Source organism: Tyto alba, unplaced genomic scaffold (genome assembly GCF_018691265.1).
Source record: "Tyto alba isolate M040663 unplaced genomic scaffold, T.alba_DEE_v4.0 Super-Scaffold_13, whole genome shotgun sequence".
In the NCBI taxonomy this organism is placed as follows: Eukaryota; Metazoa; Chordata; class Aves; order Strigiformes; family Tytonidae; genus Tyto; species Tyto alba.
The window spans coordinates 35,827,496-35,899,584 of NW_024881275.1; the positions used below are offsets into that span (position 1 = coordinate 35,827,496).

At 40.5% G+C, this 72,089-nt stretch overlaps 2 protein-coding genes and 1 long non-coding RNA gene across 8 annotated transcripts; 1 reads left to right on the forward strand and 2 right to left on the reverse strand.

Annotated features, from left to right (window-relative positions):
- Positions 1-272: 272 nt before the first annotated feature.
- ISCA1 (iron-sulfur cluster assembly 1) lies at positions 273-6,829 on the reverse strand. The gene is made up of 4 exons (XM_042787578.1): positions 6,678-6,829; positions 5,301-5,354; positions 3,457-3,562; positions 273-708 (listed from the first exon to the last, which is right to left on the reverse strand). The coding sequence occupies exons 1-4, from the start codon at positions 6,756-6,758 to the stop codon at positions 560-562; spliced, it is 390 nt and encodes a 129-aa protein (XP_042643512.1). The 5' UTR covers positions 6,759-6,829; the 3' UTR covers positions 273-559.
- Positions 6,830-6,940: 111 nt separating this feature from the next.
- Positions 6,941-7,836, forward strand: LOC116958905. Its single transcript, XR_004405539.2, has 2 exons — positions 6,941-7,294; positions 7,584-7,836. It is a non-coding gene; the product is annotated as an uncharacterized LOC116958905 (long non-coding RNA).
- Positions 7,837-9,558: 1,722 nt separating this feature from the next.
- Positions 9,559-46,097, reverse strand: TUT7 (terminal uridylyl transferase 7). 6 transcript variants are annotated; one of them, XM_042787574.1, is made up of 28 exons: positions 45,988-46,097; positions 42,825-43,810; positions 37,375-37,550; positions 36,676-36,792; positions 35,505-35,682; positions 34,966-35,054; positions 33,269-33,320; positions 31,411-31,480; positions 30,405-30,531; positions 29,569-29,688; positions 28,447-28,578; positions 27,551-27,731; positions 26,017-27,158; positions 25,741-25,891; positions 24,970-25,056; positions 23,996-24,096; positions 23,406-23,463; positions 22,614-22,717; positions 21,491-21,580; positions 21,288-21,401; positions 21,102-21,179; positions 20,296-20,473; positions 19,570-19,617; positions 19,361-19,452; positions 18,775-18,890; positions 14,314-14,639; positions 11,922-11,998; positions 9,559-11,748 (listed from the first exon to the last, which is right to left on the reverse strand). In XM_042787574.1, the coding sequence occupies exons 2-28, from the start codon at positions 43,318-43,320 to the stop codon at positions 11,587-11,589; spliced, it is 4,662 nt and encodes a 1,553-aa protein (XP_042643508.1). In that variant the 5' UTR covers positions 43,321-43,810; positions 45,988-46,097; the 3' UTR covers positions 9,559-11,586. The 6 variants fall into 6 exon arrangements, with proteins under 6 accessions (XP_042643508.1, XP_042643510.1, XP_042643511.1 ...); XM_042787576.1 differs by having other exon boundaries at positions 42,825-43,344; positions 45,988-46,069; XM_042787577.1 differs by having other exon boundaries at positions 42,825-43,230; positions 45,988-46,054.
- Positions 46,098-72,089: the final 25,992 nt, after the last annotated feature.

Sequence of the window (72,089 nt, forward strand, 5' to 3'; positions counted from 1 at the left end):
TAAATCACGAGAAAACCCACACATAACAAGATGAAAGCATCGGAAAACTACAAAACCAAAGCAAGCACCTACATAATCATAGTGAACTCTGAGGCTCAGGACTGTGAGCCTGTGTATATAAACCTTTATAAATAAACACGTATAAATGGTTGCAGGGTTTTTTTTTGGCATTCTTCCCCCCTGCTCTCCCCAATCAAAGCAAAATGCACTGGCAGTATATGCTTTAAAATGGGTTTTGGATGGGCAAGTGCAAGTAGAGTGGACAAAGAAAGTGACAAAGGAAAAGAACAGTGAGATTTTATTTCATTGGCATGTGAAAGTACAGAGATGTTATTACAGCACTTACTGTTCTTACCTTTTGGATTCCAACTCATCACAAATTACAGCATAACTACATCAGTGGTGGAATTTAACACAAAATTTATGTTTTCAGAATGATTTGTTTTTCTTAACAGTATCGACATTTTACAATGCCTATGAACCTGAAGAAAATGTGTTTGCTTCCGAAAGCTGTAAGTGTTTTGGGGTGCTCAAAAATAAAAGTAGTAGTCCTGAGATTTCAGATGTTAAAGCTTTCTCCACAGCCACATGTTCCTTTGATGTTTGGATTATTGAAGACAAATTCACTGGACAGTTTGTCTTCTACATAGTCCATTTCAGTTCCTAGAAGCGTCAGCTGTGCCTTCTTCTCAATAAACACTCTAACCCCTTGAAGACAACAAAGGAAAAAAAGAAAAAAAAAAAAAAACAAGAACCGCTTTATGGACAGCAAAATCATGATTTGCTTTGAAATTCTCTTTCGACCAATGATAAAAAAATGGAAGCTAAATATGAAGACTACCAGTATAACCTGGTTTCCCTGGCCTAACACTGGGCACTTTCATCATTGTTTTTACTCTAAAAGTAATTGTTTCATCATTGTTTTTACTATAACAGTCTAGCAACAGTCTAGAACTGTTATTTGTGTGTGCACATGAATGTATATATTGAGAGGGGACTTGAAAACATGATACCTGGGAAAATAAGCTGTAGAACTTCAGAATGAATCTCAGCTTCAGTACTAAATTCCCATGCATTACAGTCAGTAACCCATTTCCTATCATTCTTGAAGTCTGCACATTCAACAAGAGGTCCAAACACCTTGAAAAACCCAATGTTCCTTTCTCAAAATTATTATTTTTTGCTCTGACAAAAATATTAGGTCTACATTAACTATTAGTTATACTCAATCCTATAACAAGACAAATGTGTGAACTTTCAAAGATACCACAAAATTTAAGGATTAAGAATTAGTAGTTCACTTTAGGAACTGGGAAGAGCTGCCTTTTCTCAAGTATACAAAGTATCTACCTCTCTGGAAAGTTGCTGAACTTTAACAGTGCAAATCTGATAAAAGGTGAGAGTGGACTGCTTTAGCTGTCCACAGTCTAAGAAATAATAAAAATAAAAATTTAAAATTTTATCAGTGAGCAGCAACAAGAACTCATTAAGGTGTATGAGAGATTGCTGGAAAGCTGTTTCATCATAGTAGGCACTACTATGTAGTATATAGTAGTAGTAATAAGTAGACTTATTACTTACACAGGTTTGTGGGCAACTGAGTTGAATCTACGCATTTTGGGAGTCAACTTGGACAGTAACTGACAGTGAAGGCTAAACCTAATGAAGAAGTTCAGGGACCTGATCCCTGAAGAAGTCAGATACTACCTAGGGGCCAGAAAATTTGTGCTGGGAACCAAAGCCACCAGCTCACTGCACACAGAGCTATATAAAAGTCAGAGCCTTCACTGGCAACCTGTCTAGAAGCAACCAAAACGAGAGCACACAGGCACACCTGAAATGCTGTTTGGCTTCAGAACTTAAGGTCTCTGACCTGACTGAAGGAAACTGCTTTTATCTTCCTTAAGATCCCAATCAGGAAATACCTTCCAAAAAATGTGTTTTCAGCTCTGTAAAGCTAAAACAGCTCTGACTCAAGCAGAAGAGGTAACTCCAGAATTTGAAATCAAATGGCACCTGCAGAATTAGGTGGCAGTCCCTATCTCACATACTCTGGTTCAATTTAATAATCTGAAGTTACAACTAATTCTCTGTTTAAGAGCATAAAATTTATGAGTTGGTCACTAGTATTCTGAAGACAGCTGGAAGACGGGCTCTGCCTAGCAGCATAGCTTCTATAAGAACATAATTGTGACATCCCACTTATACTTAGATCTCTTTCTTTGCCACCAAATTAAAAGTAATATTCCTGAACATAGTGTAACAGAGTACAGTAATGCCTAAAACCACTGACAGAAGTCTTTATACAAACTGGGAAAATGTATAGAACTGGGCTGTAGCTGATATGAGGCTGTTTTGGATTTGTGCTGTCAATAAGGCAGGGATGGTCCAGTGAGTGCTGGGCAGTGCTTGCGCGGAGCCAAGGCCTCTTCTGCTCCTCAGCCCGCCCCACCAGCGAGGGGCTGGGGGGGCACAAGGAGTTGGGAGGGGACACAGCCAGGACAGCTGACCCCAACTGACCCAAGGGATATCCCAGACCACACGATGTCACGCTCAGCACATAAAGCTGGGGGAAGAAGGAGGAAGGGGCAGATGTTTGGAGTGATGGTGTTTGTCTCCCCAAGACACCGTTACATGGGATGGAGCCCCGATCTCCTGGGGGTGGCTGAGCCCCTGCCTGCTGGTGGGGAGCCCTGAGTGAATTCCTTGTTTTGCTTTGCTTGTGTGCATGTGGCTTTTGCTTTACTTATTAAACTGTCTTTATCTCAATCCACGAGTTTTTTCACTTTTACCATTCTGATTTTCCCTTCCATGCCACTGGGGGGAGTGAGCGAGCAGCTGCGTGGGGCTTAGCTGCCAGCTGGAGTTAAACCACAACAGGAACTTCAGCAATAGACCTATCGTGGGATGCTCAATGAAATTACCAGGCAGAAAGCTTAAATATCAGCATATGAAAACAGTTTTTAAAATATTCATAAGTTAAAATCATAGAACCTGTTGTTACAAAGCAATGTGAAGGTCAAAAGCTTAAACAGGTTGAAACCAAATTTGGAATCAATGAAGAATAAGACTAGTTAGAGAAGGTAATTTGGAAAATCTCTTGGAAATTAAAATCTTTACTTCACCAAGCCTTGGTTTAGGTATGTTGATTAAGAATTCCTTTATATATGCATTGTTCTGTATTATTCTCTAAATATCTGCTGCTAGACACCTCCAAAGACATGAACAATAGACTATACTACTCTGGTGGAACAGTCCTTGATGCAGACTGCAGATTAACTAACTGGTTACTTCAAAATAGAAACTAAGGTGACAACAATTCCCATAACAGAACAGTAGGACCTCGTGCTATAACTCATTACTTCAAGTAAGCTCTAACCTGTAATTTGGCAAACCTGTAATAGTTTATTCTTCCCCCTCACCACATAAATTTGCTCTGCTGCATCAGAAACTCACCATCTTGAACCACTTCTTCATCAGAGTCCCCTTTCGATTTTGTATATTCTAACGTGTATGAAAGTCCATTGCATCCTCTTGTACGTACACCTACTTTCACACCTACCTAAAAAACAAAACAAACCAAACCAACAAACCAACACCACATTTATGACTTCTTAAAAACCTGTTCTGGAACACCAAGATAAAAACTACACAGAGCAATAAAATGCTGTCATTAATTCCTCCCTACTGCCTCAAAGCAGAAGTGAATTACCTTAATGGATTAAGAGGTAACATTTTTTTACTTTTCTAAAACTGACGGCCAAGGTAAAAGCAAACATCAGATGCTTGCTACTGTGGATCAAGCCCTAAAATATGTTAAAGTTTTGAAGTGATAAACTTGTGGCACTCCTCTAGGTGACTGGTCTCATAAAGACAGTCAAATTTCAAAGGAGGACATTTTTCTGACTTCAAATTAAAGTTTGCTCAGATGCTAATTCAGCTGCTGTTATGATTACTGATAGTAACATAATTATGAAGCTGTGAGGCCAAGACAAGGGCAGTTACTACATTTTCACAGAACTCTTGTAATGACACCATCAGAAAACTTACTTCAAAGTTTTGAAAAATGTACTTTGATTTTGTCATTACCTCTATTGCCAGTCTCACTTCAAAATCAATCCTTTCCTTAGACCAAGTGTGTTTTTTTGCTTACTGTTTTAATTGACCTTAAAAGCTCAACCTAGTCAGTATGTTTGTAATATTCACAGTATCCTGCACGTCTGAACAAAAGAGCATCTGTGTAAGTAAAGAACCAAGAAAAGGTTTTAAGGAAACAGAAAGCTACTTGTGCACAACAATCTTTCAAAAGCATCTGTACCACTTTCCACAAACCAATGCTTCATAACTGAAAATGGTATTGTCTATCTTTGCCATCAATGTTGTAATAAAAATGCATCAAAACATACCACTTGTCATCAAGTGGGATCTCAGACAAACAACATTAAATCTTTTCAGACTAAATACCCTTCTCTACAGAACTACTACAAATGGCTTGGAAAATGCAAAGAGCATTTATAGCAAGGGGATGACTGATCAACTAAGCTGTAGGCTCAGGGTTTCCTTAGAATGGTTTAAAACATTAGAACAAGGAGTCTAATTAATTGCAGATGTGCAGGAAGCAAAAGAAACAACAAGCTTTCCTTGACAGTTAATAAAGAAATATTATTCCTGAAATAATAGTTACTGTAAAGAAGAAAAGCTAATGCTTGTTTTTATAATGGTTAGAAAGCAAGACTCTGTTTTTCCCCAAGGAGAAAACATGACAAGCTCAATCAATTTGTTTGAGAAATGCTGGTCACTTAAAAAAACCCCCACATTGTCAGGCAAGTTTCCTAAGAATTAGATGTTTTCCAGTGAGTGCGAATCTAACTTTCTTATTATACACTTCACAATGAGAATTCCTACAATAACTTTATTAATAATGTCTTACTATCAACAGCTGAAGATCTCTTTCCCTACCAGAAGTCACCACTACGCCACACTGAAAGGCTTCTTTAAAATATAGCTCAAAAGTATATGGAAGCTTAAAATTTCAACTTTATCAATCTCAAAAGTAACTGTAGAGTGAAATACCATTACAATCAGTTATTTCTTGCATTTCATTTTATAAAATGGAGCTTGATATATAAACAATCTCATGCACTCCCCTCCAAAAAAAAAAAAAAGCCAAAAAACCCCAACCAAACACAAAACCTCAGTGATTATTTTAAATTTTTCTAGAGTTAGCAAGAATTGCTTTGTGATCATGAGCTGTGTGAGTACTTTATCACAATCTGCAGGTTGGCCCTGTTTATACGTACATGCTCCGGTTTATCTTTAAGAAGCTGTTTTATCTTCTGAACAGCTGATGGGGTCTGAAAAACAAAGACATATGCATCAATTTGAAATGGGCTTTTTTGGTTTATTTGCAGTAAATGCTCAAACATACTGAAGCGTGCAATGTACTCAGCTGTACTATAAAAAAATGTCTATTCCAACTCTGTGCACTCAGATTTTCTTAGTTTACATTGTCTCCTATTTACAAGGTAGTTCTGCTCTTGTGAAACTTTTGTCACATACACATTACAAACAAAAATCCATTAGGCACAGAAGTGTTTATGGCCTGTTTATCTCTTCCCACTAACCTAGAGGGGAACTGTGACTTTACAGCTGATAAATTCACCGTTCACGCAGATCTAGTTGCTGCAGAAATACAAGAACATAACACAAACACAGAAATTTCCATTACGTAGCCACAAGTTTCTAAGACACTGAGAAAGGGAAAAGCATTAGCAATGTGAAGGTCTTACCACGAGCAGACTTAAACACACAAAGCAAAGTACAAGTAGACTTAACAGCAGTAAACCTTTTCTAATTACACATATTTATTTTCTTTTGTTACAGAATCACTACTGGACAGGAAATACCCGCTCTGACAAACGACTGAACAATATTCACCTAATGTGCCCTGGTTCCTGCAGAAAACTGACTGTACCTTCCTCTGCGGTAATCCCCCCCCCCCCAGTACTGCCGCCAGTAGCAAACGCATTCTTCAGTTAACAAAAGGATACAAAGCCTTCTTAGAAACAGCCTACCAGCCTGCTTCTGGACATAAGCTTTTGTTTGTTTGTTTGTTTGTTTTGTCTTTTTTTTTTCCTGAATAGATACACTTCTTCAGATGACTATGCAAAAATCCCCCCCTGCATGACGGGGCCGCGCCGGCGTTCCCCCTTCTCCCGCCGCCTGCTCCCCGCACACGGAGCAGCAGGGCCACCTCCCCAGCGGGACTGGCGAGCAGCGGCAGCTCCTCACCCCCCCGCACACCCCCGTTAACTCAGCAAGGGGGAGGAGACCTCCCCCAAGCTCGCCGCAGCCCTCCCCCTCCCTGCGCCGCACAGCCGGCAACGGCAGCGGGCGGAAGGTGCCGGCCCTGCCTGGGCCGCAACAACCGCCCCGGGCGAGTCCCGACGCAGCGGCGCGGCGCCTCGCCCCCTGCCCGGTCAGGGCGGGCGGGCAGCCGGGCCGGCCCGCCCTCCTCCCACCCCGCTGCCGCCGGCGGCCCAGGGGCGGCCGCGCAACACCCGCCGCGGGGCGGGCGGCAGGCCGGTCCCGGCGCAGGCCCGTCCCGGCGCAGGCCGGTCGCGGAGCAGCTCCCGCCCCGGCGAGGCGGCGGCGGCGGCGGCGGCACTGGCACTGACCAGGGTGAGGGCGGCGCGAGTCGCCTGGATCTTCCGCTTGCTGACGGCGCGCACCGTGGCCCGCACCACCGACGAGGCCATCGCCGCCCTCTGCCACCGGCACCGGCGCGCTCGCGCCGTGACGCCACGGCGCCGTGGCGGCGACCGCCCCTATTGGGTAGCGGGCTGTGATGGGCAGCCCGCGGCGGCCCCGCCCCCGCGGCGGGGGCCTGCGGGCAGAGATAAGCGGCAGAGGCTCGGCCGCCGCAGCCGCCGCGGGCGGCCCGGCCCCTCAGGCCCTGCTGGCCGCTGGGGAAGGCGGCGGGGCCAGGCCCGGCCGCTGCCAGAGAGCGAGGCAAAGAGCGTAAACAGGTTGTGGCGCTGCCCGTGTGGGAGGCGGCGCCTGGGGAGACCCTGGCAGGCACGGCGCAGGAGGGGCGGGCCTGTTGCTTTAGACGGAACGACGGCTGTGCCGGGAGGGCAGCGAGCACCCGCCTGCCGTTTCGTCTGACAGCGCGGTTAAGTACGCTGGGTGACACTGTAAACCTGCATCTGCAAAGTGCAAGCAACGCGCCCGCCTCTCATCACCACATCTACTTAGGATATCTGTTTTGAAGAGCTTGATAGTAAATGCGCAGGTATTTCTCTTGCTTACATACATAATTACGCCACTACTCTTGGATGAGGCACGGTAGTTCCACCTCAAATACAAAGGTACCAGCTGTATAAAAAAAAAAAGTCGTATTTTCTTTAGCTACACAAAATGTGGCATTCACACAAAATTTAGGCAACACCTAAGCCACACCCACTCAGGCGTGGGAGGGTTCAAATGCACTATCAGTCAGAAGTTGAAGTCAGTAATACGCATGCTTGGAGGGGCGAAGCTTGTGCATGAAGGTAACTAGTATCTTCTTGCATCGTTCACAGTCTACCGTACAGGCATGAAGAGCTGCTTCTTGTACTTCCTTCCGATGCTTCTCATCATCACTCTTTAGTCACCTGCCTGCTGAATAAATCTCATCATGAAAGACTGAGCATGGGCTAGAGCAACAGACTTCTAAGGTGCTTTTTGGATTCAGTACATTACCAGAAGATAAAAGCAAAAGTCAGTATTAAATATTTGATGCAAATAACAAGAGATATGACCGATAACTTTATCAGTATAGGAAAAAAAGAAAAATTCTTTGCTAGCAAGTTCCCATTCTAAACCACTGTTTCAGGACCCAAACAGTCACTAGTGAAGATCATTTTTGATGTGGCTTCTGCAGTTTTTATAAAAATATGATGAGGTTTATAAAAGAAATAATTGTGTATTAAAGACATCTAAATACAATTTTTGATGGATGAGAAACCAGTTTTAAATATAGCTATGAAACAAATATCACCAGAACAATTAGATTAGGGGAGATGGATGTGTGTTAATCTAGTAGTTACATAGTTTGAACTGAGATTAAATTGCCTGTTTAAGACTGACAGTTACTGTGCGGCATACCTGAAACACCATTTCATCCTTCACCTTTTTTCAGCACTGATAGCTACTTACTCATAGCACTGGACATTTTCCAACTGTGGAAACAGGGACATCAAAAGCATGTGAAATTCCTGTGAAATATGACAGTAGCACTTTTTTTTTTTTTTTAAGTAAAAAAAGCAGCACAAATAAACACTGGCACCAAGACATTGTTCTCCCATATCATTAGGTGGACTGAATATACAGGTGCTTCAGAAAAGGTCACTTAAACTCTCAGTTTATTATTATTATTTATTATTACATTTTATTAGTATGAATTTAGTTGTAAACTATTATTTTAGTTTATTACTTTTGGTACCATTCTTTTTCTAGAAACATTTTATTAATGCAGTGTGTCTTTCAGAGTCCTTTGTGTATGGAAAATTGCTCCCTTGAAAATACGCTCCCATAAGGCAAGCAGGATCTTGGATATCAAGAATTGTTACGATGAACTTACTTTTTCGTTTTCAATCCATTTCTTAAATTTTACAACTTAATTCAGCAGATACGTGTTTATTCTCGGACTGTGCTCTTTAACTACTCTTTAAGCAAACAAAGGATTTATTGGTTACTGGTTTAATGCTTGTAATATGTAAGCCAAATTTGGGGGTTTTATTTCAGGGCTATGACATTAGTAACTATGAAGGATTTGTAGTTGCATAAGGAAGCAGCAGCTGCAAAGAGAGAAGTCCGGTGGATCTGCAGAATGCGTGTTTATTCAGATGTGAATTAAAAAATTTCACAGTTGAAAACTTCACCACTATCACAAATGGAAGACGGTGAATATGCATAAATCTGATTTTTTTTTTTAATAACTTCTATCATTGAGATTATGCCATAGACCCTTAGAGGTTTACACACTGCATTCCCATCAGCAAAACTGAAAGTAACTGAATAGAAGGCTAAATAAGGCATACAGAAGGCTGTCTTTTTTTTTTGTTTGTTTGTGTGTGTGTTTGTGTGTGTGTGTGATATGAAAGAAAAACTACAAGAATTAACATATTTTTGAGGGAAAAACTGACAATTTCATATGATGAAATACATTATAGAAGACAAAGTCAAAATTCTTTTCTGTGTGTTGCTGGCTAATATTTTGTTTTAAAATACATTGAGGAAAGAATACAAAAGAAATTATTTGCAAAAGTTGCACATCTACAAGTTTACAGATAGTTGGCTACAGATGGATGAAAACCAAAATGGGAGTTAGCATCCCAGTTCCCTAACACCACTTTGGCAATTCTGGCTTTCAACTTGAATAAAAATAGATGAGTAAGGGAAAAAATTAAACATGACCTTTCTAAAACCAGATAATTCAAATAAGTTATCATTAATTCTACATGTAATTCAGTAATACTAAAAAGTACAACCTAAGAAGAAATATAGAAACTTAGGTCTGATTTCCTTATTTTTTTTCTTAAATTTTATTTCAAAGTCATAAATAACAGTGGTTTCAATTTTACTATGTAACTAATTATTTCCTGAACAAGATAAGACGGTACATTACCAGCTCTGGAAGGACTTCAAGTAAAGCTCAAGTTCTTACTACTAATTAAATTCTTGGCTGGTACAAAGATCCTCTTCACATTTAATGAAAATGGACATGTGTTTTCCCCAGTTGCCAAATATAATACCTCTATTCCTTAAAGCATTTTTGTCTGTATCCCCAAGGCCTTGAAAAAAATTCTTAGCAGCATCAAACAGGACTGCCCTGTTTCTTAGTCTTTCTTTCTTCCTGTACACAAGCACAGCAGCAAATGAATTCCCATAAACTCACAGAACAGAAAAAACCCCACGAAATCCCAATGGCACTGCTTGTCCAGAGATTGCTTTACGTATGTTTACTAGTGTCTATATTTTCAGTTCTCTACGGAAAAAAAATAACGTAGAAGTCTACAAACATTTAAAACACTTTTACACAAGGATTCAGTAAACAATCAACATTAATAAATATTATCTGCTCCTTCAAAAAATCAATTTTTGAAGAAAATATAACGTATTTGGCTTGCACACAATTTTAGTGCATTTTAAAGTGGTCAGGTGGAACAACAAAACCTTGAAACCAGTCCACTTTTAGTACCTGCCCTTTTCTATATGATTTACCTATTAAACAAATACAAAATATCATGGCTTTCTATTAATATGCTCAAACAATCTATTTAAGAGTGGGGGTCCATACTAAAATCCATCGTTGCTTGTACTAGTAATCTAAATTAAACCACTCATATTTCATTAAGCTGAATTTAAAGGTTGTCTGTGCTGCTGTCCTGTGAATCCAGATGCTTTAGCCAAAGAAAATTTTTTTAAATGAATGAAGGGCCTGTATTGCAATTTAACAGTGTGTAAGATTTCTCATGGTTCTTGTTGGGTCCTCTTCGGCGAGGCTTTTCCCTGAGTCATGTATTTATTGGAAAGGCTGCCTGGGATTGGGAAGAAGAAAGCATCACACTTCAAAGGTTAAAAAAAAAAGACAAGGCATGAAACAGCTGAAACAATCAGACAGGAGAAAATTACTGTTGAGTCAAACTATAATGAAAGCACACACAGATCAACTTTAGATCATTACCTGTTGGAGGATAGTAGGAAATATTAAAATACAAAATTGAAAATAGCATTTTTTTTTAATTGAACACCTAATGACAAATCACTTTGTGATTAAAATCCCCAAACTTGGATTTGAAAAAGCCTTGCAGTAAAACTAGAAAATACTGTGTCTTCCCAACCAAACTGAGACACTTAATTGCAGTTTAGGTTTCTAAAGTTTGTAGAGACTACTTAGGTCCCCCTTCAGGTGCACCAGATATGATTTATATATTTTATTGAAAAAACCCAGGCTGCTAAAATGTTTGCAGAGTTGCACTAGAAGATCAAAAGTAACTAAAAAAAAAAAGCAGTTGCTTTTAAAATCTTCATTGTACCTGTTAATAAGTGTGTGAAATTACTGTAAGGAAGCTGCATTTGTAACTGTGCATCTAACACAAAACATCTCTGATACAGAGAGGGTACATAAAAGCCTTTATATTATCATCCAACTGCTACTTGTAAGTATAATTTTAACTTCATTGCAGTTTGGCAGCTCAGACCAAGGATGGGCTTTGATAGTCTTTCCTAAGTTAGTTGATCATGTGGAATTCTAGACAATTACTCTGAGGGAGCCTCACAAGAAAGCTCTCCACATGTTGTCCCTGAAGAAACACAGAACCCCATGTATGCCAAAAGAGGAGAGATGAGAGAGATTGGTAAAAACACACAATATCCTTCTGCAAAATAAATCTACCAGAGTTAAAGAAAAAATGCACAGAACTGACATGCCTAAGTTTTGCTGCCAAAACAAAACTGAAAAACTGCACACGTTCCCCATAAAAAAACGAAAGTGGCTTCACTTCAGAATCATCTATCAACCTGTACAGACTGCTGCTGTGATTAGCAGATTAGGCAAAGTTCACATATGGACTGATGGAGAAAGCAAGTTAAAAATACATTTACAGAGAATTTCTGAACTGAAATGAAGACATACAAACCTGACTGGGGACTCAAAAATACTTTTCCTTTTTGTTTCTTTTTTTCTTCATGTATAAACACTCCCTATAAACAACATACACACATGATGAACCAACAAAATTGCATTATGTTATTCCACAGTAAAACATAAAAGGTCCTCCTTGAACACTTAAGTAAAGCTATTTTGATTTACTTTATATGGACTTTATAATATTTAAAGAGAAGAAGATCAAAGAAGAGGAACACTTGGTGTTTACCTGATTTAATCTACCAGCATGTTTGGCAGCACTGGGTAAAGAAGAGGATCCACACAACACTTCTGGTTTTGAACCACCTGAAAAGATCGTAATATAACAAAGATTTGCGAATTTGAAACTAGTTTCCATTTCAGGTATCATAAGATAAAAGAATACCAAAATATTTGCAATCTGCCTTCATAGAATGTAGAAGGTAAGACACTGTTATTTTCCTCAATTTTATAATGTGGAAAACTGGCACATGAGGTGAGATGCATATATAGTTGGGCATCTAAGTTAGGAACCTACAATAAGTTAAGCTCGGTATCCTCCTCCAGAATCAGAGACAGGGAGCTTCAGAGAATGAATGAAGATATGGTGATAGGTGAATTGTCCACAGTCTCACAAAGCACAGCAAAGAACTAAGTCTGATCTCTTACGTCCAGTTGTTCATAATCCTCTATTCAACTAGAGAGAACACCTCAGGCACTAAGTAAGTAAAAAGATGAAGCCCACTCTACAGCAGTTCTCATCAAATTCTGATATAGTAATTCCCCAAATACAGCTAATTGCCAAAATGCCTACTCCAGTATTCATGATTTTAGATGTAAGCCAGACAGAACATTTTTGCTAGTAGAGGAGAGCTGGTTTGAAATTATGTTTATACAAAGGATTCCTGTTTGTTACTTTAAAGAGGTCAAATCATGAGTAATCTGTAGAACAAATTCTTCCAGCATGAATTTAAATGCTCCTAGGTTTACCTACAGGGAAACAATAATACTGTGTTCCTTTGTGTGCTGGGTTTCTGTGGTGGGGCTTTCGGTAGCGGGTGAGAGGGCTACAGCAGGGGCCTTCTATGAGAAGCTTCTCGAAGCTCCCTCGGCTCCAAGGTCAGTGGAAGAAAGGGGGAGGTGGGGGTGCAGGGTGCACCAGTGCAGACACCCTCCCTGCAGCCCATGGTGAGAGGGTGGGGCCACTCCCCTACCACCCATGGAGGTCCGTGGTGAAGCAGAGACCAACCTGTGCCCTGTGCAGGACCCCACACCAGGACAGGCGTCCGCACCTGAAGAAGGCTGGGACCGTGTGGGAAGCCCCCGCTGCTGTAGTTCAGCACTGGGAGGGTTGGAGCGCGCGGGAGGGACCCATGCTGGAGCAGCTCAGGAAGAGCTGCAGTCCATGGGAAGGACTCATGTTGGAGTCTCCCATGAGAGGGGAACCACACTGGAGCAGGGGAAGAATCCGAGACTGTCCCCTCCCCAAAGGCGGAAGAAGCAGCAGGATTGATCCCACCCCCCCATCCTCTGCCCCCTGCACCACCAGGGAGTGGAGGTAGAGAAACTGGGAGCAGAGTTGAGCCTGGGAAGAAGGGAGAGGTAGGGGGAAGGTGTCTGTAAGATGTGGTAATGCTTCTCACTGTCCTACTCTGTTAAGTGTCGTTGTTGTTAGTGTCTATATTAAATTCATGTCCTTTTTTCCTTCCCCTAATGAGTCTGTCTTTTGCCCCTGACTGTAATAGGGGAACCATTCCGCCCTGTCTTTATCTTGATTCCACAGCCTTTTGCTTTATTTTCTCCTTCCCTGACGTGGGGGAAAGGGGAGAATGAGCAGCTGTGTGGTGTCCAGTTGCCTTTTGAACTCAAATGATGACACTTAGGAAGCTAACTAAAAGTACCATTCACTGCCTTAAGGAGTCTCAGTTTTACCTTAGAATTATTTTCCTTTACAACACAGGTGAGAGATCTGTTTTATCTGAAGGATGACTTAGATACTGCTAAAGCAAGTATTTATTTATTTCATTCAGGTCTGTCAGTCAAGATCTGGATTTGGGGGCATTTTTGCAGGTTGGTTGGTTTTTTTTTTTTAAGTCGCAAACTGACTCCATGAAAAATAAGACAGATTGCTTTATCCCTCTGACTGCTGAGTTGGCAGGAATATTCTTTGTATCATTCACATTATTCTATCTGAGCAATCTGTACGCTTTCATAGTTATTTTAGTGTCTTACGGAATAATTCTGGTTTAGGTGATGTGAAGAGCTATAAGGCTAGCTTTTGTTGCAGTTATGATGTACTTGAAAGAGAAGCTGCAATTTAAAATGTTAGCAAACTTATGTAGGGGGGGCCAATGGAAGCAATTTCAACATACTAGACAGTCATACCCTTTCCTACTACAAGCATCTTACCTACTAAGAGAAACCATGTCAAATCTCTTGGGATACAGCAAAGTTCTGAAAGGCAGTTGAGGATCAAGGGAAAACTGACTAAATGCGACTACATTTAACTAAAAAACAACAACAAAAAAAAGGCATTTATGTGATGCCATTTGAAGCAAAAACGTTACCTGTTAGTCAACCCTGACAAAAATACCAAAAAACCTAAGGTCTGTTTAAACGACTCAGCTTGATCAGTTTCATACCTGCAGCTCCTTTATACTGTGGGCATTCCTTTTTAATATGACCTTCTCTTCCACAGATAAAACAACGTTTTTCTCTTAAGTCTCTGTCTTCTGGGCGCTTCCACTTCTCTGCTGATTGCCTGGGATTCTTTTCTCTTCCAGCTTCCGCTATTACCCTTGCTGGTTTCCTCTTCTGAGGTGTACCTAGATGCAACTTGCCCTCCTTGATTGAGCTCTCCTTTTCTGTTGTTTTATTCTGAGCTTCTTTGTCCTCTTTGCTTCTTTTCTCCTTGTTTTCTGTGTACCTCTGGGTTTTAGTATCTTCGTAATCATGATGCCGTCTTATTCTGCAGGAGCAGAAAAATGCTGCAGAGTTCATAGGCCTTACATACATACTCAGAGTAAAAAAAAAAATAACCCAAACAAAACCAAGTGCTCTCTACAGACAATAGATGTATTTCAGTATTTCTTCAGTGGGCTAAATAAAGTGAATTAACGTACATTTTCCTTTGACTCTGCTACCAAACAGTGCTACAATAACGTAACATATATTTAATAATTTAACTTTATAACTGATTACAAAACAGCCCTGAATTCTAATAATTATATCTCACAAATATTTAAACACAACAGGAGATCTGGTTGCTAGAGTTGCCAAGACAGTGCAAGAAGAGAAACACTGAGCAACTGTACAATTGTACAGTTAAATCAGAACTCCCTTCCTTCTGAAACTGTATATTCACAGTATTTCTAAAAGTCTGCTCTACTGGGAGAAGCTTCTAACATTATACGTGACTTAAAGATCTAGCAGTGGAGAAAGAGCTCCCACTGCCAGACTTGTTTTAGCTAACTTCTTTATATATATATGAAATATATATATATAACCTGGAGAAGGAGACATCAGTGAAATCTCCAAGTCTGAAGGTAATAGTAGGCTCATTTGGTCAGTCAGATGCAGTGCTAATGGCAAGCAACTTAAAAACACCTCACAAAACTGAACAAGTGAGTTAAAGAATGGCAGATAACCTTCAAGGTGAGCTTCCCTTTTTTTAAAAAGGGAAAAAAGGAAGACCTGGGGAACCACAGGCCAGTCAGTCTCACCTCTGAGCCTGGCAAAATCATGGAGTGGATCCTCCTGGGAACTGTACTAAGGCACATAGAAAACAGAGGGGTGATTGGTGACAGCCAACATGCCTTCACTAATGGCAAATTGTTCCTGACAAACTTGGTGGCCTTCTACAACAGGGTTACAGCATTGGTAGATAAAGGAAGAGCAACTGACTTCATCTACCTGGACTTGTGAAAAGCATCTGATATTGTCTTACATGACATCCTTGTCTCTGGAGAGATATGGATTTGATGGATGGACCACTTGGTGGTTAAGGAACTGGCTGGATGGTCACACTCAAAGAGTTGTGGTCAACGGCTCAATGTCTAAGTGGAGACCAGTGACGAGTGGTGTCCCTCACGGGTCTGTATTTGGACTCCTCTTTATCAGGGAGTGTAGTGGTAGGATGGATAAAACACTAAGAACAGGACAGCAGACATAATTTTGTTGCTCCATAAAACCATGGTGTGCCTACATCTGAGTACTGTGTACTGGTCTGGTCTCAATATTTTAAGGAAGTAGTACAGTTAGAGAAGGGAAAGAGAAAGGCAGCTGAGGTGATGAAGAGAGCAAGCACTTAAGGAAGGGACAGTAAAAAGGCCAAGACTTTCCTACCCTCAGAGAAGCTAGAGGGTGAACACAGTCATGGCTTACAAAATCATCAAGGCAGTATCATTACTAACTAAATCCTACAAGGCTACACCTCTGGAATGCTTATGAAGCTAAAATGAGGTGGGCTTTAAACAGATGAAAGAAAGTACCTCTTTACACATCAGTTAGCATACTTATGGAACTGGCTGCCATAGAAAACCATTAAGGAAAACAGGAGAATCAGGTTCAGAAAACAAACAAACAAACAAAAAGGACAAATTCATAAACAACTCCAGTCCACTAATGAGTACCACCAGACCAGGGCAGGTATGTGCTCTAACATTTCTTACACAGCAACTGCAGATGCAGGGGAATACATGGGAATACAGAAAACAGCCAACTACTGTGCCCTTCATAGACAGCATATCCCATTGCAGTGGCTCAACAGAGGACTTAAATGTATCAGCGGTCTTACCCAGTAAGGCGTTTATGTTCTTAGATGCAAAAACCCACTGACTTTCACTCTAAAGTTGTATAGAACATAGCTGCATATGTGCAATAAACTGGGTTTCACTCCAGGTTGAAGGATTAAAAATCCATTGCATCTGAGACAGCAGTTTAGACACTGAGAAGATCTTCACACCACCTGCAGCATTCTTTATTTTCAAATTATCTTCAGCTACTGTATTTGCGTTTGCCAAAGTTGAATAAATTCCCAAATTAACAGTCTCAACATTATAAGTTCAAAATTCTCTAATGTGTGGCAGAAAGGCTACTTCATCCAATCCAATGTAAGCAGTTAGAAAGCTACTTATGAGTGCAGGTGATTTTTAATTACTGCTTTTAACATAGACAGACTCTAAACAAAGGTTAGATTTTTCCATTCACCTTACAAGTTGGCACAAAAGCTTTCAAGATTTTGTCCTCTTAAAATTGTATTTGCTGATTTTCACTATTTTATAGACATGAAGTCTTTAAAGAGTTTTGTCTTAACTAGGAAAAAATAAATTAATCAGTTTTAAGTTTAGATAGTTATGTTGAATTTGTGTGTGTGGTGCAGGTTTTGGTAACACGGGAGGAGGCTACAGTGGTGGCCCCCTGCGAGAAGATTCTCAAAGCTAACCGGGCTCTAAGTCAGACCCGCCTCTGGCCAGGGCCGAGACAATTAGTGGTTGTGGCTGCACCTCACCAATAACGTATTTAAGGGAAACCTGGTGGGAGGAGTGTGAGTTGTGAGGGGGAGTTGTAAAAGAGATACATCTGCAAACACCGAGGTCAGTGAAAGGAAGGAGGAAGAGGAAGAAGGAGGGAGGTGTGCTGGAGCAGAGACTCCCCTGCAGCCCTTGATGAGAGGGCAGGGCTGTCCCCCTGCAGCCCATGGAGGTCCATGGTGGAGCAGATGCCAACCTGCAGCCTGTGGAGGACCCCATGCCAGAGCAGGTGGCTGCACCTGAAGAAGGCTGGGACTCTGGGAAGAAGTCCCTGCTGTTGTAGTTCAGAACTGGGAGGACGGCAACACATGGGAGGGACCCACGCCAGAGCAGCTTGGGAAGAGTTGCAGCCCATGGGAGGGACCCATGCTGGAGCAGTTTGTGAAGAGCTGCAGCCTCTGAGAGGGACTCGTGTCAGAGAAAGTTCATGGGGGACTGTTTCCCATGAAAGGGACCCCACACTGGAGAAGGGGAGGAGTGTGAGGAGTTCTTCCCCTGAGGAAGAAGAAGCATTGGAAACAACATGTGAAGGACTGACTGCAACCCACGTTCCCTGCCCCACCTGTGTCAGTGGAGGGGAGGACATAGAGAAATAGGGAGCAAAGCTGAGCCTGGGAAGACGTGAGGGGTGGGGGGAGGTGTTTTGAAGATGTAGTTATACTTCTTACTGTCCTTCTCTGTTTGTTAAGTGTTGTTGTTGGTGTTTAAATTAAATTGATGTTCTTTTTCTTCCCCTAACAAGTCTGTCTTTTGCCCATGACCATAATGGGTGAACCACACCTCCCTGTCCTTATCCCAATTCATGATCCTCTTGCTTTATTTCCTCCTTCCCATTCCTGAGGGGGAAGGGGGAAGCAAGTGGCTGCATGGTGCTCATTTGCCCCCTGGGCTCAAACCACAACAACAGTCCATAAGATGAAGAGCAGGAAGATCAGTTTAGCATTCATTTGTTGCAAGAACATAGGTGCTGAATTTTGGACATCTGGTTACTCAGGATCAGGACACCTTCTCTTGGATGTAAACCAGGACATTGTTCTCCTATCTGTGTGCTTAAGAAAAATAATGCTGTGACATTCTTGACTTGCTTTTTGACATGAATTGCATGATTCTGTGAACATGACAAAAATGTGTCTTGCTGGGGCAGTAGGATTCTAGAAGTAGAAGCTATTAAATGAAAATATGTAAAATGCTTTCCTGAGTGCTTTTCACAGCACACAGCTATTCAGCTCTGCATTTAGATTCTCTTTGACTACTGCTTTCCTATATAATGAAGTGCAGAGTCAGCATTATCACCTTAAGCTAAGTAGTTTTGCAGCCTTCTGTGAAAAGATTCGGTTAAAAAACACTACAGATGATGCTGGCAAAAAGTTAAGTAGTGACTCAACACAGAACAAAAATTTAAAAAACCAACACCATCTACCACTGCCAAAATCGGTATTGATAAATTTTAATTTCAACAGTAAATGAAATAATCTGCAGCATGTACAAGTTTTGCTTTAGCATTACTATCCTAATCTTTCTTCTGAACAAATCTAAGGAAAAGTTCCACACAGATGCCAAAACTATACTTACTTTCTTCTCATAGGACAATCTTTCATGAAATGGCCAATTTTGCCACAAATTCTGCAGCATCTATCATTTGGTGCCAATTCTCCTTCTGTTAGTACCTCTGGATCAAAAAAGTACTCCTGAAGAAGAAATCATGCATTTAAAATGAAAATCCATACGCTTGAGAATCAAGACAGATAAACAAGTGTTAAACAGCAGGAGTTACAGCAAAGAATAAACCTGGTGTGTGTCGCTGCACTCCTGAAAGACCTGATGAGATTAACTGGCCACTGGGCCTCTTCTTTTCAGACAGCCTACTGACCATCTCTTTTTTAAAACTGCAGTTTTAAGAAATGGTAAGCTGGTTTTGATAGGAACTAAAATATGTAAGCCTGTACAATGAAACTCTGACTTGATTAGTATTCTGCAGGCCAACACATTTTACATGCAAACAACATGAAAACAGTACTCAGTAATAACTTCCATAAGGATTTTTAGAGTACTGTTGGAATTTAAGAGAGAAGGGCTTAAAGAGAATGTAACCATACTCCTGCAGGTGGTAAGTTACACACCCAAGAGCATGCACACACTGCTCTTAGAAGCAACTTACCATTTTTGATGGATATTCTTTAGGAAATATTTTTATAGGGGTACCAAATACCCTTCTGCCATTGATAAAAGCCTTCATTATAAAATTTGTCACTGTGAAGGAAACAAAAAAAAGAGAGAAAACATCATCGAAACATCAAACAAGCCAATAAAATAACACCTAAGACAAGATCTCCACTCTGTACCCAAATTTGTTAACAGGAGACTTACTTTTTCTTGACAATCCAGCTCCGAGATTGTGGTTCAAATCAAAGGGGTCTGTACAAAGAGAATTACAGGCATTAGTTTAGTCCAGGGCAAGATCAGCAATGTATACATACATACACATGAACAACCCAAGGCAGCTATTCCCAATGCAAAATTAATATACAGAAATTTAACCATTTGCAAATTTATTAAAAAAAATAATTTAACTCCATGACAAAGGATCCGGCTGTCCAGCTCTGAACTAAATGAAGTACTGTAAAAGAGCAAGTTAAATGTGTTAAATTCTTTCCATGAAAGTCATATGGGCCAGTCTAAAATAGGTCACTACATTTTCTTGATAGAGAACATGGCATGACTTAGCAGTGTAATCATACATAGGGTTAAATTGGTCATGTAAACATGTACTAAGCTAAACTTAGTACTTGTGAGAAAACCTCAATTGCATTACAGCTAATTTCTTTTCCAAAGGATTTGATTAAATCTATTTTTCTGTTACTGTCATCATGAAAAGTGTGAAGTCTGCTTTGCAGCTTCCTTTCAGTAGAGAAAAAAAGCCCTAATTTTTAGCACTACTAAAAGGCAATGAGAAGTTCACGAAGACTTAAAAAAATGAGCAAAACTAATTTATAATCTAGTAATAAAAAAATAAATAAGCCTTGTGGAAAGACCAAATTTTTCACGTGGACATTAAAGAAATTCCACATATTCAAGTAATTCATGCGCTTTTACCTTCAATTACAATGTATTTGGAGGTCCACTGCTTCTTGAAAGTTGTAAGCAGATTTTTTCTCCTAATGCATATGACATGCTCTTTGAAATCAAATTCTTCTGTGTAGAAACGGAGAAGTCCCAGCCACAGCTGCCCAACAGTTTCAGTGTTTTTGCCACAGTCTGGCCAAAGAACTGGCTGAAAATGACAGAAATATTTTTACTTCCAGTACTTACATTAAGCAAAGTAATTTTCTTAACTTGGAAACTCAAACCATTTAAGTCTTATCTTATAAACAAACACAAGTGAGTTACACCAGAATACTTCCCTTCCTTTCATAATTAGTATTAGCAATCCAATACTGGATTTTAAAACGGTGGATTTTAAAAAATATTAAAAACAAAAGCAGAGATTTAATAAAACTTCTAACATTAGGTTTTGTCTGTTATAAAAAAAATAATTCATTAATTCACTTTACATGCGTATTTAACACAAAATTATTCAACAGGATTAACCAGCTATGACTAGATATGCAGCTGTTATTTGTAGGAGTTATTGCCACCCAGTAATGTGACATACAGAGCAATTAATCAACATTAACAACTTAAAATAATTTTTAATCTATATTTTTTCATAGTTTTCAGAACTTAACCAACCATATTCTTAAATCTTTACAGCATGGGATTGAGATTTTCAAAGCAACAACTACTCCACTTCCATTTCTATAGTCAAGCACCATATTTGAGGACAATGTTTCTTTAAAGGAATTCTTTTTTATTTGTAAAGCTACAGGTAACATCATTTCAAATTAACCCGATTTACTCACCAACTCTTCTATCTTATCAAAGAAATAAACGTTCCAGCCATCAACTAGAATTTCAGGCTTTTTTGGTTCTTTGTAGATCTGAAAGCATAATATTGAACTCATTAGAAGAGCCATTCAGATTCAACACTGACATTCTTCTGGTTAATACTGTGTACAGATACATATTTCTTTCTTGACATACTGTACCTCTTGAAGAACAGGGATGACAGGTGGGTTTCTCTGTTGAAGAAAATAAAGCACCATAAGAGTATATGCATAAGAAGAAAGGCTACCTCGAGATGCATCTCCAATGTCACATATCTAGAAAAAGAAACATGATTTCAATCTTTTAGGGTTGTCATGTCTTGCTGCAGGCACTACTGCTTCTAGAATGTCTGAATTATACTTACCTTCGTAAAGACTTTCATTGTGTAACACAGATATTTTACCCTAGGATCAATGGCTGCATATGATGACAGGAGCCTTGTGTTATGCAGGGCCTATAAAAATAAGAAAGTCATATAGAAAATACAGGAGCTCTGAAGAAATTAATAACCTGAAAACATGAAAATCAAAAAAATCTTAAGTTGTGTGCTCAAGAAATGCAGATGTGAAGCCCCGCATAGGAGAAATGTATATTGAGAAAGGCAGCATTTGACAATGAGGTTATTACCTGCTCTGTTAAAAACCTTAACATTCTCAATCTGTGCAGAAGTGGTACAAAGCAGCATTCACATAACAGTACTTCAGAAAGGGAAGCATTAATCTACTACTGCATTTTCAAAATATTTGGTAGAATGTAAGTTCTTAAACTAAGAGATTTCAGCCCAGAAATGTGAGAGCTGTCAACTATCCACTAATCTCTGAATGTGGGAGCTATCAACATCCCGTATGGATACATAACTTCAACAAGAAAACTTTCAGACTTACGTAGTCGTTGAGGTATCTTTCTCAAGACTCAACTTGAGCTAATACAAAAACTTCAGAAAGTTTAATACTTGGCTCTAAAACTTACTTTCCTTTGATGTTACAAGGAGCTGGATTTTCAAGTTCAGAGATGTTGAAAAAAACCCCAAAACTTGTTTTTAAAATATTTGTCCAAGGACTTGTGTTTTTTTGTAAATTCTAACACATGTTCCAATTCAGTCAAGTTGGGCTCAAAATCACTATTCCAGATCTTGAGGCTAAGAAAAGGCCATGATGGGAAGTGGAGTGTAGGAAAGCTGAAGTTACATTATTTTGTCTTCTCATTTACAGAAAGACTTAAACACCTAAATGATTCTTACTATTACTAAAGAACTAATATATTTTCTTAGGGAAGTGACAACTCTAAAATTGCAACTGTGCAACTGACTCCACTCATGGTCAAACAAACAAAAAAAAAAGTCTGTTTGGAAATCTAAAACTGCAATAGATAATTGGAAACAGTGGATTACTGAACCTCAACAAAACAATCATTTAAATCTCAAGAAGTAGACCCACATTATTCTGTTAAAAAAAAAAATAAATTAAAAAAGGACATTAAAACCTTACCAGAGTATTATATAAACTGATGTCTACTTCAAGACCACTTCTGACATGGAAAAATTTGACAATTGGGACTTTAGCAGTTGTTATAGGCAAGACATTTCTTAAACCTAGGATGAAATGTTTAATTACTGAATGACTGCAATACAGTCGTAACGGTATCAAATGCTTTATAAATAACTGCAAACTAATAAAAGGCCACAAAATAAAACCTTAGTTGATACCAAAATGGTACTTCAGTCATGTTTTAATATTTTACACATTTGTCAAACATAATGAATCTGCTAAATATAATATATACAAATATACATTTAGCCCCCTAATAAAACAAAGATCAGTCTAAATGTTATAGAAAAGTAAGCTTAAGAGAACATTGATAGTTCACTCCAATTATATTAAATTCATGTGAGATATACCAAAACAAGCACTATAAAATCATTCTTTCTCATTGCAAACTTGTATCAGTCTACCTTTTACTATTAACTTATTATGCACTGAATATACCTAACTACTAACTGAAAGCCTTGAGCTTTAACTTAAGGTTTGTTCTTATGATGTAAGTTATAAATATACAATCTATCCAATTCAGATGTGGTCCTATAACATTATAACCCTACAGACCTACATATGCAAACAAAAATAAATCCAAATGTTCACAATATATAACCTCGCTCTTACTAACATTAAGCTCTTCAATATAATTTTGTCTTAATGATTTTCTTTTACAGTGCCCCAGAACATTCTCACCACAGCAACCGAAGCCACAAACAGAACCATTTTAATTTTCAAGAAAGTTACCTGGCTGTTTCTTGAGAACTTTTGCTAAATCTTCAATGATTCTGATGCAGTCCAGTCCCTAAGACATAAAGAAAAAAAGTTGAAAGTTGTATCTGCTGCAAGTATTTTAGGCAAACTTTTATTACTTAGCATTAAGCTTAAAGCTGTATAATTGAGAGTTTCATATTATACTGAATTATGTGACTACCAGAAATTGTTTCAAAATAGCACTTGTACAACTAGACAGCACTAGATAGTATCTTTATATAGGCTTTTAAAAAGTTTGTATTAGGCATGAAAGGAGACTGATGTCCCTTTCCACTGTCTCCCACTCCTAGTTGTTTATGTTACAAAGCATGTCATTATCTGCACAGCTAATGCTACAAGTAATGGCAGTGCAGAAGTCAGAAGAAGACTGACTACTGAGAACAGTTTTTAAGCTCATGCCTACACCAACAGCAAAACCCCCTAAAATTATGTGCTTTTGTGGCACCTATTTGTTTTCTGCTAATCTGAAAAGCTGTTATAAAATAGTACATTTGTTACACTCTATATACTACATAACCATGAAATCTTATATTTATTTGAAAAAAAAAATATTTTCAAGCTACCTCAGCAGTTTCCAGTCCATCCACTGTCATACAGATATCAAGGTCACTTTCTTTGAAGCCAAAACCATTTTTTGAGGAGCCAAACAAATTCAGCTTGGTTCCTGTAAGAGATGTGATGGGTTATAACCACATATCAACATAGAATCTCAAATTTTATACAGCTTCAAACCACTGCGCGACTTTTAATACAGTGTCTTTTAATACAGGCATGAAAACATTACTATCTTTCTATGTTAGAACAAAACTTATCCTCTTATCAACTTTGCAGATAAGGAAAGAATTTTTACTTTTATTGGTTCAAATAATCAGTCTGACAGATCGAAAACCAGGTTTTCCAATAATTAAATCATCAGCACCCCGTTCCCAGCTGAAATCTGATAAAAAAGGTAACACTGCTTTCTACAGAGATTTTCAGGATAAGGAATGTATCTGTCAACATTATCGGGCTCCAGCCAAAAAATCTTGCTAATTTTAAAAGACTATGAACTGAAGTCCAGGTGTTACAGTAAGAACTCTGGAAACAAACGAACAATCAGATAACTACGTTCTGCAAATAGGTCAGATGTTGTGCCTGTATTTTAAAATATTCAAGACCCAGTAAGTTTCAGTAGAAAGGGCTGCAAAAAGGTGGTTGTTTGTAAGAGCTGATACAACAACAAGAAGTCTGGCTCATGAATAAGGCTAAAATAACAATTATAAAACTGTTCCACTACTGTTTTGATTGTTTTATCTTTAACTTATTTTTTTTTCATTGTTCCTCCCTATTGATGTGTTGTATATATGACCAAGTCAAAAAAGACTTAAAGCAAAGTCTTAAGACACTTAAATCAGAAATTAATGTAATTAAGTCTAGCGATGCTGAGCAATAATACAGGTTAAATGTTCAAAACTGAAGTGTTTATTATGCTGATATGATATGTTTTCTTGGAAGACATTCAGGTACAAACACAATAAAGCTAGAGCTGCTTAAATACCTGGGAAATCCTGCCTAATGAAGTTTTCCAAGTTTTGTCTTATATGTTCCCGAGCCTGATCCTCTACAATATTTGGAGCAAAATCATCTTAAAAAAAAAAAAAAAAGACAACAATTTAGGCAAATTGATCTGCAGGAAGAGTTAACAGCAAAGATTCAAATGAAAAAAGTGAAGGGTTTACAGCAGGGAGAGAAAAAGCAAGAGAAGATTCACATGTGAAGGAAGGAAAGCAAGGATGAAGTAGAAGAGAAATACCTGTTCAAAGAAAAGCATTAATTACATAAATAATGCATTTTGTCTGGTCAGAAATGACAAGAGATAGAGGAGGAAAGTTGGGTCACTCTGAAAAGAACAAAAGTGGAGAAGTGTTACAAAACAGTATTTTGACTCCATTTTTGCTAGAACACTGGTGTCTTTGTTTACTAAAACCCACAAGTTAAGGAACAGTAGCCAATAGTAGATAGAAATGTAATATCCGTCAAAAAACCCACCCAAAATTAAACTGTTAGAAATTACATTAAGATGCCTAAATGAGGTAGCAGACAGCCAGTGTGTGGAAGATAAACCTGAACATTTTGTACCTCTCCAGATACAAACTACTCGGCAGTCCTATTAAAGCCCTTACAAATCTTAGAATGGTATCCACAGAGGTTGGATGCAGTGTGGCAAATAACCCAGCCCCCTTTATAACACCATTACCCTGTAGTTATTTCATTACTTTTTGCAATTTATTTTTCTACCATGCAACGACAGTTGAAGGAAAATACTTACGGTAACATTGGACACAAACTTGATCTAGAATAACTGAAAATTTGTGTGTCAGCACTGGAAGTGGGTCAAGCTCAATTTTCTTGAAGTCTTCTGGACAGTCCCTCTTTAAATGACCTTCCCGTTTGCACAAGCTACAGACTATTGTAGGAGACTGCATGAGCAGAAAGCAAGATTGGTTTTAGAAACTGTAATACTTGAATGAATTTGAGCAACATTTTCATAAAACTGATAACAGAACATAAGCAATATGTATATGTTCTGATACAGCTTGCTTACCTTGCCCTTTGTAAAAGCTGTTTTACTGAATTCATAAAAAAGTTCTGATTCTGAACACTGTTCTATTGTTCTGTTCTCTTCAGAAAGGCTTCCCTTCTCAGTAAGATCTTCTTGACTCAAATTGATCCCCAGAGGTTCATCCAAATTTTCTTCAAAATGTTTGTTCTTATATTTATTTGGGATGGAAAAATCTTCTTCCTCTGACAGTGCATCGTCATCTCCCGATCCAATATATGTGTTATCTAGTTCATCTCCAGCTCTTATGACACCACCACACTCTCTCTGGTTGAGAAGGCTTGGTTCTTCCTCCTCTTCTTCCTCCTCATCTGAGTTAATAATTTGGGATATTTGGCTCTGTGCTGAACATATGAATTTTTTGGGGGATTCAACCAATTCATCAGTACCTTCAGTGCTCTCCTCATCAATGTCAATCTTGTCATCAATTATACCACTGCACTCTAAGCCAAACTCATCACTCTCTGTAAGTAAAGCATTTTGAAAACCTTCTAAGTCTGAAGCACTGCATGTCTCTATATCATGCTCATTCACTGTAACAGGGAGATCTCCACTATCACTGTCTTCATCTATTCCCTGCTCTGTAGTCAAGATATTATTCCATCTTCTTATTTGTTGTTCATGTTCTTCCTCTTCCTCCTCTTCTTCCTCTTCATTTCCACTCTCTGTCTCTTCACAACTTGGTTTAGAATCCTCATTATCTCCAGAAATAACTTCCTCAATTATACAGTCTGAATCTTCATGGGCAATTCCCAAATGACCTGTATCATCAGCCAGTTCTTCTTCTGTGAAGCTTTCTGAGCCATCACACAGTTTTGAAGGATCAATTCTATGCACCTGGGGCGTACCTCGAGTCTCTGTTGTGCAGACTTCCACTACTGTTGTGCTTGTTCTATCATCCAACTTTTGCAACTCAGAATTTTCATGCTTTATAGCATCTTTTCCATAGTCCAGCACTAGGGATTTCTCCTCACTGGCATTTGGAGAGGATTTTTTGCTCAAATTTGCACTTCTTTTGTGAGGCAAGGCAAAATACTTGTAAGTTGCTCTCAGGCAGTGAAGAATATACTCATATACTAGCTGACTGCTCAGAGTTCTTGCTACGTTCCTTTTGACTGAATATGGATCTAGTAGAAAGAAGTAAGCCAGCAGTACAGGAGTTAACTTTTTTTTTTTTAAAAAAGAATGCATTTACATCCTTACAAAATTTGAATATACTACTGTAAGTTACTCTAAAATATTGTGTAGGGACTTAAGATCTGTCAGTTGTGCTGAAGACAATTTTTAAGTCCACTTAATTACTTTTGATAACATGGAAAAAAATTCTCAAGAGAAATATTACTTAAATTTTTTTTTTTTTCAAAACATATTCTACTATATTGTTGGGAATCACAGTCTAATATTGAAAAATTCTAAGTTATTACACACAATGTCAATAGACAAGACAGTACTCTAGAAAATTAAAATAAGAGTTCTTTGAAGTTTGTTGATAGATATAGATATATAAATACATGTATACCTTCCACAGCAATGCGCTTTTTAGGCCAGTCCTTTGATTCACGAGACAGTCTTTCTTTCAGTCGTATGCTAATAACCAAATCAGACATATTGAACTCCAAGGCATAGAAACGAAGCAGTTCCACCCAGAGCTGACCAGCAGGTGCTGAGCACTGCTGTCCTGAATCAAATACTAAGGGAACCTGTCAATAACAGAAGAAAAGCTTAAATAATATTTAATGCACAGGTGTTTAGCTGTTACACTACCTTGTATTTCATTTGTAATGTAATATTGCAAAATTTATAGTTGCTTCTGTACTCCTGCATTTGCAATAAAAGCTGCTGTTAAAAAATTGGAAGAGATAAACTCACTTTATAAAACTTAAAAATGAAAGACTGCAGCAATGGTAAAGAATAGCATCAATAACTAATAATAATTGCTTAATTAATTGTTTATGCCATAATTTATAAATTTCAAAGAAAATATCACATCTAATTGCACATAATGGATTATATAGCCTATTTTTAAGCAAAGCCTAAACTGTATTGTTAACTGTCATAACATGCAATCATATAATGATATTGTTTCTTGCAAAGTGAGAACAGTTCAAAGCTAAGAGGAAATATTTTTCATATGCCTAACCTAATCCTGAGATAAAATCACTTCAACTCTATAAACTATATTCTCCCCTAACAGATTAAAACCCAAGGTCTTGTCAAAGAGTTTGAAATAAACCTGGTTTCCCGCTAGCTTCTTGGCACCAAGAGGTAAACATAGGAAATCTTGTATCAAGCAAGTCTCTTAGTTCAGCCCCTGGTTTTGCAACATAAGCACAAAACAAAAATAGAAGATAGTTCTTTTTTTGAGAACAGCAATGACTGCTAGACTACTACAGAAGTAAATTAAACTGTTCAGACCTTGCCCCTTCTAGGGGAAGTTTCTTGTGGCAAACCAGAATCATCAATGGGGTTATGCTCCCAAACCACAGCATCATTCTCAACTTCTCTCAGATGAAAATTAGTTAATTTGTTTAATGAGAATCCTGCAATCTAAAGGAAACAGAAAAAGAAACATACAGCTAAACATCACGTGAACTTTAAATCTTACTTCTCCATGGTAGTAAGCCAAATTAAAATAGAACAAAGTTCAAAAATAGCCATTCCAGGCCTAGAATATATCCCAGTCTGCTCCTCTCTTCTTCCTACACTTCTCTACAAAAAGCTCTCAAGAGTTCAGTGCTTTTAGAAGGGTATCCATAAGCCACAGAACCTTGTCTTTGCACCTTACACAAGCATAAATACATTTTTTTTTTAATTATATGGCCATATACTATAGGATTTTTCTCTCATTCAGTCCAGAAAATGGAGAGGCTTTGGGAATGAGTCAGTCATGTACTGAAGGAAACTGTTACCTGCAAGTCCCATGTAACTGGTTATGCAAACTGGAAGATGCACACTAAATATAATAGGTGACTGTAAGAACAAAAACGGGTGCCATGAATGTAACACCCACATGGTGTCCTGGAGAAATGGATTCTGGATTTGAGTCCATAATACAACTCCTGATACTAAGATGCATTTCAACTTCTAAACCCAAGACATATATACTCTAAACCCCTAGTTTGATCCCTCAGGCGGATATCACACCAGCGTGCTCCCCAACTGTGGTCTACGTTTTGAAGAGTTAGATATCAAAATCCAAGGCATTGTTTTGGGATGTAGTTATGTGAATTCAGAGTTGTCAAGAGTCTGGAAGAAAGGCTGAAGAAATGAGAAAGCAGATTGTTATTAAGTGTATTATTCAATGCCCAGCTCTCCTTACTCACAAAATGGGCAACAGAGCACTTAATGACTAGGATTGTTAATTGCATCCTTACAGTCAAGCATACAAAGGTTAGGTGTAGTTTGTCTGAATTCACATTCTTTCTGAATTTCTGCAGAAATGGCTGACTTATGGCTTGCTCAGAAGCTGACAGGTTACATGCCACTAAAAGTGACTGGTCCTCTCATTCACACTATTCAGTGTATTAATACACATACCCATGATCCCAAATAGACAGGTAGAAAAGGCTCTTTCCTTTGTTGTAGAAAAAAAATAACCATTAAAGCGAACACATGAGGTGACAAGCCTCCCTCTTCAGGATGATCAAGACAGCACAGCTGTAAAAAAAAATTGTGCAGTCATTATGGTTTCAAGTGGTTACCATGAAAAATATTCTTTCAATTACTATTCAGAAGTCTGACACATTAAATACTGACAGAAACACAGACATCTGTGAGTTCTTACGAGATGGACTTTGTTCTCAAGGCCTGCGTTTTTTCTGAAGTCATGTTATTACTATAATATTTTCAGTGTAAGAGCCATAGGATGCTGACTGGTAAAACAGACAGCTTACAGCACGTTTGCAAAAACGATGACTCATTTTACATAGATATAATCCAAGTCAAAAGTTTTTTAATAATTTTCTTCCATCATTTTCTTTCACAAGAAATTTTTTGTTTATGTATGGAAACAAGCAGATTTTTCCTTTATTTTTTTCATGATGGATTAAGTTTATGGAAAACTGGTAATTTTATTTCATATACATTCTTCTGACTTTTTTGGTAACAGAGAAGGATACTTAGAGTCTGCATGCCACTGTCTGAAGCTTAAAATCCCACTTTTGAAATTTAGTGGAATGTTATAACACAGAAATGATAGTTAAGTAATTTATAAAATTTACAATTTATAAAAAACTGAAGTATACTTTTTTCAACTCTTTTTCTAAAAACAGTTTCAACAACTGTTTTCTAAACCATACCTCTAGTCTCACCAGCATAATATCAATGTTCATGCAATGTTTATTCACAGATGGATGAGTACAAATGATTCCTACCTTTGCCCAGTACCTGAAGGCTATCACTAAATGTACTACACTAGGTTCCAGTTTTCCAAGTGTAGCCAAATGGTTTGTTGTCAGCCAAGCACTCTCATTCCCTGCACTCACTTTACAAATAAGGCCACTAAAACCCAAAAAGAAACAAATAAAAGATCATGGAGGTTTTGTAAGAACAGCCATAAATCAGATAACATCTCACAAAACAGTGTAGATGGAGGCTGTAAAGAAAGACTTAACAGCCTCTCAGAGACACTGTATCAACACTAAAAGAAGCGTGGAAAACCAATTTCATTTACGGCTAGGTCAGAAATATATGCATTATAATTTTCTATAAAAGTGTTTTCAAATGCAGTTAGAATTTACGTGTTAGAATGTGTTTCTAATTACATTCATTCACTGAACTAAAAAAAGTTACAGTTCTGATTTCCTTCATGAATCAAAAACATCTTCCTATACCACACCCATCAGAAAATAGCTTCTGTGCTGTTTCCACAGCACAATAAATATTTTCAAATAGTGAAAGATTAAGGTAGCAGCAAATAACTAGTAATATTTCTGCATCAGTAGTTGTTTATAAAATGTTTCATGAATCTTAAGTGATATCCATTAAATGGGCAAAATAAAATGTATTTTACTTGTTCTCAAAATACTAGTGAAGCTAAGCAAGCTGATCCTGCCCCTACAGAAATCCGTAATTTAATATGTTATCTACATTACCTATAAGGAAGGAAAGTTTCTGCTTAAGTAGTTAATCCAAATGGAAGGGTAAGGGTACATGCTGGAAGCCATAATGGTTGAAAGGGTTGGGAAATACACCGCTGAGGACAGAACAACCCTTACCCTCTTATTCTAGGCTAGGAATGACTTGCCCATGAGTGTTAGTTTGTGTTTCAAGATCCATGGAACTGTAATAATTTAGTAAAAAAACGTCACTTTTCAGATGTTGGTACATATAATTTACATTGCTATATACTATTAGAACACACAAAGTGACAACCAAGACCTTTGCTTTTCTCTGCACACCACCAATGGTATTCTAGCATGGAAATCTGCATCAACTTCCATAAAAGATTCTAGGTGAGAGAAAACAAAAAAGAAGCCATATTAAGCATGGTGTTGACAAAAAATATGTTAAACTGAATTCAACTAGAGGAGTATAGCTAGAACCTCAACTTCTTAATAAAATGACTAATTTTGAGCCAAATAACTCTGTACAATGGATAGATTAATCCTGCCACTCTTATAAGGCAAGTTTTAAAAATGTGATGGGAAGAGCATGGTCTATGTGGTAAACACTGTTAAGAAAATACTCAGGAAGAAAGGAACTTTTCAAAATTCACGTACACAGTAGGTATAATTAAATAGTTATATTTTAGTTAAGTGCTGGCTTCAGTAATCCAGGCATACAGACAGACCAATGACATCTGTAAAACAGTGTTAGTGTGAAAGATGAAAAATACAGAACATTATGTCAGTACTAGACAGAAACAAAATATCCAAGTTTACTTTCCCTGGTAATCTAGAAATGCTCTGTGTAAATACAAGAACAGGCTCCCTGATGTGGTGTAATGTCTTCTTGCTGCGCTTAATTTTTTATTTTTTCCTCTTATTCTTTATATAGGTTTGCAAATACAATTCAGCTACATTTTTATCTTAACACTAAAAAAGTACAGATGCCACTGCAGTCCTTTCTCCAAATGTTTTATTGATCCAAACTGGAATTATTCTTTGATGCCTCACTGTTTTACTGTGCCAGGTAGAGAGGATACTATGAACCAATTTTAGATACCCAACTCAAAAATTCTGAAATGACAAGGTTTTCTTTATGTTACCAAGCCATTTGGATACCTTCTTTGGAAAACATCTGGTTCTACCACTGGGTTACCTCAAACACCTAATGCTCTGTCCCTGTATCTTCTGACTCCCAGAAAAAGGCTTTGCACAAGATGTTAATGACAAATATTACTTGCTTTCAAAACACACTGGAGATCCTAACTTCTTATGTGACTTGGGCCTTCATTCCTCCAGTCTGGCTGAACAATAACCCCATTCTCAAAGACTATAATGGCCATTTGACCAGACAAGAAGATGCACATACAATGAAGGTGGGAGTGGCAATGAGAAAAATCTAGGTCAGTAAACATATGTATGTTTAATATACATGTTTGGAACCATATGGTTTGATTTCTCAACTGTGGACATAAAGCAAAGTAAAAAAACATTAAAGCTATTTTTTGCAATCTGCATTTAAAATGACAAGAGTTTCTTTCCCATATTTTTATTTTTTGGCCTGCATACGCTTGAATTGGTATGAGTATGTGCCCTTTTTTTAAGATCTTAAACTTTACTTGCCTGTATTAGTGCCTAGAGTTGTATTCATTACCTGGAAAAAAACATGTGTCTGTATGCAGTCCTTTGTACACGGCCTCACTGCACTAGCAGGCATGGGCACATCATTATAGGAAAAGAGACCACAATCTGAAAGTACGTTACCAAATTTCTGATCACACATTAGAAGAACTTAGGATACTTTCTGTACTATACATGGCTCACAGAGCAGTCGGGGGAAAGAAAGACAGCCTAGTCTACCTTAAGCTTAATGAAATCTTCACTTATAATGTAGAAGAAAACCTCCCACTACAAATTTCTCATATCAACACAAATAACAAGACAATAGTCACAAAACTGAGTATCAAACCAAAGTTAGTTCGGCCAATGTATCATTTCCTGAAGTATTTTTCAGTTTCATATCTTTCTAAAAAAATAATAGCATGTAATTTACCTATTTAACAGAGGTAGAATTCAACAATACTAAGCAGTAATAGTTTAACAGAATTAGGAAGGCAGCAATTTCTTCTTACCACTGTTCTGGAGACTTTCTTGCACAAGTAAGAGAACATCTGGTTGAGTCATCTGTCAATAAGAGTAATAAAGCTCTTTTCATAGCTGTCAAAAAGGTGATTTCCCACAACTCAAAAAAAATTTAAAACATCGCCCCTAAGCCACTTCTGTTTTCCTTCCAGATAGGGCAGCAAGAAAGAAACAAAACGACTGAGAAAATACTTCTCTTAGTCCTTGGCTATCACTAAATTGTATCAAAAGGAACACAAACTCCACTTACTCTGAAGAAAATAAATAAACCTGGAGTAATTGTAAGTAAAGCTATCTTTACCTCTACGAAAGACTTGGTTGTGGGAAAAAAACCATCAACAGAAATATAATTTCAGTGTGCTTAAATATGCTTGCATTCTGACATAGTAGATCTACCTCACATCAAAGACTGGAATTATGGATTTTAAAAAATTAGATGCACTTTATAAATTTGTATCATTCTTTCTCCCTACAACATTTCTTTCTTTGCTTCCTAAAGGAAATGTGAAATTTTAACTATGAGACTGACAAATCAACTGCAGCAGTGATAAGTTTAAATATGGAATCAAAAGCTTTTCAGAGTCCTTAATTTCTTTTCAGTGTTCAAGCACAAAGATGTATAAAAAGAACTAGCATGACAAATCAAGACTTTGTATTACTTCACATATAAATGATGTAAGATAGTTTAATGGCTTAAAAATAACCTAGCAATCAAAAACTCTGATATGCATATATCAGTACAGAAACAAGATCATGGAAGTACCATTTAATCCAGTTGTAAGAGAAGATAAATAATGATCTGTCTCATAGGACTGCTAGGAGTACAGATGTGTTGTGTTTTCAGTTTTGCAGAAGGAAGATTCAATAAAACACAAACCTGTATTACACTGCCTGACTGTTACTGGTATATGAAGCAAGGGATTTTATTTTAAGACCATGTGATAGCTGTTTTACCCAATGCATTTTCATATAAAGTGCTGCTACTACTACACTGTAAGTTATATTTAAACTATAATCTACATAAAGGTGTGTCCTGGTTTCAGCTGGGATGGAGTTAATTTTTTTCTGCTTAGTAGCTAGAATAGTGGTGTGTTTTGGAATCAGTATGGGATTTGGTACAAGAAGAAGGTTGGTAAAGCACTGATGTTTTTAGCTGTTGCTAAGAAATCAAGGACTTTTCAACTTGCCATGTCCTGCTAGTGCGCAGGTGCACAACATGCTGTGAGGAAGCACGGCCAGAGCAACAGGCCCAAACTGGCCAGTGGAATATCCCATATCATACAGCACCATGATCAGTATATAGGTGAGGGTTGACCAGGAAGCTCGCTCTTGCTTCCAGGATTCGGGTTTTGGGATTTTCCCACTCTGGTATTGCTAGCTGGGGATAGGCTGGACACTGGTCAGCAGGTGGTGAGCAATCACATTGTGCATTACTTGTTTGTCATTTTTATTATTACTATTATTATCATCATCATTATTACATTAATTTTATTTCACTCAAATTAAGAAATTGTCTTTATCTCAACCTACGAGTTTCCTTACCTCTGCAATTCCCTCCCTCATTCCCCAGGTGGAGGACGGTGAGCAAGTGGCTGCATGGTGTCTGGCTGCTGGCTGGGTTTAAATTACGACAAGGTGCAAACATTCAAAACCATTTAGACATACTTAATAAAATGGTCTTACTTACATTGGCAGGAAACTGGATATCTATGTTTATGTCTGAAGTTTTGAAACCAAGTCTGCTATAGGAGGAACCATACAGTCTCAATGAGCACTCTGCAACAAAAAAAAAAATTATACTGCATTTACTCTATACCTAATTCTAAGTCCATAGCTACTTTATGGCATTGTCAGTAGATCTTAAACTTACATCTAGTTTTGATAACCACGGGAAATGAAGAAGGGTCTTCCAACAGTGCAGAACTGTGTTAGGAAATCCTGCCTTCCATGCTGTTTCTAGTAAAGGCTTATCATGAAGGTCGTGTGTCCCCCATGTCTTGTTCATCTTTACTTTTTACTACATGTCTGTTTGGGTCATGAGCACCATTGCAATTTAATTCTGATATAGGGTTATATTGTCCCATCATGTCATTCAACAGACTAGTAACTAAATATACTGTTTTAGAATTTAGCTAGCCAAGAATTTTAATTAAGTTTTCACTTTATGAGCTGTTGTTTGTTTTAAAGTTGGTGTATCTAGCATTTAAAACAAATTGCAAATAATACCTGGCAATTTTTGACGCAGTAAACTTTCCATCACTGTTTTAATGTTGAGCCTTTCTTCTAGATCTTCATTATTTAAGCCAAACTCCTGCACTACTTTTTCAATAGCAACACCAATAGCTTCTATCTGGGAAGGTGTTGGAGGAGGCAGAGCAGTCAGCATCTGTTCTTCTTGCTTTTCCTTTAAAGATAATAACACTGATGGTTTAATGATTTTCCTAAGTTGCTTGATGTGCTAGAATGAATGCCTGCAACTCATCCCAAGTAACACCACTACAGGTTTTCCAGATAGTGGAGGCAATTTGAAGCAAGAATATCGAGAAACTGTGACAGGTATAAAAATTAGATATTCCAGGAGACTTCAGTAATGTGTACAGGTATGTATACATGTATTTGGAACATTAAAAGAAAAGCAACCAATTCTTTCATCACCTATGAAATGGGAAAGGGTAGGAGCTAAAGAGGAAGAAGTAGAAAACCTGTGGAAGACAAATATTTTTGTCCACTTCAAACTGAGATAGTAGAAGAAAAAAAAAAAAGAAAAGAAAGTAAAATTGAGGTAATACTGGAAGTTATTTTCATGCTTATGTTCAAAACAAACCTATTTCCTATCTGCATAAACAAGTCTGTAATACTCCAGAAGTTCTTAATTTTTACAGTATTTCTGAATTGAAATCTTCCCCCTGACATACAGGTTATAATTTCTAATTCTGCCATACCAGCTATATTTGCTTATTGCTACTCCTCAATGTTCTGGACTTGATCAGCTTTTCACTGTTGAAATATGCCAATGAAATATACAACAAGAACAGTACACATAACTAGTCTACAAGAAGAATTATAGAACAGCAAACCAGAAGAGTCAGTTGGTACATCTTTTTTACTATACTTCAATCACCAGTAACAAAATATTACTGAGTTATACTTTAAATGAGGACTTATTTTAATAATAATAGACATGAAAAAGAACAAATTAAAGCTGTGGGAGGAAGCAACGTCCAGGTCCCAAGTTTATACTTTTTGCCAGTATCACGAAGTAATAGTTTTTAAGATTCAAACAGGGTAAAGAAATAAATGTGGAATGATTTTAGAAGCAATGTAGTTTCATTGTCATAGCAGGATGAGGACAATTTAATAAATCTGCATTTTATACTTTTTCTTGTCCTTAACTCACCTTTAGGCTTTTCTTGTGTCTTTTCTCTTTAATATGCTTATGAGCAAAAGCCACCGACTCAATCAAAACATCACACAATTTGCAGGCATATTTTGCTGATGGGTAGCTTCGAGGTTGCTAGAATAAAGACAGTAAAAAACCCTAAAATATAGAATAATATTACCTTCATTTCATTCAATACCCTTGCTAAGTTAAATGACTGTAAGTCTGAAATCCAGAAATAGTCACTTTAGTTTTCCTAATTCCATCTTTATAGTCAAAAAGTTTGCATATCAAACATAATGCCAGAAGAATGGTGGTAGTGGGTCAATTAAGCCCAACAACTTGCCTTTTACAGTGTAAAATACCCAGTGCCCATGGAAGAATATATTAACTGAACAAACATACAATAAAACCTTTCCAGTCCACTGCCCCAGTATCTAGTGATCTGATGTTAATTCATAAACTAAAGGAGCTGATGTTTTTGGTGCTTAAAATGCTGGCAAACCAAGATTTATTATAGTAAAACCCCAAAAGGATAACCTGCCTTCTCTTGACAATTCATTAACAACACCCATTTTGTACATTACATGAATTCTACAACTAGACTTTCTAGCTACAGTCAGAGAAATTGATCAAAGTGCACCCTCTATATTGTATTTACAGACGAAAAAATAGGAGAGGACTATACAAGTAAAGACAAGTAAAGATAAGTGGCACCTTCTTCAGTCTATAAATGCAGTCTCTCTTCAATCGTTCTTCAGCTTGTTGCAACCCTAGAAGTTCTTTTGCTGACAGCACAGATTCATCTATGACCGGACCATCCACTTCATCTTGATCATACTCATCTTTTCTAGTTCTTCTCAATTTTCTTGGTTTCCTAAGCTTCTTCATTTCTTATGAAGAGTTATGAGAGCAAATATGTCAATTAACTTCAGAGCACCACACAGCATTGTTTATTTTTTTTCTTTAATTACCATTCTACTTATGTGCAAGTCAAAGAAGATACAAATCATCTACCCCGCATGGTTTCATAATCTATTATATGCAAGTCTGATAATAGTGAGAGTGTATATTTATGTCATATCCTATAGTACCTTTAAAAAAACATTAATTTGTCCCACTGAAGTCACTGACCTTATTTAGATAGCTTTATTAAAACTGGCAAAAAAATAAAACTAAATGAAATAGGTTTCACTGCCTAGTTAAGATATACCTGTACGTCATTATAATTAAAAGGCAGAATATATCCACAGATTTCAGGATATCTGGTCAGGCTTTGGCAGACAAGCTAGAAAGTGAGCTGACCCATAGACAACTATTGAGTATCACATAATTAGTGTAGGCCAATCTGAATGATTTATAAGGGCTAAAAGCATTATGATATAACACTGTCATGGCTTAGCTGACATACAAAAAATTATTATCACCATAATACCTGTCTGTTAATATCACCTGTCTTTCAATTAAACCAGCATATGGATCAGTATTGCATTTACATTATTAAACAGACAAGTGGGAAAAAACCCGAAATCTTGTTTCCTACGTAAAGCAATAAATAATGAACTTGCTAAGTATTTGCATGCATTGCTTAATAAAGCTATAAAACTGGCAGAATAAACATGCTTAGAAGCCTTGTTATATTTACAACAAAAGTTCTGGAACAAGTTAATATAAATACAACTTCTATTATAAAGCAAACTTTGTCATCATTTTGAAGCAAGAATTGCTACTGGTCCAAATAATACCTGGAAAAATCATCTCAGGAATGAATACTCACAGGCCAGATTTTCACACATGACTTCAGATCACATCCTACCTTTCACTTGAACAGCTACACAGGATGCCCAGATCCTGCTTTTAATAAAGTTTCTGCAACTTCCGCAGACTCCAAAACCCTCATAACAGCATGAGGTTTTCATTTGTAATAATTAAAAAAAAAAATGATAAAACACAGCTGCTCTATCAAATACATTTACAAAGTTTCTTTCCTCTGACCACAATTTTGGTCTCCAGTAATTGGCAAAAAGGAAACAACCTGGTTGCGTATTTTCAATCAGTTGCTTGATTCAGTTCACTAAGCAGCATGCATGTGCTAGTGTTGTAAACAGGACCAGGACGAGAATGGTAATATAATTCATTTCAGCAGCAGCACCAGTTTATGCTGGAACAAACAGAACTAAGGCTTAATAGGTTGCAGGGAGAGTGCTCCAGAAAAAGCTCCAAGGAGCAGAAACAGAAGTTTCAATCTCTGAACTTTACAGAGTCTTTCCATTTTCCATGCTGACTCTCCTGCTCAAACTCCTAGGACCTGCCACAGTTGTTTGACTACATTTTTACAGATCACTGTAGACAGAACTTGGAGAAAGATATGTATTAAATTAATGTTTTTGCAGGAAATTGTGTGACAACAACCTACTTCTCAATTATTTCTCTAACCACTAAGTAACTTCAAAAAAATTACAAAGTAAATAAATACTTCTAATATTTTGTAGTTACAATAGTGCCAATCTAATTATAGATTAATGACTAAATAAATTACTAGAGACAAGTTAAGGCTCCTGAAGAAAAAACAGTGCTTCCGAGATTTGATAAACTCCTTCTTCATGAGCTACAGTAAAAAGGTAAAGGGAAGGGACAACTGCATAAAAGATTTCAGTAAAAGAAAATGCTGAAAGAAACACTTCTAGTAATTGCTTGCTACTTGAAATAGAATTAGAGCTTTTGAAGGGGCCTCAAGAGGTGAGCTATGACATACCTGTGCTTCATAGGAGGATGAATCCTGAGCAATGCTCACCTAACCTGTTCTTAAAGGCCTTCAGGTCCATGACCTGCCCCAACAACCTCTCCAGTACTTCCCTAGCTTTACCATTAGAAACTTTCTCTTTATTCCTCATCTGAACCATTCTTGCTCAATTTTAGGCCCATTGCTTGGTGTCCCATCTTTTGGAAAGATGCAAGCCATATTATTACATCAGCTTTTCAATGCCTTTCTGAAGCTGAAGACTGTTATGTCTCCCTACCCTCTTTCCTTTTGCAGAAAGACTGGGGCTTGTTTACAGTTTGTGTAGTTTCTGTTTTCTGTGTACCCTGGCATTCTTCTTTTCTTTGGACTGTTTCCATTTTATTCATTCAAGTGGGGTGCCAACATTGGACAGAGTACTGCAACATGATTTTACCAAAGTCTTACAGAAAAAGGAGTACTTCAGGCTGTGACAAATCTGATGGCCTTCTACAATGGGCCTACAGCAGGAAGAGAAACTGACAGCATCTACTCAGACTTCTGCAATGCATCCGAAACTGTCCCACATGACAATCTTGTCTCTGGAGAGACATGGATTTTATGGATGGACCACTCAGCAGATAAGGAGCTGGCTGTATGGTCACACTCAAAGAGTTGCAGTCAATGACTCCATGTCTGAGTGAAGAGCAGGGACAAGTGGCATTCCTTAGGGGTTAGTACTGGGATCAGCACTATTCACCATCTTTGCTGTGGACATGGACAGCGGAATTGAGTGCACCCTCAGCAAGTTCGCTGACAACACCAAGCTATGTGGTGCAGTTGACATGCAAAGAAGGGATGCCATCCAGAGGGACCTTGACAGCCTTAAGAGGTGGGCCCATGCCTCATGAAGTTCAACAAGGCCAAGTGTAAGGTCCTGCACATGGGTCAGGGCAATCCCAAGCACAAATATGGGCTGGGTGATGAGTGGATTGAGAGCAGTCCTGCAGAGAAGGACTTGGGGGCATTGGTGGATGGAAAACTGAATATGAGCCAGCGATGTGCACTCGCAGCCCAGAAAGCCAACTATATCCTGGGCTGCATTGAGAGGTGGGGCCAGTCAGTCAAGGGAGGTGAGACCACACCTGGAGTACTATGTCCAGCTCTGGGGCTGGACCTGTTGAAGGGAGTCCAGAGGAGGCTACAAAGGTGATCAGGGAGCTGGAGCACCTCCTCTGTAAGGACAGGCTGAAAGAGTTGGGGTTATTCAGCCCAGAGAAGAGAAGGCTCCGGGGAGACCTCATAGCAGCCTTCCAGTACTTAAAGAAGGCTTACAGGAAAGATGGGGAGGGACTCTTTATCAGGGAGTGTAGTGATAGGATGAGGGTTAACAATTTTAAACTGAAAGAAGGAAGATTTTGATCAGATACAGGGAAGAAATTCTTTCCTGTGAGCGTGGTGAGACCCTGGCACAGGTTGCCCAGAACAGCTGTGGCTGCCCCCTCCCTGGAAGGGTTCAAGGCCAGGTTGGACAGGGCTTTGAGCAACCTGGTCTAGTGGAAGGTGTCTCTGCCCATGGCAAGGGGGAGTGAAACTAGATGATCTTTTAGGTCCTTTTCAACATAAACCATTCTATGATTCTGATTCACTATGATTTCAGATTCTTATCTGAAAAAATACTTTATAACAACTCTTCCTCCTTTATTTGTACAGTAAACATTCCTACTTAAACAATGGCATTTGCACATGGGTCTTTTTTTCATTCTGTATGTAGGTCATCTCCAATTGTGCACAGTTACTTTAACTGACCCTACTTTTGTGCACTGAGTTCCTACTAGCTACTCAGCATATTCAAATTTAAAAGCACACAATTAATAAGCATGCTGTCTTCATTCATCATCAGAATAGTAATAAACATTGAACAGAACAGAATCCTCATAGATGCTTGCTCAATGCTTCCTGTTATTTTGACAAACTCTTAGAGTATTTTCTGAGTACGGTTATCTAACTAGCTCTGCAGGTCTCTTGTACTAATTTCATCTAGAGAATTTTCCTCTAGTTTACTGACAGAACTGTCATGTAAGAGCATCTAAAGTACTATAGTACTAGTACTAGCAGTATCTACAAACTGCTTCTCCCATGTCCACAGGGGAATGAGCACTATTTTAAAGAAATAAATTAGGACTTTGCATATGTTTTTCTTGACAAATCCATGTTTACTCCCACTCATCAGTTTGTTACCTTTCAAATACTTAGAGTAGGTTACATTATTTGTTCCAGAACAGATTCCCAAGACTGAAGTTGCATACCATTTTTGAAATTGCATTTTTAAGAGACACTTGCCCTTTCCTATATGTCAGTAGCTTATTTCTCCTGAGTAAGTTCTTAGGTATGATTGCCAGCGGTTCTGAAAATCTACTTCAGTGAATTCCTGAAGTTTCACAGAAAGAAGTCCATTAGACCCAGCAAATCTGAGAATAAACTTGCAAAAGAATTCTACTCTGCTCTCTCCTCACCTGACAATGAGAGACACTGGGCACCTGCTGACAGGTCATCTTTTTAGTCACAGCTGATATCAAGGGAAAGGACATTTAATTCCTGGACTTCCTGGTATCAAGCAGCAATAGCTTTCTTTCTCAGCAGGGGGGTAGATCTATACTGTATGTGGCCTCCACTCTTAACTAAAAGACAACAGATTTCTGGTTAACAGGCAGTTGTTCCATATTAGCAGCACCTCATCTGTGCCTCAGTCTTTTTATCTAATTATTTTATCTAATTATATTATCTTCATTAAAGCTTCCTCTTTCTGCTTTGATCTACTTACACTTCCTTATGGTATGCACATTCAATGAAGATCTTATGATATTGATCACCTTATCCTCCCTTAGCCTGCTCTTCCTTGTGTTTCAATACTTAGAGCTTGTACTCTCATTATTAGTACCAACTGCCCGTAGAGAAGTTCAATATGCATGAAGAATTAGTTTTGTGTTATTGCTGTATTGCTGTTGCTAGTATTAAGTTCCTGCAATACCTGTGAGGGATTGTTTTCAATCTTCATTAAGACCTGTTGTTACAGACCTCATCAGTAGCTCTAGAGTCTTACCCTCTATCAGCTTAATGGAAACATCCCTTATCAGACTTGACAGATTCAATCAAATTGTACCTGAAAAACTGCACAGGGACACTACACAGATGTTGCAATCTACTTACTCCTACCACTTATAAACTAACTTACAAAGACAACACAATTTAGAAAAGAAGTTCTGTACCATTCACTGTAACAATTTGTTTAAAGTGCTGCAGTATAGTGCAGTCAATACTTTGCAATATGTGACAGAACAAAAATGATTTTTTGTTTTAAGAGTGAATCTTGAAATGTTACTTTTCAGTAACACACACAGAAGGCTACTTTACTGGACATCTATGTAAAAACAAACATGTTCATTACCAGAGCTTCCTTTCTGCACGCCTGTCACATCTTCATTCATTACATCTTCCTGAAGTCGTCGTCTTACACTTCTGTTTCCAGTACCTTCAACTTCATGAAAAGAGTCCCTTCTTGTCCTGCTATGCACAGGAATCCAGGCAACAGATCTGTACTCTCTCCAGCTGTCAGAAGTACCACGGTGGTCATCAGATACCCACTTCTTCATTTGGTCTCTCTGGGTATCATTTAACTTTGACCCTTGACTGTAAGTTGTGGTTTTCAGTGCGTTTGGGCTACTCAAAACATTACGTGGTCCTCGCCTGGGGCTGCTTCCGTAGTAACCTGGTCTTCCCTTTTTCTTTTGCAGGCTGATTTCTATTTTATTGCTATGGCCATTTCCGTATTCATCCATGACTCGGTAGTCTTTCTGTAAGGGACTTCCTTTTAATTCTCCTTGATGTAAAATTTCCTGTTCCTTATTTTGTTTGGCAAAGCAAGGTTTTGCAGCATCTCCCATGATTATTGCTCTTCAATTTAGTGACTCCCACATAGAAATTAAAGAGTTAAAAGTTGTACTTTAAAATTAATCGAGGGATAAACACTGGTTATTATTTGTTATGGAAATCTCAACAATCAAAGCCCTGGTTCCGTAATACCATCAAGGCAAGCATGTCTTGGTGGAAAGCAAAATTTGTTCCAAACAAGCAAAAGGCAGTTCAAAACTCAGCCAGATTTCTTCTCTTAAAATGTCTGACACCTATGGGTGATTCACAAAACACAGAGACAGCCTATGGCTTTTCTGGGCATTAAGGTCTAAACGCCTTTAGGACAGATAACTACTTTTAAAAGTCCACATCAGTCTCAGCTCATTACAGAAAAGCTTTGAAAGCATGACTGAAAGAACTTTGTAGCGTGTAGAATATGCAGGTGGCAGTAACAAGAATGGCCCTAAAGCCATTCTACATTATCTGAATAATCCTCTTTCCCCACAGTAGACACTGTTCACCCTGTTAAGAATTAAAATAGTGATCAGAGGAGATCAAGGTGTATAAGTTGAATAGCCATATACTTCTCAGGCAAATATGATATAATGAGTAAGAAACAATGCTGCATTCCCCATGCACTCCACACTTTTTACCTAGACCAGCATTCTGAGGTCTCACATTAGTCAGTATTAAGCAGTCATTATCCACCTTATTTTAGTATTCTATAAAACATCTGGGCTACCAATTTGTTCTTTCCCTGTCCATCCCATCCTACACTCCCCCCCTCTTCCCCTCCTTGGTCATGTCCACATTCTTACTGTAAAACATTTCCAGGGAGCTACAACTCCAACGTTAGCATAAGCCTGTGTGGATTCTGAAAGGGGCAGTCACCTGGAAGAGACTGGTTAAATACACGTAAGCAGCAGCAGTCCTATCAACACTGAATGTTATATGATTTAAATATAGCCACCTACAAACAAACAAGAAAGGTTTTCTCTTTCAAAAGGCATGTATGTGTTTAAGGATGCAGAGAAGGCCCTAGGGCATTTACAAAAATTACTTAAACAGCAGGAAGTGCCCTTCTGTTGCCTTTAATATGGGAGTGTCAAGGTTTAACCCCAGCCAGCAACTAAACATGATGCAGCTGCTCACTCATTCCTCCCCCCTCCCAGTGGGATGGGGAGGAGAATTGGAAAAAAAAAAAAAAAAGTGGAACTTGTGGGTTGAGATAAGAACAGTTTAATAATTAAAATAAAATATAATAACAACAAGACAAGTAAACTCCAGGAAAAGACTAGTGATGCACAATGAAATTGCTCACTACCCACTGACCAATGCCTGAGCAGTGATCCACCCTCAGCCAATTCTCCTCAGATTATATACTAAGCACGACATCCTATGGTACAGGATATCCCTTTGCCTGGTCCAAGTCACTTATGCTGGCCGTGCTCCCTCCCAGCTTCTTGTGAACCTCCTTGCTGGCAGAGCATGAAGAACAAAAAAATCCTTAGATTAGGATAAGTACTACTTAGCAACAACTAAAACATCAGTGCTATCAGCGTTATCATCACAGCACTATACCAGCTACTAGGAAGAAAGTTAACCCTATCCCAGCTGAAACCAGGACAGGGAATAGGGTACCTGATTTTCTTAAACGCATTTTTAAGTTCTACAGACCCCAAAAGTACCCTTAGGCATCTCAGTGCCTGCTTTCTATAGGCTTGAGGCTTTCAGTGTTTATCCTAAAAAAGCAGAAGAGGTTTTAATACTCTTACATGAGTGACAAAACGAGTAGGATTCCTGTCCTAAAGACCTGAACTCATAGCCCATTATGTACAACCATGGAAATGCAGCTATTCCAGCTACAAGCTGAAAGAAAAGTTTCAAACGCTCATGGCAAACTTGCTTCCCGTTTCAGGAAGCAAACTGCTGTCATATCTGAATTTCGGAGTGACCTAAAACCAGCTTGTTGTGGAGTCATCCCCAGAAGCAACGCCCGCACCCAGCCACCGGGCTGGATGACGACACCCTCCCTGCACTGGAAACGAGCACGGAGTCAAAGTTTGCACTCGCGTCTGGCTCCCCACCACGACGCGAAGTGCTGGCCTGGCGTGGGGTGGGTGGGTGGGCCGCCCCGGGGGCGGGGGGGGCGGGGTCAGCAGCAAGGCAGCCGGGGGACGGACACGGTTTCCTGCGGAGCCAGAACCAGCGGGGGACACAGACGGCGGCGTTGCGATACCGGCCTCCGTCACTGCCACGCAGGAAACACGGAAACACGCTGCCGTGGGCCGGGGCACCCTCGCTCCCACGGGGCAGCTTCCGGCCCCCTCCTTCCAGCCCTTCCACCGTCTGACGGGGGCCCCCGGTCCCCTCCTGCCTCCCCCAGCCCTCCCAACAACCGAAGGCCCGGGGAACGGCCTGGTGGCGGCGGACACACGCGCACATTCAGGCGGCCGGTGCAGGGCAGCCGCGGGGACCGTGGCGCAGCAAGCACACGCACACCCACACCCACCCGTCCCCCCGCCACCGCGCCCCGCTCGGCCCTGCCCCGCCGCCTCAGCCGGGCGGCCCCGCGGGCAGAGCAAGCCGCGGCCCTGGCCCCGGAGGGAGGGAGGGAGGCGCAAGGGCGGGCGAGAGGACGCCGGGGGCCGCCGCCCGCAGCCTGGGAAGGCCTCGCCCGCCGAGAGAAGGGTACTCACCGGCCTCCGCCGCCGGCCCGCCCGCTACCGCCTCGCCGCCATTGTGCCGGGCCGGAAGCGGCACCGGTCGATCCGCGCGGGTCTTCCGGCAGCCCGGCCCCGCCCCACGCTGCCCGCCGGGGCGGGGCCGGGGCGGCTGCGGCGGGCGGGGGGTGGGGCGGCGGGGGGTGGGGCGGCTGGGGGCGGGGAGCCCGGCGGCCTCCCTCTCTCCCTCCTTCCGTCCCTCCCTCCTTCCCTTCTTCCCTCCTTCCCTCCTTCCCTCCCTCCTTCCCTCCCTCCTTCTGTCTCCGCCGGAGCGGGGAACGCGGGCAGCAGCAGCCGGGCCCGACGCCGGTCGCCACCGCGTTGTGTCACTGTTGCAGTTACCTTAATAAAACAGTTCGAATCCTAGAATATTATTTTGATTTTAGTTTAAAAGTATGATTTTGATTTAACATGAAGCTACAGTAGCTATGAGAATATAAAGTACACTAAGGCCCTTAGGATTAAGCAACTAGTATGCTGTGTGCCTTGAACACTATAACAATCGTTATGGACTCTGAATTAACACAATAGGTACTGGTTATGGATCTTGACTTGAAACAATAGGTACCAGAGGAAAACTGGTTTGGTTGGGAAAATCGGCCAAAGGAGGAATGAGCATTAGCCAAAGATAAAATGAGCATGTGCAGGGATGGAGTTCAATCAGCCGACACAGTGACGAAGACTATCGACGACCACCAGAGGACCCCCGTCCAGTATAACCACGCATGCACTAGGGACATTTGCATATGATAATAATTTCCAGGAAATAACATGAATATGCTAATCATTGCCCTCCCCCCATTCTATTTAAATCAATCAGTAAAGATGACCAATGATTTCTGTAAAATAGGAATACAGATAAGGTGAGGTAACTGAAAGCCAATCATTTATTAAGGTCAACTTAAACTTTATGAATTTTGTTGATCTTATGTAACCATGACTGTGCTGAAAAAGTGTATAAATATGTTGTGCTTTGTACCTGTCAGCGATCATGTCTTTGGCGGAGTTATCCCCCGTGTTCCCCAGCGCTGGAATAAAGAAGTGCCTGCTTATCTGCTGTGTGTAGATAAGTTCTTTCGCGATTGCGACCGCTAACAGTTTTGGCGACCCAGATGGGACCTTGTGAGTGAGACTGGACGGGATCGAGCTCTGATCGAACTCCAGCCGGCACCGAGGAATTCTCAGGGAGAGCCATCGTTCTCGACCCATAAAGCTCCTCACAACGTCCCCTGGAAAGGTAAGGCACTTCTTTCTGAATCAGCTGAAAGACTGCCTGTCAGATGGAGCGAAAGTTCCGCGTGGTTGGGGCTAGGGAATTCCTGAGCAGGGGAAGCCTCGGCGCTGCCCGTAAGGCGAATACGAAAGTTTCGCAGGGTTGGCATCAGTGTCAGTGGTGAAAGGGAATTAAAGGAGCGGGGCCCGCGGGACTCCTTGAGGATAGGACTCTCTTGGGCACTCCTGGGAACTTTCCCGGAGGGACTCCTTATCTCAGTTGAGTCACTGCGAGCAATAAGGCAAGGATTATTCGAAGAGGGTCTGGGCTGTTCATAAATCGTGAGATGTGGGATCTTGCGTGGAACAGCGTATACCGGGGTTGCTGGCACCTCACTGGTATACACCTGGTCAGGAACACTTGGGTGTTCACATCGGTATTTTCTGGTCTTGACACGGGAAATTGTGTTTTTCGTATTCTGTTAATTTGTTTCTGTGCTTCTGAATCTGGTAACTTTGTAACTCTGGTAATACAGGAAACAATGAAACACTGTTGAAATACTGTTGAGGTTTTATGTGTGAATGAGTGACTGAGACGTGTAATTACGCACGAAGCGATTGTAGAGCTTTGATCTGCGGTTCTGTTATCCCTCGAAGGGTGCAGCTGGAGATAAGCGAAGCTAAGGGGGGAAAAAAAAAAAAAAAAAAAAAAAAAGAGGAGAAACCAAAACCAACAACAACAAAAAAGGTATACTGTCGGTTTGCTATGGCATTTAAATTTTCAAACCTATTTAAAGAAGGGAGAGAGAGTAAGAGTTCTATACCAAGAAACACTCCCTTAGGTTGCCTTTTAGCTCACTGGAAAGAGATGCATGAAGAATTAAGCAAAAGTCAACTTACTGAATTTTGTAATCATGAATGGCCATTGTATAAATTAGAAGATGAAGAAATGTGGCCCCTGAATGGGACCTTAAGTTATAATACTATTTTGCAATTAATGTTATTTTGTAAAAGGGAAGAAAAATGGGATGAGGTTCTGTATGTAGATCTGTTCTTTTACCTGCGAGAAAAAACGGAGTGGCAAAAAGAATGTGGGCTGTTTAATCAAGTGATGTCTCTTATGGTAAAGGATAAAAAGGTTCAGGAATGTTGCCCCGCATGTACTTCCACCAAAATATGCTTTAAACATTTGGCACTGAAGAGAAGGGGATATACAGAAACAGGTCCTGAATTAGATATTGCTCCTACTGCTCCAATAATTCCTGCAGTTCCCATATACACACACACACCGCACCCCCCTCCCCTCCCCCCCCCCCATTCCACTGCCTCTCCCTGAACGAGGACCTGACTCTGGACATAGGCATCTGACTGGGCAATCAGCCCCGGGTGCTGATTTAAGAGAAGGGCACACACTACAATTTTGCAATTGTTTTTACAGATCTCAAGAGGTCCCTTAAAGGGGGGGGAATACAAGGGGGAAGAGGAAGTTTGACTGACAGAACCCTTCTCGGAATAAATCAGTGTGCCTTTTGTAAGAAGGAGGGGCACTGGAAAAATGGTTGTCCAAGGAAATTAAATGGTCAGCAAACAGCAGCTAATGTGATGATTGTAGGAGAGTATGCAGATTGACGGGGACTGGAGGTGAACACAGCTGAGCCTCTGGTTACAGTTAAGCTGGGAGAGAAAGAGGTTACATTTTTAGTGGACACTGGAGCAACGTTCTCAGTTCTGAACAAACAGAAGGGGATGATAGGATCTAAAATGGTAAATATTGTGGGAGCCACAGGGAAGGAGAAAAACCGGCCATTCTTACAACCGCTGAATTTACAATTTGGAACTAAAATCATAACATAAGAATTTCTGTACGTTCCAGAATGTCCAGTACCTTTAATGGGAAGAGATTTGCTATCCAAATTAAATGCCCAGATAGTTTTTGAAAATTAAGAATTGTTGTTAAAAATACCAGAATCAAAACCAGGGGAAATTCGGATGATACAGGAAAAAAACAAAGATACAAGAAATCCCCCACAGAAGTGAGTTATGCAGTAGTTCCCATGGTGTGGGAAACTGATGTCCCTGGAAAAATCTAAACTGGCACAACCAGTGAAAACTGAATTAAAGGAAGGAGCAAAACCAGTTAGGAAAAAACAATACCCAATTAAACCTGAGCCAAACCAGGGAATTAAAAGGCTGATTGACAAATTCTTGAAATATAAGATTTTAGAAGAATGTGAGCCAGAATATAATACCCCTATTTTACCAGTCCAAAAGCCCACAGGTGAGTATAGATTAGTACAGGACTTGAGAGCTATAAATCAAATTGTAAAAGACATTCACCTGGTAGTATCCATATACCTTATTGACAGCCCTTAAAGAAAAATATCAGTGGTTTACAGTGCTTGATTTGAAAGATGCTTTCTTTTGCATACCCCTGAAACAGGAAAGTCGTAAGCTGTTTGCTTTTGAGTGGGAAAACCCACAAACAGGGCGTAAAGTACAGTTAACCTGGACACGACTGCCCCAAGGATTTAAGAGCAGCCCAACAATCTTCGGCAGCCAACTAGCCAAAGAACTAGAGATAGGGACAAATGAAAAGACAATGACTCCGCGACCAGAACATCTACTCTTACAATATGTGGATGACATCTTAATAGCTACAGAAGAAAAGACAGCCTGTATACAGGTAACCATTGAACTTTTAAATTTTTTGGGGGACTTAATGGGTATAAGGTGTCTAAGAAGAAATCCCAAATAGCAAGCCAAACTGTGATATATTTAGGCTTTGAGATTTCAAAAGGGGCAAAGAAGATTTGGGACTGATCGAAAGGAAGCAATCTGTGCTATTCCGGAACCTCGGACTGTACATGAATTAAGAGCTTTCTTGGGAATGTCTGGGTGGTGTCATTTTTGGATTGTGGATTATGGTCTCTTGACCAAGCCATTATACGAGGCCCCAAAAAAATCCACCCCTTTCATATAGTGTCAACAACAACAGGAGGCCTTTCAAAAGCTTAAGCAAGGTTTAATGACAGCACCAGCTCTAGGATTACCTGATTTAACTAAAGATTTCCAGTTGTTTGTTCATGAAAGGCAGCACCTTGCCCTGGGAGTCCTGACCCAGCGGATGGAAGCTGGAAGAGACCTGTGGGTACTTTTCTAAACAACTGGACGCGGTGAGCAAAGGATGGCCTTCCTGCTTGCGGACAGTACCGGCAACAATAATATTGATACAAGGAGCCAGAAAGCTCACCTTGGGAAGAACCATCACAGTCTATGTTCTGCATATGGTTGCTACAGTGTTGGAACAAAAAGGGGGGTGTTGGCTGTACCCTAGCAGAATGATGAAATATCAGGTAATCCTTATGGAGCAAGATGATGTGATTCTGAAAACAACTAATCTTGTAAATCCTGCAGTTTTTCTGAGAGCTTCACAGGAGGAAGAACAACCTGAACATGATTGTATAACGACTATTGAACATACATACTCTCGTTGAGAAGATTTGAAGGATGTCCCCCTCAAAGGTCCTGAATGGGAGCTGTTTACAGATGGCAGTAGCTTTGTACAGAATGGAACTCGCTACGCAGGATATGTGGTAACAACTGAAAGTACTGTGGTAGAGGCAAATGCACTGCCCAAGCATTTGCAGCATCAGCACAGAAAGCAGAATTAATTGCCTTAACATGAGCATTGGAATTAAGTAAGGGAAAGAAAGGGAACATCTGGACAGATTCAAAATAGGCTTTTGGAGTGGTTCATGTCCATGGAGCATTATGGAAAGAATGAGGACTTTTGTCCTCCCAGGGGGCAAATATTAAGCATCAGAAGGAAATTTTACAGTTGTTATTGGCGGTACAGAAACCGGCCCAAATAGCGATCATGCACTGTAAAGCACATCAATCTGGAAACACGAAAATAACAGGAGGGAATAGGTTAGCAGATCAAGCTGCCAAGGAAGCAGCTCAACAGCGAATGTTACAAATGGCAATAATTCCTACTAGAACTGTAACTCTCCCAAGGGAACCACCAGAATACTTGAAGGAAGATGAGAAATCAGCTCAATTTTTAAATGCAAAGAAAAATTTAGAAGGATGGTGGACAACCTCTAAAGGCCAGGTGGTCGTGCCCCCATTAATTATGAGGGAAATACTACAAGTAAAACATCAGGAATGCCATTGGGGTGTAGAGGCCCTGGTGACATTCCTGAAGAGGCACATACTATCGGTAAGGATGTTAGAGATGGCTAAATCAGTTGCTGCAAAATGAAATGTGTGTTTAAAGAATAATCCAGTGGTACAGAAGAGAGTTATAATGGGCAAATTTGAAGTAGGAGTAGAACCTGGTGACTATTGGCAAATTGATTTCACAAAATTACCCAAATGTAAAGGATATCGGTATGTTCTGGTTGGGGTTGATACCTTTCTGGATGGTTGGAAATGTTAAAATTGACTCTGAAGCATGATTAAGTATCTGAATTTTGGTTTTCTGTAAATTTTATAGTCTATGATGGTAGAAACATGGATGAAGGAAAAAATCATTATCAGACCTAGCACAGGTGACCAATGGTATTCATAGTGCTTGGTCTGACATACAATTATCTGAAACATGAATTGACCCTTAAAAGCAGAGTTTAATCGAATTATTATACAAGCAGAGCTGAAGCAACAAGATAAGTCATTAAAAGATACACCATCATATGACAATTCGACATTCAGTGGGACCACAATTTAAATATGTGAAAGTATTGAGTATGATTATCAATACTTTCAAACGGGGGAAATGTTGCAGTTACCTTAATAAAACAGTTCGAATCCTATAATATTACTTTGATTTCAGTTTAAAAGTATGATTTTGATTTAACATGAAGCTACAGTAGCTATGAGAATATAAAGTACACTAAGGCCCTTAGGATTAAGCAACTAGTATGCTGTGTGCCTTGAACACTATAACAATTGTTATGGACTCTGAATTAACACAATAGGTACTGGTTATGGATCTTGACTTGAAACAATAGGTACCAGAGGAAAACTGGTTTGGTTGGGAAAATCGGCCAAAGGAGGAATGAGCATTAGCCAAAGATAAAATGAGCATGTGCAGGGATGGAGTTCAATCAGCTGACACAGTGATGAAGACTATCGACGACCACCAGAGGACCCCCGTCCAACATAACCACGCATGCACTAGGGACATTTGCATATGATAATAATTTCCAGGAAATAACATGAATATGCTAATCATTGCCCTCCCCCCATTCTATTTAAATCAGTCAGTAAAGATGACCAATGATTTCTGTAAAATAGGAATATAGGTAAGGTGAGGTAACTGAAAGCCAATCATTATTAAGGTCAACTTAAACTTTATGAATTTTGTTGATCTTATGTAACCATGACTGTGCTGAAAAAGTGTATAAATATGTTGTGCTTTGTACCTGTCAGCGATCATGTCTTTGGCGGAGTTATCCCCCGTGTTCCCCAGCGCTGGAATGAAGAAGTGCCTGCTTATCTGCTGTGTGTAGATAAGTTCTTTCGTGATTGCGACCGCTAACATCACGGGCAGTCGTGCCCCACGCAGGACCCTCACGTGGCCGCAGAACGCTCTGCCCCGTAGGCGGAGGGAGGGCAGCAGACGGTGCCCGGTGGCAGCCCAGGAAATCGGAGGGGCCAGTTGGTGTGGGCTGTGGTCATCTGCCTGGGAGGGTGGGGGTAAATAGATGGGTGGGCGTGAGCGATCACAGAAACTACAGTATAAGCCACTACAGCAGAACAGACCCCGAACGTACCGTCCTTCGCTTGTCCGCTGGAGAACTGAAGGCATTGCCCCGCAGCTGGGTGCCAAACCCAACCCCATATAGCCTTCAAGCTAGCCATCCCCCGGCGAAGAAGCAATTTGCTCACAAGAAACACAAATTACAGGAAGTGGGAAAACCCGGGGCAGTTGAGGAAGTGGACACACATTTGTTTTCCTGTAGAAGAAAAACTTCTGCTTTGCTTATCGCTAAATTACCCTTCCCACTCAATTAAGTGACCTGTGTATATGGTGAATATTGCTTGAACTTGCTCAGCCTTTTCCCCTTACAGCATCCGCCAGTTTCTGTATGCCCTCTTCACTACCAAATTACTGCCCAGTTTAGGAGGGCCTCTGTGGGGCTGGTGCACCCCCCTCCATGAAGATGGGGCTTCTTTGTTGCTGATGAGACATAGTGGCTGCTGATTCTTCTTTTGCACCCTTGTTTTCAGGTCTTTATGTTAATTGGAGCCCTTGGCTGTTAAGAGCTGATATGAACCACAGATCAGATTCGGCTTATATATAAATGGAGTGCCCTGGGGGAGTCACCCTGAGCCAGTCCTCTTCCCAGCAGTGGGGCCTCAGTCCAGGACTCTCCCCTTGGGTCAAGGTGCTGCCCAAGGAAACTCCTCCAGGTTGAGAGCTCTCACTTTTAGGTCAGTGATTGTGCGGTTTGGATTGTTGTTAAATCCTAGGAATTCCTTGAATTGACTGTGCAGTAATAGTTTTCCTCTCACAGACATTTGGATCTGTCATTTATTAATGATTGCTGGAGTGCCAATTGTTTGTACTTAAAATAAATTTTAAATATTTGCCCTGTTTATTTTGAGAGTCTTTGCAACAGTCTCTTCCTATTGCTCTTTTGCATCCACGTTAATGGACGAGAGGTGCTCTTAACCCACCTCATGGAATGGTCTTCATGAGAATTCACCTTCCTGTTCCAATCCAGACTTCCTTAGCAAAATGTATATGAGTATACAGATTTTGAAGGGAGGTAAATAGCAGAGAGTTCCCAAAATTACTTGTGGTACCTTTCAAAGACAGGACATTACAGCTTTATAGCCTAGTGCTTTGCCTTAGCACTTAGACGTTACTTTCCCCTACCCCTATGTGGCCCCTTCAAAATAAGAAAAGTCTCCTGGCAAGATGCTCTCTGGAGAGAGACTGGCATGGAGGGGTAGCTTAACTTACCAAAACCATTGCTGTGAGTGGCTGCAGGCTCAGCATGTTTCGTGTCATATTGATTGCAGTGAGTGAGAAAGAGTTTGGTCTTATGGAAGCTCTTCACTAGTGCACCCATGTCTCAGGTCCCTGTCATTTTTATGAAACCAAGATTCCTGCTGTTTTTTATGAAATTCACAGATTCTGATTTAGATTTCAATTAGATGGATAACTGTATACTCAAATAATAGCACCTTCCGTGATCAGACAAATACAAGAGGAAGTGAGCTAAAAGGGTCATATATCCTAAATACACAAGATACTTGGAAGACTCAAACTTTGATTAGCTGAGATTTTTTTTTTTCTAAATCGGTGCCATGAAGATACAATTAGTCAGCTTTTGTGAAAAAAAAGTAAATTTAGCATACTGAATAGAAATATACAGAAATGGGAAAGAGAATTAACAGATCTTGCTAAATTTACCTGGAATAAAAGAAAACAAGAGAGAAATTGAAAAATAAGGGTACAACTTAAAGAACAAATCACAGTATCAGGCATCACAGAATCACATTTTTTCAGAGTCGTAGTCTTTGGAATTTCTTGAGTGTTGGTCTTGAATCTGCCACAGAATTTTTGCTCCAGCTTAAAGCAAATCATTAAATTTCCAGTTTCTCTGTGACTATGTTTACTTAGCCCAAACCAGTATTTGGTACATCTTTTAAACAGGATTTTTTTTTTCCCCTTGTTCAACAGATACTGCTTTCCTTTAGGAAAGCTTGCCCACCAAGAAAAAAAAAAAGATTGATTTTTTCTGTGGTTCTGTGAGGTAAACTGGGACAATTTGGGATCAGAAACCTGCCATACTGGTGCTAATGGGGATGGGATTGCCCAGGCATAGGAGTGGTAGGAAGCAGAGGTGGAGTGCCTGTTTTGACTGTGACTCAGGCATCTCTTGGAGCCTCACCCCATATCTGCTGTGTTTGTCACCTCAGCATTTCACTTTTGCATCACTCTCCAGCTTGAAAAGCTACTAAGAAGTATTGAAAATGTTGCTGTTTGTCTACATCAGTGGAAGATTTCATCACTTGCAGATAAGTCAGAAAACCTGCTTGCCAGATATTTTACGGAGAATTTCCTGAAGACAGTGGAGCTGACCCACTTACACCTGAAAATAACTTGTCCCAGTGTTGTGTACCCTCCCAGCCCCTTGTGGACCCACAGGCTACTTGCTGGTGGGGTGGGTGAGAAGCAGAAAAGGCTTTGACTTTTTGTAAGCACTACTCAGCAGTAACTAAAATATCCTTGTGTTATCAACACTGTTTTCAGGGAAAATCCGAAATACAGCACTATACAAGGTACTGTGAAGAACTTTATCTCAGCCAAAACCACTTACCATCAGGTTCCACCCTATCTCAATACATCCTCATTAACCACCCCTATTCCCCATAAAATGTTTGTGAAATGTCCATAAATATCAATAAAATATTGAGTTCATTTAGTCTATGACTTTGGGCTTTATCTGTTGTTGGTATTCACTCAGGACAGGAGCAGTGGTGTGTTGCGTGGAATTACTGGGCACTAAAACCAGCTTAAGTCAGGTCACTGCTGCACCTGCACTGCTTCTTGTGAGGTTTGTCCTTCATTGGTTCAGCTGGTTTCTGCTGTAGTAATTCCTGTAAGATGAAACTCAAATCTGCTACTCAAATCATGAGTTACAACAATTGGAAGGTATATCCAGTAATTTCTCCGTCCCTGGTCCTGCTGGACTAGGCCATAAGTTTCAGCATGGCAATGAATTCCTCCTCTTGCCTTTAGATTGACTGTCAGCTAGAGGTTCCTGCTACAATGCCTTTGATAAATGGCAGCCACAGCAGTGGTGACATACAGCATCATATAACACTGCCATTGTACAACTCAAATCATGGATTGTGTTCACCAAGGATTAAATCCCCTTGAGGGACTTCCCCATCCTTCTGCATTACCCCCCAAGTGCACCCAGGTCCTTGAGCAAAAACAATCCCACAAATTGGTTTACCCTTTCCTGAAGAAGGAATAAGCCAGACTGTTCTTCCCAGTCAGTTCCTTACATGTACTACAGGATTTTATCTCCTTCAGCAGTGCACAGGGGTTTTGATGGGGCAGGGCCAGGTCAATTGGAAGATCCTCTAGTGCTAACTAGCCAAGTGGTTTCTGCTAAATGTGTATCCCAATGGATGAATGTCCCAGCGCCCATTGCTCTTGGTGTAGTTTTTAACAGTCCATTTTATTGTTCCAACTCTCCCAGAGGCTGGTGCATGATAGGACATGTGATACACCTAGTCAACGCCATGCTCCTTGGCCCAGGTGTTCATGAGGTTGCTTTGGAAATGAGGCCCATTGCCTGATTCATTTATTTCAGTGGTGCTGTGACACCATAAAACCTGCTTTTCAAGGCCCAAGGTAGTATTCCAGGCAGTGGTGTGGGCCACAGGTTATGTTTCCAACTGTCCAGTAGTCACTTCCACCTTTATAAGCACTATGGTGCTTGCCATGGCGGGTTTGTGGTAGTGTGATATAATCAATATGCCAGGCTGTCCTGGCCCACTGTCCTGGTTTCCGCTGGGACAGAGTTCATTTTCTTCCTAGTACCTGGTACAGTGCTGTGTTTTGGATTTAGTTTGAGAATAATGTTGACGACACACTGATGTTTCACTTGTTGTTAAGGAGAGCTTACTCTAAGTTAAGGATTTGCTCTGCCAGCAAGCAGGTGCACAAGAAGCTGGGAGGAGGCATGGCCAGAACAGTTGACCCTAACTAGCCAAAGGGGTATTCCACACCATACTAATATTTCAGCCATTGCTCTCTATAACAAAAAGGCTATAGCTGCATGGCTTCTTTGATTATGGCGCATGCTTTACATTCATGGATGCCCTGTGCAATGTCGTCAGTGGTCAAGTCCACCCCTCGATCACAAGCCCATTTGTATGTTGCAGCCCTTCCTAAATGTCTTGATGTATCATGGGCCCATTAAGCTGTATGTGGCTCACCCTTATGTTCCCAGTCCTGGTCCACCTGAGCCACTTAAATTCTAGAAGCCTGGTCCACCTGCTCATTGTTTCGACGTTCTTTAGTGGCACGACTCTTGGGTATGTGAACATCTAAGTGAGGTACTTTTACAACCAGGTTCTCCATCTGAGCAGCAATATCTTGCCACAGTTCAGCAGCCCAGATGGGTTTTCCTCTGCTCTACCAGTTGGTCCGCTTCTATTGCTGTAGCCACTCCCACAGAGCATTTGCCACCATCTATTAGTCAGTATAGAGGTAAAGTATCGGCTGTTTCTCTCATTTAGCAATATCTAAAGCCAGCTGGATGGCTTTCACTTCTGCAAACTGAATTAATTCAACTTTTCCGTAGCAGTTTCTATGACTTACGTAGGATTCCACACTGCAGCTTTCCACCTTCAATGTTTTCCCACAATACAACAGGATCCATATGTAAACAGGGCTTGTTGCTTTTAATTTTCTGGTAATTTATTATACAGTGGGGACACTTCAGCACAAGTCACCTCCTCTGATGACACTCCAAAGTTTTAGCCCTTTGGTGAGTCCACGATCACCTCCAGAATTCCTGGGTGGTTGGGGTTTCCCATTTGAGCCCGTTGCGTTGTCAGTGTGACCTACATACGCCATGTAGCATCAATTGCATGATGTGTACAGAGGATGCTTCCTTCAAACTTCCAGCCCAGTACAGGCAATTGAGGTGGCAAAAAGAGCTGTGCTTCAGTGCCAACTATTTCTGAAGTGGCCTGAATTCCTTCATATGCTGCTAATATTTCTTTTTCAGTTGGAGTGCAGTGGGCATCAGATTCTTTATATCCCCAGCTCCAAAATCCCAGAGGTCAACCTTGAGTCTCTCCAAGCACTTCTGCCAGAGGCCCCAGGTGGGGATATTATCCCTGGCTGAAGTGTAAATCACGTTTTTCATGTTTTGTCCTGTCTGGACTGACCCAAGTGCTACTGGATAAGCTATCTCCCGTTCATTTGTTCAAAGGTTTGCTGGGGCTCAGAGCTCCATTCAAAGTTGTTCTTCTTCAGGGTCACTCAATTGAGAGGGTTTATGATCAGATTATAACCTGCATTCTCCAAATTATAACCTGCATTCTCCAAAACCCATGACATCTAAGAAAGCTTGTGTTTCTTTTTTATTAGTTGGTGGAGACTTAGCTATTATTTTATTGGTCACATCTATTGGGAGATGATGATGCCTCTCTTGCCATCTTATTCCTAAAAAATGGATTTTATAGCAAAACCAGCTTTCAAAATAATCTGGTTTGTCTTTCTCCCCTTCTCAAACACCTACTCCACTGTGTTGCCCCACACAATGGTGTCATCAATGTACTGCAGGTTTTGTGAGCTTCACTTTGTTCCAGTGCAGTCTGTATCAATCCATGGCAGAGGGAAGGGCTGTGTTTCCACACCCGGGGCACTCGATTTTGGGTGTACTGGGTGCCCCTCCACATTTAAGCAAACTATGGCCTGAATTCTGCTGCTAGTGGGATCAAGAAAAACACATTAGTGATATCAAAGGTTGCATACCATTTGACGGCCTTTTACTCCAGCTCATACTGGCATTCTAACATGTCCCATGCAGCAGCACTCAGTGGCAACGTGACTTCGTTCAGACCTTGATGATCCACTGTTAGCCTCCATTTTCAGTTAGATTTTTGCACTGTCTGTATGGAACTATTAAAGGATGAATGAGCCTTTACTGATCACTCCTTGACCCTCCAGTCGCTGGACCAACTTATGGATGGGAACGAGGGAGTCTCCATTGGTGTAATATTACTGCTGGTACATTATCAGGGTAGCAACTGGTACCTGCTGTTCTTTAACCTGCAGCAACCCCTCTACAGACAGATCATCTGAGAGACCAGGCAAACAAGACAGCTGTTTAATCTTCTCTGGACTCAAGGCAACTATACCAAAAGCTCACCAGTGCCTTTTTGGGTCCTTGAAGTACCCTCTCCTGAGGTAGGCTATGTTAAGGATACATGGAGCCTCTAGACCAGTCACAACAAGATGCTTTTGCCACTTTTTCTCAGTTAGACTTACCTCAGCCTCCACCACAGACAGTTCTTGGTATCCTCCTGTCACTCCAGAAATACAGATGGATTCTGCCCCTTTGTAATCTGATGGTATTAGAGTACTCTGTGTACTGGTGTCCATTAGAGCTTTATACTCCCATGGGGCTGATGTGCCAGGCCATCAAACCCACACAGTCTAGTAGATCCAGTTGTCCTTTTCCTTTGCTTGGCCAAATGCAAGGCCCCTTTATTCCTAATTGGAGTCTTCATCACTTGATTTTTGTAACTGCAAAACAGAAGTCTTTCATCAGAATCAGAAGTATGATCAGCCCTTCTACTCTGCCCAACAGACGCTGGAGCAGTAATTTTCCTGGATTGATGCCTTCTGGCTCTTGTTTTTCCTTGCAGTTCCTGTACCCAACCTTCTAGTCTCCAGGTAGGTTCATCATCCCACTTCCTCATGTCCTCCCCCTGGTCACGCAGGAATAACCACAGGATTGCATGTGGTGTGCACCAGCAGTACCCTCTCCCTTGAACAGAGAAAGGTTGACTCTTAATAGCTGAGACATTGGTTGGTGTGGGTGAGGAAGACCTATCCTTCTTGGGTTGCTCAGACAATTTTTGGGTCAGTTCCTTCACAGCCAAGACAAAGGATCATATGGAGAAAGTGAGATTATCTTTGTATTATTGGGAGTTGTCTGGCCAATATATCCATAGTTGGTGCCTCTGTGTCTGTCCATCTCATTATAACCAATTATATAAGCTGGCATATGACATTAGTGTACTTTGTATAAACTTTTGCCCCATGGACCACATGCATCAAATTTCACCTGGGTCTTTGGATTCCTGGTCATTATTCAGGTCGTTATAGACGACCTCCACCGTGCCTAATTTCCTCTGATACTGGATCCCTCCCTCAATGGTGGTCCATTTGCTTTGGGAATTTGAAAGTTTTACCTTGAAGGGATACCAGCCCTTCACACTTGAGAGGAGTCACTGCCAAAGACTGAGTACTCCTGCCCTTTTCCCCATCCCTTTGTCAGTGGCCTTATCCTTATCCCCCAGCTGCTGGCCTTCCTTACTCTCTAATTCCTGACTGTTGGCCCTAATATCCTAGCATTGGAGTAACCAGCTGAGAATTTGCTCATCTTGTTGACAGCTAAAATCTTTTCACATATCTCACAGCTCTCTTAGTGATAGGGACCGTGTGGTTTCTGTCTCATTTATAATCTCAGTCTCTTCCTTGTCCAGTACCTGTGACTGTTGTGCTGCGGAACAGGCTGCCTTCTCTGATTCCTCCTCCTGCTCCCTTTTAGGAGAAGCTTCTTTATCCCTTACTAAATGAGCTGACCTCTGCTTCCCTTGTTTCTTTTTCATTACAGAGGCGACTGACACAGTCCCTGCTTTAGCCATAGTGTCTGTTGGCATGTTTTCAGATCCAGAGACCCTCTCTTCTCCTTGAAGGTGCTGCATAATAGCGAGCAGTATTTGGTAGGTGCTGGCCAAGTCTCAGCACACTGTGGTAAGTTGTACCTCTTTAGAATAGCCAGGGCTGCTTTTTTTTTTTTTTTTTTTTTTTTTTTTTTAAAAAAACAAAACAAAACAAAACAAAACAAAACAAAACAACATTCTATCACTTCATCAGGATCCTGCACTTGTTTGGGGGTAAAGTTCCAGAACATTGGAGTTGAGATGTTTTCTAGATAGCAGCCCATATTCTCCCACATACCTTGCCACCCATGACCAACCACACTGCCACAGGGCCTGGGTCATATTCCTAAATAGCTTATTAAACTTAGAAAAAGCCAAAACAATATTCCTAAGAAATACCAATAGTAATATTTTAACTACCCAAGAATGTTGAAGATACTGAAAAGTTATTGTAACGAGGGAGAAAACATCAGGGAAGAAGGTGGTGAAGGTGCCATTTATTCTGTCCACAAAAAACCTCTCAGAGGAACAAGTATGATTGTTAATTGTCTCCCTTGAGACAGTACCTGAAGTATAGTAATGGCTTTAGTACATAGCCCAAATACCAGACTAAACTCAAGGCCAGTGTTTTAATAATAAATCTCCCAGGCAAAACATCACTAAGCACTTCAGAACGCATCAAACTGCAAAAGCCAGTATTCAACACGTACAGAAAAAAAAAAAAAAAAAAAGCATGGCACAAAGCAAATAAACTAACATCAAAAACAGATGAATCAGTATCGTGACCTGCAACTGTCAACAGGTATAAATCCCTTCTAATACGCTTTGGTCAAATCTGCTATTATCTCAAACCCTTCATGCCTCACTGTTGTGGTTTAAACCCCCTGGCAACTAAGCCCCACACGGTTGCTCACTCACTCTCCCTAGTGGTGGGATGGAGGAGAGAATCAAAAGAGTAAGAGGGAGAAAACTCATGGACTGATAAAACCAGCATAATAATTAAATAATAATAGTAACAGTAACAGCAACAGCAACAGTAACAGTAACAGTAACAGTAATAGTAATAGTAATAGTAATTAATAGTAATAGTAATAGTAATAGTAATAGTAATAGTAATAGTAATAGTAATAGTAATAGTAATAATAGTAATATAATAGTAAGGAAAAGAGTGGAAAACAAAACCCAATAAAAGACAAGTGATGCACTTGAAGACAGTTGTTCACTGCCAACTGACCAATGCTCAGCCAGTCCCTGAGCTGTGGCCCCTCCCACCAACCTTCCCCCTAGTTTTATTGCTGAGCATGATGTCATATGGTCTGGGATATCCCTTGGGTCAGTTGGGGTCAGCTGTCCCGGGTGTGTCCCCTCCCAACTCCTTGTGCCCCCCCAGCCCCTCGCTGGTGGGGCGGGCTGAGGAGCAGAAGAGGCCTTGGCTCCGCGCAAGCACTGCACCGAACCATCCCTGCCTTATTGACACTGTGTTCAGCACAAATACAAAACGTGGCCTCATTCTAGCTGCTATGAAGGAAAGTAACTCTATCGCAGCCAAAACCAGTACATCCAGTAAAAGTCCTGGATGTTCACAACTTTCTGATTGAGGTGTTCAAATATGGATTTACTAGCGGAGAGCAATCTAATGAAAATCTCCAAGTGTTAGAAATTAAGTGATTTGGAACCAGCCAGAGAGGGTATAAGGCAGACGAAGCGTTATACAATTGTATCTTTACATCTAGGAGCCTAGGTGGGAAACGCATGCAAACGCTACCTCCAATTACACCTTGACACGGAGGGACATCAGGACAAAATCCTGCACGTCTAGAAGCTAAACGCCACTTCTGGCCTCAAATCCCATACATTTCAGCTTGATTCCTGCTCACTAGATGGCAGCAGATTCAAAAGAATGGGTGAAAAACTATAGCTCGAACTGCCAGTGAAAACAGGGTTTAAAGACATGCTCACGGAGTGAAATAAAGGTGCGACAATAAAATGTGATTAAAAGCTTAGCTAGTCTGGGTAAGGGCAACGGGGGCGGGGGGGGGGGGGGGAAATGGCAGCATTGGCTTCAGCCTGGTCTGTCAAGTAAAGTCTTCGGCTGCAGTTTCTGTACACCTCGTGCTTTGCCTCCCCTCCCAGGCTGGGGTTTCTGCCATTCCTCAGCCTCCCTAGATTAAACCTAGAGTGCCTGTGCCTCCCTGCTACATCCAAACTCACATTCTCTGTGTCAATAGCATCTGAAAGAATATTTTAGAATAGGTTCCCACTCTGTGAAAGACTTCCTTATTCTAATGTACTTTCTCCTGAAAACTTTCTTGGCCATGAAACACAAAGGCTGTAAAAGAGAGGCAAGTGAAATATATTTAGCTATCATCATTATCTTAAAAAGCTCTAGATGACCACCATCTCTGATCTTTTCCTGAGAATGGATTCATTTGCCTCAGACATACAACATGCCTTTACCTGTTATGAAATTGATAACTTGAGAAAGAAAGGGCCTGAGGACAAAATTCTTAAATTGCAAGGGTAATACCTTCTACCGGCATAGATGGAGTTAGAAAAGATGTCTGTCCAGGGGATGGGGATCTGTTAACTTCATTCCAGTTCCCAAAGGTTTGTCAATACCACTGTTGGAGAATCACAGAATGGCTGAGGTTGGAAGTGACCTCTTGAGATCACCTAATCTCCCCACCGCTAGGACTGTGTCTGGTTGAGTTTTGAGTATCTCGAAGAATGGAGATGCTGCACCCCCTCCCCGGCAACCTGTGCCTGACTTTGACCATATTCACAGTAAAGGAGTGTTTTCTTGTGTTCAGATGGAATTTAATGTTTTAATTTGTGCCCACTGTCACTTGTCCTGTCAGTTGGCAGCACTGAAAAAAGCCTAGCTCTGTCTTCTCTACGTTCTCATGTCAGGTATTTATATACATTGATGAGATCCCCCTGAGCCTTCCCTTCTCCATCTGAACAGTCCCAGCTCTCTTACCCTCCTATTGTATGAAAGATGCTGCAGTCCCTTTGGCATCTTTGTGACCCTTCATAGGACTTGCTCCAGTATGCCCATGCCTTTTTTGTTTTGAGGAGCTCAGAACCGGGCTTCACACTCCAGATATGTCTCACCAGTACTGAGTAGAGGGGAAGGACCACCTCCTTCAACATGCTGGTGATGTTCTTACCTGGAAGCTGTTGGCTGACTTTGCTGCAAGGACATGTTGTTTGCTCATAGTCAATTTGGGTGTGCACCAGACCCCCCCCAGGCCCTTCTCTGCAGAGCTGCTTTTCAGCTGGTTCAGCACCCAGCATGTACCTGTGCCAGGGGTTATTCCTCCCCGGGGTAGGGCTTTGCACTTCCATTTGTTAAACTTTATGAGGTTACTCTGGCCTGTCCAGGACCCTCTGGCGTATCAGCCTCTCCTCCCAGATTTGTACTGTCTGCAGACTTGGTGGAGGGCACACTCTATATCTGTGTCCAGGTCATTAGTGACAATGTTGAACAGTAGTGGCCCCAGTATCAACTCTTGAGGCACACTGGCCTCCAGCTGGACTTTGTGCCACTGATCACAATCCAAAAGCTAGAAGGCGAGAGACAGCTATGCAGGCAAATCGTCCTAGCTGAAGCTTACAAGGCAAACCTGTGGTGCAATGTAAATGGCAAAATGGTTCATGTGCTGGTAGAGTCTGGTGTCATCCCTCACATGAACCAAATGGTACAGACAAGGGTGCTTTCGAATCTGTAGGACTGTTTCTACAACAAGGCTTTTGCTGGCATAAGCAGAATGTGTGATTTTTCCATGGCACTGTGAAGCGTAAACCAAGTTTAATGTGTGAAGGGGTAATGAAGCCTGGTTGTGACGCTGTCTCATGGCAGACATTCCAGGATATGTGCTCACCCCATAAAACAGATGTCTTCTGCTCTCAGAGCAACCAGGGGATTTTGACAAGATTGCTGATGTTACGGAAAATATTAAGCAATAATCCCTTCCATCAACCTAATCCCAGTTCCTCAGCTAGCTAAAAATGTTGTACGTCTTTTATTATAGTGGATAGTTTTACAGCCCCCACATGTTTTTTTAGTTCCCAGGTTAATGGATTTTTTTGAACATTATAATAAATTAGAGGTACAAAACATGACAAGTTGCTCATTGTAAAAATTTATTGTTGTAAAAAGTATATAGATAGTATTGACTTTCCTAATTTACTGTTTATAGGAAGCATTACTTTGTGAAAAAAAATTAAATACTTTCATTAAATACAGCCTACATACTTGCACGTAGACATACATATATGTGTGAATATGTAAATATGAGGGATCAGATACTCAGTTAATTTGAACTGATGTATTTGCATTGACTTCAAAAATATAAAATAAGCACAATTCGGGAAGCAGTATGGACCAAATATCCTCTTACACCAAGATTTTCTCAAGATGATTGCCTATGGCAACTGGGCTGTAAAATTCAAAGTTGTGCACTCTGTGTAGTCAGAAGTATTAGTCTTCCTCCAGTTCAGTTCCTCCTGCATTGAGTGGTGGTGCTTAGTATCTCTGAAAATCAGGCTGGTTATGTAAGACCCATATGTTATCTTTTGGTATTTAAATTGGAAATGTTGGCTTACAGTTTAAAGTAAACTCTTGTTATGGCTGTGCTTCTGTACCACGGGTTGTTATCGGTGAGAAGCTACAGGCAGACGGAGAGGAATAAGGCTTTGTAGTATTGTTCAGCTCTGAACAGGACCTTGTGTGTCACGCAGCAGCACGGCACAGGTGTAGGTGAACAGAGCTGTGCTGGAAGTGGTCCTCAGGGGCTCACGCAAGGACCTGCTCTTTGTCCCTTGGTACCAGGCCCTGCGGTGGGACAGCACCTCCTCCGTGCCCCTGCAGCTGGAGCTCCTGACTCCGGCCGCTCTGGAGAAATGGGGAAGGATGGGCTTTTTCCTTTCTGTTGCAGGTGTGTTGGAGGCTGGATGCCCGACGCCTTGTTTGTGCCTGAGGGGCATGTGGAGGGTTCTCAGGTGTCCACTGGGAACAAGCACTGCCTCTCTGCTGAGGCTGTCAGGTGCCTGAAAATCTGATGTAAATAGCCAAATTCCCCAAAATCTCTCCAGAAAAGATTTCAGGCTGGAAAAGAGGACAGAGCTGAGAAAATCAACAGCTCTAGAGGCAACAAAAAGGAATAAAGAGAACAACTGAATAAGGTAACTTTTTTGGATTAGCTTTCCCTTGCAAGTCTATGTATTCTTAAAAGGGCAGCTGACATGAGGAATTGTGGGTTTAGCTCCAGTCAGCTTTAACTACACAGGGATGGCATTTAGAGAACTGTTAGCATTGTTATGGAGGTGGTTTTTCAAGCAGTGCAGACACATTATCTGTATGTGGAAAAGGTCTGCCTTCCTCCTAAGAGAAGCAGGACAACAGTTATGCATAAAAGGCAAACAAATTCTACTGTTTTTTTTTTCTATTCCTGTCAAAATATACCTCACAGAACATCCAGCGTTAGAAATATGTTGTATTATCTTTCCACATGCATCAAGTTATTTGTATCTGGGCAAGCTTAAAAAGCCCCTTGAGTATATGAGGAATGTAGGAAGATGTAAATATTTCTGAAATGGAGAAACCAGGAAAGTGGACAGTCTTAAGCCAAAAGCTTTAAGATTGTCTTTCTGATGTTGGGTCATTAGATATGTGGATTAGAGGATTATCTGGAAAGAAACAATGAGGTTTTGCCTGCACATACTGATATCTATTGTTATTTATAGTTTCCAAGAAAGTGTGTAGGCAGTTTGGTTGACAAAATTGGAGATGCAAGTTGTTACACACAACACTGTCGGTTTGCTTGATATATGTACTAGTACATTTGCACTTAGTCTGGAGCAAATCAGTTCTGCCTTTAACAGTTCCTTTGTGACAAATAACACTGAGCCAACATTATAAATTTAGAATGGTTTAAGGCTTCTCTGTAGCATAGGCAGAACTGAATTTTGCTTCCCTATGGGTGAGAGCAAGATAGCTCTTTGGGGGCAGAAAGGTGTGGTGTAGTGGTAGTGGTAGAGCTGGTGCTGGGGGGAAGGATGCTGGTAAGGGAAGAAAGTTGGGAGGGATCAGCTGGAGGTGGGGGAAGGGGGCTCAGAGTATTCCCCGGCAGTTTCAGTGATCTGTTGGAGGGAGAAGGAGGGACAAGTGGCATTTCAGGAACATTTTTGAGGAACATGACCAAAGGCGCGCAGAGTTATGTGTGGGAGAGGTAGGAGATCTCTGAGGCCCTGCGATGACAGGCACTCAGAGGGTAGGACGGATGGGATGTTGTCACACTCCCCTTTAGTTAGCAAAGGTGAGCGTGGTCGTGGCCAGTGCAGGTGGCTGGGTGGTGGTGAAGGCAGGGATGCAGCAAGCAGCCTTTTTGTCTGGGGTAAGCCTCCCTCATTAGCACACACACCTCCAAACCCACAAGTTGCTGATCTTTATGGCCTTAGATGTTGCACTGGTCTCTTTGCCCAGATGTTTCATCCCGCTTTGGCCCTTTCTTGCCTGATGAGGAGCCGCAACAGTAGTAGGATCAGCTAGAGGGAGGAGACAACAGTTCTTAGGCTCCTCTGAGACACCTTGCCCACAGGAACTGATGGTGCATGCTCTTCTTGTGCCACCTCTCGGTGCTTGAATGGAGACAGGTACCAAAACGAGCTTCTTGCTTTGGCCAGGGCCACCCATTTTTAAGAATATTTTCTCACTCCTTCATCTTCCTCTTGTCTTCCCCAGATTTGAAATGTCAAGCTACTGCCTACTTGTCTGAAACTGTTCCTGAGGTTGTTAGCTTGTGGAGGGGCTGGAGCTCAGAGAGAATGGATAAAGTTCTTTATCATATTTCAATCATTAACAAGATACCCTGCTCCCCCTCCTGCCAGCCAAATTTATATTGCCCCAAACAAACTTTGCTTTGTTGTAATCCCAAAGACTATGCTTAAGAAGAAGAGTGCCTTCAAACTCTTCAATATACAAAAATACAATATACACATTTTGAATTTACAGAATTCTGAGTATACATTCTGAGTATATATATATGTATATATACTTATTCAGAATCTTGAGTATACAATCTTGGATATATACATCTGGAAGTTGAATGAAACACAGTCATGTTCTGATACTCTTTATGCATGTTGGATTGTAATCTGCAGTAGTCTAATTATGTGATACTGTGAAATAAAGTAGGTTTCAACATGAAAATAGAGTAGCACTATTTGGGTCTACGTAGTATTTCCCTGGAATTTCCATAATTGTAGTAACAACGAGAAATGGACTGGGACCAGCTCTCATGCAGGTCGCCAGCATCTTTACCTTTCCTTTGTCTGTGCTGGATCCGTCTGTGTCTTTGGGAACATGCATGTCTTCTTGTGTGTTGGTGTGTTTGGGATCATGCAAGATATGTTGATGGTGGCAGCTTTCTGCCAGACCACAAGAGGGACCCAAAGGCACGCTTTGCTTTCAAGTAGTCCCTGTGAACTTGAAGGCTCGTTAGTTTCCAACTCGGGTTTTCAGAAAGTAGCTTATTTTGGTTTAGTTTTAGTTTTCAGGAATTTTACTACGACTCACCTGTAAGCTTTCTGAGGGAAAAGTCCGAGGAAAGGTCTTACAAAAAAGGCTGCTTTAGATAACAGATTGTTTTAAATAGCTTTGTTGTGGCTGCCTGGTGCACTGAGAAAGGCTGTGTGGCACTTAGACCGAAAGCTATAAATTGTATGAAGACATTAGGAGGAAGGCATCTGTGCTCATGTATTATATTGTGGATGCATACAAGAAAAATATTAAAGAAAAATAGCATGTGGAATTTTCCCCTTATTAGTACTTTTGAACATTTAGCTAAACAGACAACTGCTGATGTGATGAGACAGTTCCATAAATCAGAGGAAAGCTTTATTAAAAGTGAAGTTGATCCATAAATATAATAAGTTGGAGGCACTCTGTTTTATGCAGCTTTGCTGATGGAGGAACTCACCGTTCCTCCAACAGCTGTGCTGTCTCTGAAGCATACACTGCACGTGCAACCAGGGCATCTCTTCTGTGGCAGTGAAAAGCATCTTTGATATGGGCTGGTTTGATCTGGAAAGAGCAGCACTGTGTGGAGTTAGGCTGCCTCAATGGCCTCATTAAGTACTCCCAAGAAATGTCTTTCTCAGCAAAGAGGTTTCAGATGTCTTCTCCTCTGGGACTGCTACCCTTCTCTCTATCTTGCACTGTGGTCAGGAGACACGAGGCATGGTTGTGTCTATAGGGCTGACTCCTGGTGCCCATATATACTATTTTAGTCAATGTAAGTAACAGTTATGTTTTTCTGCTTACAAGAGTAATTTCGAGTGGGGGGAGGGGGGTAGGGGCAGGGCTAGGGATTATTTTATTGCAGTTACAGCTCCTTGTTCTTCGGCTGAAAGTTTAATGCTAGTGAGTGGTGGTCTGGTAATTTGGCATCACTGCCAATGGCAGAATACTATAATACCATGCTGCGTCTGGGTAGCACCCTCAGTCTGAGATCAGGTTGAATTACTATCGCTAATAAACCCACCTGATGTGTTCTTTGAGGAGGTAACACAGTGTTACCCATAATTTACTGATGGAGCAGGTGGGCCCAGGTAGTGATTTCCTTGGGGTCATGGAGTGAGCCAGGAGCAGGACCAAGAACAATCCCCTTCTTGGCTGAGGAGGAGAGGAGGTGGGATTCTCCACAGCCTCACTCTTCCCCTTCTGCTGTCACCCTCCAAGTCACTGCCCCAGTCTGGGAGGCTCTACAAAGCCACATTCATGCTTCAGATATGTATCCACCATGGAGGTACCACAGGGACTTTTCTCTGTCCCGTCTGCAGGATAAACCATGCTGAATTCTGCCCAACATGAGAAGGCTGTGACAAGTCAATTTGTATTTTTACCTCCGTGCTGTGTACAGGGAATATACAGTATAAAGTGCAATGATAGACTGACATAAAGACGGTTCCCTTCCTTCTCTGCTTTTTCTGGCAGCAGCTGAACATGCACCGACAACACACCTTCCATTACTAATATTTTGAAACCTAGAGCAGGAGAGTGCCTCAAACCGCAGCCTTATAACGTAATGAAGAATACACACAGCTGCAGTAACAACCACATAATTATTTAATTAGTTTTTGACAGCTTCAAATTGCACAGGCGAAGGAATGCATGAACCGCACGTGGAAACCTGCCAGCAAAGGTTTTACACGTACGCAGATGGTTTTAGCTATTGTAAGCGCAAAGCCAGGTTGCTGTACTTTTACTGCAAAACCTAACAGCACATGATGCACTGCAGAAGTTATATCAGGGGAATAAAACCAGCATATGTAATTATTTTTCCCCCTTTATGTCACAGTGTTTCTTTCATTGTATTTAACTTACCATAACTGAGCCCCATGAGACCAAAGATGGGAATATTTTAGCACTAATTTAAGTAATCTGTAAAATAACAGCTTCTTCGGGCTTTTGGAATAAACAATTATAATACCACTAATTAACATTATATATCACTTTCTATTTTAAAGTCCTCTTATGGATATGAATTAATTAACAACTCTGTTGGGAAGTTAAGTATTGATATTTCTATTTTGAAAAAAAAAAAAGAATACTGATTTTCATAGAAGTGTAATAATTTGCCAGAGGCCACAGTGTGATTCAGAGACAAGAGAGACATCAAATTAAGGATTTCCTCAGTTTTCATTTGACTCTGTGGAGAGCTTGAGAAAGAAATTTCAATATAGAAATGAAGGAAAAATAATTGCCTGCAACAAAATGGATGACGAGGGCACTAGCATGAGTAGCAATCTGTCTTTGGAAAATAGATTATTCCAAAGGGGAAGATAATAATTTAGAAGTGAAGCAAAGCCTAATGTACTGTAAATATTTGCTCTTCTGCTGCTGCAAAGCCAACACCCATCTCCCAAGTCACTCCAAAGTGTTTATAATTTCCATGTGTCGCGAGCTCCATGATTTTATATTAGAGGGGAAGTGATTTCTCCTGTGTGCACCTAATTAAGACTAACAGTTAAAATAAAACAGGAATTAATTCAAAACTTCACTCCACGCTCTAAATGAACACAAACGTTGTCTGAGGTTAAAAAAGTTAAGTCCCCCTTTTTTCCACATAATTGTATTTTTCATATTTTCCAGCCTTAGCTTTTTATGGTTCTGGCTGGGATAGGAAATGCTAAAAGCCCACAAGAAAAGGCTATTCCCATAGAGCTGTGTAAGATATTCACAACAAAAACCTAAACCATGTGGAACACATGTGGTTTCAAGTTTCACAAGAAAGTCAAACCCCAGACTCTGTTTGTTGAAGTTTGTAACAGGGTTTGAGTGAAACTGGGCCCGTTTTCAAGCAAATCTGGTCAGATTCCTGGTTTCGAGTTGAAACCATCCAAAATTTGCAGTTTGGCAAGGTCTGAGAAGAAGTCTTGGGGCCTGATCCTACCGATGCTTCGAGGCAGGCTTGCTGTGGCTGGGCGGTGGGTGGTAGGGATGGCAGGGCTGTGGTGCCCAGCTGCTGGGAGCAGGGCAAGGGCATCGGCTGGGGCCTGGGGGCTGTGGAAACCAGCACGGCACTGGTGGGTCTCCTGATGAGAGGAAAGTCCCATGGCTCACAGCCAGTCTGATCCTGAGCATCCAGCACACCCTCAGAGGGCACCTTGCTACACCTTTTCATGTACTCCCAGCACAAGCCTGAGAGTAAAGGTTAGGAGATCCCAAATACTTCAGGACTGTATCCACCACTACAGTGCATTTTGTAGGATTTATGTGGATATCATTGCAGCCGCAGGGAAAACACAGATTTATTTTACTTACAGAGAGCTCTCTGGCTAAGGAAATGAAAGACTGTGAAGAAATACTTAGCACCTGTGATGAAGCCATGCACACAGAAATCTTTGAAAAAGCTAATCCCAGTTAAGAATATTTACTTCACTGTCCTGCAATAACACACTGGAAATTAACGTCAAGAGGCACACACTTTTTTTAAGAGCTGTGTAAGAAAGAGTCACTTGCCGATGCTGCAGCCTCAGTCTCTACAAATGATGTCAAAGTAAAAATTCTGAGATAAATTCTGGTATTGCAAGGGTGGGTATCAGAGGAGAATTTTTTGTTATACATTCCTAAAAAAAATCTTTAGCTGAGCTACTAATACCACCATAACTTATTGAAATGGGAAGGTTTTAAAATCGACATTACCTTTAACTTTCTCTGCCCCTAATTTCTTTAAAAATGTCTGTCACTGCAAGAAATGAGAATAGGCTAGAAAACTTATGATCAAGGTTTTAATAATATGACCAGAATGGAATATTACCTTCATAGACAGACTTATTTCTTGATCTCATACACATAGATACCAATACATTCTCCCACATACATTGCTATATTTTGGAAAATTTAACTGAGAAAATAAAAGCTG

Coding starts and splice junctions, on each gene's coding strand:
- ISCA1 (XM_042787578.1), bottom strand. CDS start 6,758: ATGGCCTCGTCGGTGGTGCGGGCCACGGTGCGCGCCGTCAGCAAGCGG. Junction 3,563..5,300: donor TTAAAGATAAACCGGAGCAT/GTACGTATAAAC, acceptor TTTGTTTTTTAG/GTAGGTGTGAAAGTAGGTGT. Junction 709..3,456: donor TGAAGAAGTGGTTCAAGATG/GTGAGTTTCTGA, acceptor GTTGTCTTCAAG/GGGTTAGAGTGTTTATTGAG.
- TUT7 (XM_042787574.1), bottom strand. CDS start 43,320: ATGGGAGATGCTGCAAAACCTTGCTTTGCCAAACAAAATAAGGAACAG. Junction 36,793..37,374: donor GCATTTATAGACTGAAGAAG/GTGCCACTTATC, acceptor TCTTTATTCTAG/CAACCTCGAAGCTACCCATC. Junction 25,057..25,740: donor AGTTTGTGTCCAATGTTACC/GTAAGTATTTTC, acceptor TTTTTTTTTAAG/ATGATTTTGCTCCAAATATT.